General features: G+C 39.6%; 3 protein-coding genes across 5 annotated transcripts in view; 1 reads left to right on the forward strand and 2 right to left on the reverse strand.

The window, feature by feature from the left end:
* Positions 1-5,841: 5,841 nt before the first annotated feature.
* On the reverse strand, positions 5,842-6,765 carry LOC307163313 (paraneoplastic antigen Ma1 homolog; the record flags this gene model as incomplete). The annotated part of the gene is made up of 1 exon (XM_079879352.1): positions 5,842-6,765. The coding sequence occupies one exon, from the start codon at positions 6,763-6,765 to the stop codon at positions 5,842-5,844; it is 924 nt and encodes a 307-aa protein (XP_079735478.1).
* A 33,738-nt stretch (positions 6,766-40,503) lies between these two features.
* Positions 40,504-43,803, forward strand: LOC307163229 (cholecystokinin-like). Its single transcript, XM_079879237.1, has 3 exons — positions 40,504-40,575; positions 41,274-41,524; positions 43,383-43,803. The coding sequence occupies exons 2-3, from the start codon at positions 41,275-41,277 to the stop codon at positions 43,508-43,510; spliced, it is 378 nt and encodes a 125-aa protein (XP_079735363.1). The 5' UTR covers positions 40,504-40,575; position 41,274; the 3' UTR covers positions 43,511-43,803.
* A 23,229-nt stretch (positions 43,804-67,032) lies between these two features.
* Positions 67,033-72,089, reverse strand: part of trak1b (trafficking protein, kinesin binding 1b) — a 59,263-nt gene continuing 54,206 nt past the window's right edge. For 2 of the 3 annotated variants that reach the window (XM_079878844.1, XM_079878843.1), the window contains exons 14-15: positions 69,374-69,476; positions 67,039-69,299 (exon numbers count right to left, since the gene is read on the reverse strand). In XM_079878844.1, coding sequence (XP_079734970.1) covers positions 68,522-69,299; positions 69,374-69,476 — 881 coding nt within the window. In that variant the 3' untranslated portion in view covers positions 67,039-68,521. Of the gene's footprint in view, positions 69,300-69,373; positions 69,477-72,089 lie in introns of all 3 variants that reach the window. The other variant, XM_079878845.1, reaches the window with a different exon arrangement.

Consider the following 72,089-nt stretch of genomic DNA (forward strand, 5'->3'; position numbering starts at 1 on the left):
GTTCTTTTATCAGGCGACTTTCAAAATCTCGGCCCTGATCCGAGTGTATCCTTGCAGGTAGGCCATAGTGCACAAAATACTTGTCCCACAATACTCTTGCAACTGTGATAGCCTTTTGATCTTTTGTAGCGAATGCTTGTGTGTAACGTGTATAATGGTCTGTCACTGCCAACACATTAGCAACACCTTTAGAGTCAGGCTCTATTTGCAAAAAGTCAATACAAACTAAATCCAAGGGGCCATTACTTGTTATTTGGTTTAAGGGCGAGGCATGCTGAGGGAGCGTCTTTCTGGAGATACATCTACCACAGGTTCGAATGTACTGCTCGACCTCAGCTGTCATTCGCGGCCAATAAAATCTGTCCTTGATCAGTTCGGTGGTGCGTTCGACTCCCAAGTGTCCACATTCATCATGTAGAGACCTTAACACCATTGGGCGGTATCTTGTGGGCAAGACAAGTTGTTTGATCTGTTTCCCGCACATCTTTTCTTTTACTCTGTAGAGTAATCCATCTCTTAACTCCAATTTGCGGCTTTCACGAAGGAGCAGCACAGTTTCAGGTGAGTCGTTCTCTGAGCGTGTCAGGCCTTTATTCCTCTCCAGTGTTTTCTTTAATGGTCCAATTGTTGGGTCCATATCTTGTGATGCTTGAATGTCTTTTGAGCTCAATTGGTCAAGTGTATTCATGCTAAGGTTCACTGGAAACACATAAGCTTCAGGTACTGTGGTGGCAGGAGTTCCCAACTGATCAACTAATCTGTCTGGCACATCAGCCTCTTCACTGACACAGGCTCTTTTGCAGAGGGCTTTGATGCCAGCAGGTGGGACACTAGTCCACTCTTTTGTCTCCTCTGAAGAGTACTGTCGGGACAACAAGTCAGCATCAATATTGTGTCTCCCAGGTCGATACTGGATGGTGAAATCGTAGGTGGCGAGGGCGGCGAGCCAACGATGTCCGACTGCACTGAGTTTGGCGGAGGTCAATACATATGTTAATGGGTTATTGTCAGTTCTTACTATAAACTTTGCTCCATACACGTAATCGTGAAACTTGTCCACGACAGCCCATTTTAATGCCAGAAATTCCAATTGATGGACTGGATAGTTGTGTTCTGAGTCTTTAACCTGTTAAGCTGCAACCCCACTTTTGAAAAATCCCCAGAAATGACATACCCAAACTGAAACAGATACAGTTCATGAACCCTTTGTACTAAAAGCACAAGTATGGTCTCATTTGAAAGCTGACACCTGGCAGTTTATTGTAAATGTAGAATTAATTATTGTCATAATGACAAAAATTGTTATAAATAGCTTCAAAGTTTTGTAAAGTTATTAGAAATTAATTTTAATGAAACATCCTCATGAAAATAAAATTGAAGTTGGCACTGGAGCAATCTAGAAATGCACTACAGCTAAAGCCACATGTCTAAACATTTTATGTTTAAAATCTGAAGATAATAAGTCCAAAACTCTGTATTTAGTTACATGTTTTTCAAGACCATGTCAAATTACTTTATTTTGATTTGACACTAAAATGCTGCTGATGTTTAGTCATCTTCTAAGTCATCCATTCAGTCTTATTGTCTCTATTGTTTTGTGGTGCAAACGAGCCCCATTCAGTCTCAGTCTCCCCCTGCACACATTCACACCTCTCCAGCCTGGTTATGGCTCTAAATATGCATTTCTTTTGTCTGCATTATAGTTACTAACGACTGGCTATTCACATGCTATTCATAGGGTTTCAGTCCCTAATTTATTTTCTCAAAGTTCACCTCACATTTTAAATAAAGAATAAAGAATAAAGAACATTCTTGAATAAAGAAACTTTCAGTAAGCATTCAAAAAAACATAAAAGTATAACTTCTAGGTTGCAGGTGCACCTAGGGCTAGCTAGCATGTTAGCTTAGCACACCATCAATACACGACAATTTATGAGATTAAAACCATGTTTGTGCTCCAAACTTACTTTAAAACGCAAGATGAGTGTTTTAAATAATCTTCTGTGATCTAATTTGGCTTCAGATAAAAAAATCAGACAGAAAATATACTATTGTATACTGTTCTGCACAATGATAGTCTATATAGATTAGCATTACATTATAAATATAATCTATTATTATGAAAATACCTGGCATGTCTTGAAAAACACAGGTAACTCAAATATCATTGCAATCATGTTTATTATCTTCAAAACATCTGTATCTGCATTTTACAGCGCGAACTCTGTAGCTTTGTGTGTATCAGTGACGTCCTGGAATGTCACATGATCATGGCTCTTCTTCATGTTCTATATATGGACTATTATTGTGCATAATAGCGCCCTCAGGCTATTGGTATGAATTGAAAACACAGTATCAGAGTATGCAAGCGCTCATAATGATTACATCGACGCATTTGGTATAAATTCAATAAATATTATTCCTGTCTATAGAAATATGATGTGAATCTATGAGAATATATCAATATTTCTCCAAGTCTGCACATTTTTGAGCTAAAGCCCTGAGGGACGTTGTTTTGTGTATCGCTGTCATGACGACAGCACGGGAGTTTTTTATGAATGAAAGCGGCTGACGCGCATAATTCATATTAAAGGTATCGACTCATTTTTTCATTTCATAACTCCTGACACAAATTAAGAAATAACTGTCGCTATAAGTTTCTCAGAATACAATAGTGGTCAAATACTGAAACTTGAGTCTTATATCTTTTTAATGATGTATAGTTTGTCGAAGTATAACATTAAATCTGATAGTAACTTTGAGCTATATATAAAAAAAACCGCTTCAGTGCGCCGACGCACTGGTGAGGCTTAACAGGTTAAGCTTACGACTGGCAAAAGCTACTGGCCTGAGGCCCTCAGGATATTCCTGGTTCAGGACAGCGCCTAAACCATCCATACTGGCGTCCACATGTAAGATGTACGGTTTTGTGGGGTCAGCGAAAGCTAGCACTGGGGCATTGATCAAACAGTCACGAATACGCTCAAAAGCGTCCTGGCAGGTCTTAGTCCACCGTTCTCCGAACGGCTCTGATGGCTTGAAATAGACTTTGCTTGGGTCAACACTTTTTTTAGTCTTGGGGTCTTTCCAAGTGGGGGCGTAACCCTTGGTGAGCTCGGAGAGGGGACGGACAATGGCAGAGTAGTTTGCAATGAACCTCCGATAATAACTGCAAAATCCGAGGAAGGACTTCAGCGGTTTCAGGTGAGTGGGCTCTTTCCAATGCTTTACTACCTCCACTTTGTCTGGATCCGTAGCTATTCTGTTAGCAGAAACAATGTGACCCACATACTTGACCTCGGGCTGACAGAATTGGCATTTGTCAATAGAAACTTTCAATCCGACCTCCTCTAGTCTGCCCAACACTTTGAGAAGACGTTGCTCGTGCTCCTCAAGTGTCTTGCCGAAAATAATGATATCATCCAAGTACACGAGAGCTTCCAGAAGATGCATATCGCCTACAGCCTTTTCCATTAAGCGCTGAAATGTTGCTGGCGCTCCGGTGATTCCTTGTGGCATGCGCTCAAATTGATAGAAACCGAGAGGGCAAATGAACGCTGTCTTCTCTTTGTCCTCCGGAGCCATCTCTATCTGGTAGTAACCACTGCGCAAATCCAGAACTGAGAACCATTGGCTGCCTGATAGAGAATCCAAGGCGTTGTCAATGCGTGGCATTGTGTACTGGTCTGGTGTGGTGCGGTTGTTCAGTGTTCTGTAATCAATACAGATTCTTATCTTCCCATTCTTTTTTGCGGACTACAACGATTGGTGAGGCGTACGGGCTACGGGACTCAGTGATAATGCCAGTGACCAGTAGTTGTTGTATGTGTCGCCGCACGTCGTCTATGTCTGCAGGGGCTAGTCTCCTTGACCTCTCCCTGAAGGGTCTGGGGTCATGCAGGCGTATGTGGTGTTCAACACCCTTGGCAAAACCAACATCCCACTCATGCAGTGAGAAAACATTCCGCCTCTCAGCCAACTTCTGCTGAAACCGACTTTTCCACTCTTCGGGAATGGGAGAGTCCCCGAAATTGAAGAGACTTGGGTCTAGGGTTTCAGCTGGGAGGTCGGAGAGCCGAACTGGGGTAACTGTGTCCACAGCATACATCTCAGCAACGATGGTCCCAACTGGGATGAAAGTTGTCCTTTTGGACTCATTCTGAATGAGGACAGTGAAACTGTTATTGTCTATGTTGGCGTCTGAGAGTCAAGTCAAGTCATCTTCATTTATATAGCGCTTTTAACAACGTAGATTGTTTCAAAGCAGCTTCACAGAGATAAGCGTATAATTTAAGGTAACAGAGATTGTTTTGGCTTTATAGCAGAGTTAAGTTATTTTCCATCTAAAGTTAGTTTTGATTGATTTGCTTCCGTCGCAACGATCATTTGTTATTAAATTAGGGGCCGCTAAGACGACACCATTCCCTCTACACAGACTTTAAACGCGAACCTGTGAGAAACGCTGATGGCGTTCACATGCGCATTTAGAGTGGGTTCTATAGTTATGTCCGTTTGAAAATACGCAGGTTTGGAATTCCCTACAAGCCAAGCCTAAACAAAGTACTTGTCTTTCCTTATAAATTTTGATAAAGAATTTTATTTTATTTTGTTGCTTTGGGGTAGGAACGCGAAACGAATTTCCCGACAACGCCTTATCTGTAGAGTGGTAGAGGGATCCTCCATAGGGAGAGACTAGTTGGCACTTCAGCACTGCGTTGTCATCAGTACCAGCAGACCGGCGGGGAGCAACTGTTCAGTGGGTGCATCAATCAGTACAAGGTCTTTGGACGGGGCACTCTGTCTTTCCACTTTGCACGTTGCATAGTACTTTACACCTGGAGCAATGGAGAGTAAACCGGGTCCATTCCACTTTATCTGTCCCAAGACTTCATCTTTTGCAAACTGCTCTTGTGCTTTGACAGGGGCGTAAACAGACTGAATCCTCATTGAGTGCACAGTGTTCTCATCACCTTTTGTCTTCACCAGCTCCCATAAGCGGCGAAACAGAGATGTATTGGTGCCAACCAATACAGGGACTTGTTGCTGGTTTCTTGGCTCAGGGCAGATTAAAGCAAGCACTTCTACTCGTCCCGATACACCAGTGATCTCTTCAGTGAACTCCATCTCAACCACAACATATCCTTTGTAAGGAAACTCAGTGTCTGAAAGGCCCCAGAGTCCAAGACCAGAGAGGGGTTTTATTGGGACATCAGGTAAGTGTTTGTTATACCAGCTTTCAAAAATAATAGTCACGTTAGACCCACTGTCGATGAGAGCATCGCAGGCCACATCATTAACTTTGATGGTGTGAATAAATGATGGGCCTACGAAACCTTCAGGTAAGTCAGTGTTAGGTTCTGGGACTTCAACCTTATTGGTTCTAGCTACATGCTGCTCTTCAGCTGCAGGATTTGGGTTCTCTTTGTTTGGCAAAGGGGAAACTCGCACCAAGCGTATGAGCTTTCTAATAACTTTCTGGAGATTCTCAGGGGCAGTACATCTGGTGGCTATGTGGCCATTTTCCCCACACCGATAACAGAAAAACTCATCCTTGTCTTGTCGGGGAGGAAAAACTTTGGAATGAGCGGGCTTGTGAACTGGAGCTGCTTTGTATCGGTGAGGCTGGGGTGTGTGTTCTCGTGGGGGGCCTGATGTGTATTTCACTGCCATTACACTCATTTTATTTTCTAGGGCTTTCACTTGTTTCCTTAGCGATTGCAATTCACTCTGTGACTCATTTTTCTGTTTTTGTTTCTCTTTCAGACCTGTAAAGGATTCATCAGAGGTTGGCTGAGGTGGTAGGTTGCTGCTCTGCTCTAGCTGCGCTCTCAATTCTCGAATCTAAGCTTGCAGTTCACTCCTAGAGACTGATTCAGGTTCTTTCTCCTTTTCAGCTTGGACAGTGCGTACACGCTGAGGACGCATGTGTGACACATGGCTTTGTCTGGCTGACTGGCGAACCTCCTCTTCCATCACTTCTCTTAACAGGTTCAAGAATGTAGGGGGATTACTACTCCGCTCCCTAATTTTCAACTGAAGCAACATGAGTTCAGAGGTAGACCCTCTAAGAAGCTGCTCTAAACGAGCGCTATTGGCAGCGCTAACAGGTAAACCACCTCCCTGTACTACTTTGACAAGGGATTTTTCTACTCTTCGTAGGAACTCAGACAGACGCTCACCAGGCTGTTGGTGGAGGGCTCTAAACGACAAGTATAGTTCTTCTGGGGACTCTACTGTACCAAAAATGCTCTCTATAGCCTTTATGTACTCACGTGGGCTAGCATCAGGTTGAGTCAGGCGCACAGCTTGAATGATTTCAAAGGCGGGCCCTTTGAGACTTTCCAGTATCCGATGTCGTTTTTCTTTGTCGGAGCACTCACCTTCCTCTACTAAGAGTGTTGCTTGTTCCAGCCAGTTATCTAAGGTCTCTTCTCCAGTTGGGGTGGGACTGACCCCGGAGAATGTCCGCAGACGTCTGTATGGGTGACTGTCATGTTGTTTGTTTGTTCTGCTCATAACATCACCGACCGCACGGATGATGTCTTCAGGGTTGCTGTTACCCTCTTTGGTGGGGGAACATAGACCTTGTATGTCCTCTAAGGTTCTCCCTTCGCTCTGCAAAAAGGTAAGTAGCTTCTCTTCAAAGTTATCAAGCTGAGGCTCTGTGTAATAGACAGTTTTCCAACCACTTCCTTCACTTATAGGCATTATCTCAGGTGGGATTTTAGAGGGGTCAATCTCTTCACGACACTCACATAGCGCCATCACTGATTGTTGTTGAGGGTGAAACATTTTGCCTCTCACTTTAACTTTTCCCAATGCTTTGATGGTCCCTGCTGTTTCTTCAATATCTTCTCTTGAAACACCTTCTGGCACTCCGTGTAAAAGGAGGGCATGCTTTAAATCTAATGATTCTCCTTTGCACCAGTTAATTAGCTCACGTTGTGATGAACTACTTGTTTGGCTTTCCATTGCTGTACTTTACTTAAATTGCTTTTAGTTACTGTTAGCACGTTATTTTTATATGAATGCTCTATACTACTGCTCTAAAGTTGTGGGGTCTGGTGGCTTGTACTCTATTATAAATTCCCGTTTATATTAAATAATCCCAGCGGTGCCTCCATTTTATGTAACCCAGGTCCCATGTAGTTAGAAAATAAAGCTGGAGTGGTTAATACAATGAGACTGGGCCTGGGCTCGTTGTAGGGAAATACAACTTGTTTTGTATGTTACTTAATAAATGTATATTTGTAATACTCTTTGCTGTTCTTATAATGACCACCACAACTGTATTTTAGATGCAAAAATATTCAGAAGTATTTATTTACAACATGAAATAAAATAAAATAAAAAAATGTATCTTAGAATAAAATAAAACAAATCACAGGGGTATGGAAAAAGAAGTGAAAATAAAACTTACAAGCAAATAAAGCTTCACTTTCCCAAAAGGAAAACCTTTCTGTGGTTATATTGAAATTAAATAATTATTTATTCCCTCTGAAAATGTCCACACCCGTTGCAGGCCTGTTCGATGACACTTTGTGTGTGGTGGGGCCTAAAAACTGGAATGGCCGCTTCACTCAGAACTGAGCATAAACAAAAAGCACGTGCATGTGAATGTTAGTACTCACGAATCCAGGTTAAGTCAGTACAGCAAAGGCAATGGTAATGGCACAGGTAATGGCACAGGTAATGGCGATGGTAATGGCAAAGGAAGAAGCACAGCACCAAAAGTCACGGGCCGGCAACAGGGCACGCAGAACAGCAGGGCAGAAACAGCAGGGCCTTCAGTTGGAAACCCGTCTCTCTCTCTTTCTCTCTCTCACCAACGTCCGTCTCCTTAGAGCATGCTTCCCACACCACGATGCCTCCTTCATTAGCTCTCTCATCATTAGCGTCTGTCCTCTCTCTTCATGCGTGCTCACTACTCCTCACACAAACCTGTCCCACTAGTCCCGCCCCTTACACGGTGATGTTACTCTGATTGGCTCAAGTATTAACACAACCAAAAGCAAAACAGGAATTAAATGATTGACATGTGACAGGTAACAGGTTAGGTTACACAGATAAACACAGCTTCTTCTTCTCTACTTTTCTCGCAGATGAAACAGATGAAAGACTTTTATATGAATTTATCTTTAGCTGTAAATAGTCTTATTTATTAAACTCTACATATTATATTTATACTTTTAACCAGCACACCTTTTAACCAACTTTAACTAACATGAACTCTATTTATTAACTTTTATTTTATTTTATTTTATTTTTTTGTGTTACACTGTTAATGATCTTTTATATTCTTTAACTTATAGGAATTTTGTACAGGGCTACATTCAATTTCCAAAAGATGATTTTTTATTCCTCTTTTTAGTCAACTTTAGCATGGGTGTCTAAACTTATGCATAACACTGTAGATGGATAGATTTGGATAGATATATAAAATGGAGGCTCCCCACCCAGAAGAGATGACATCTGTGGTGTGGGAGCATTTCCGTTTAGAAACCCCAAATAAAGTGAGATGTGTGTATTGTGATCGGCAGCTAGCCTACTGCAACAATACATCATCCATGATGCGCCATTTGAGGAGCACTCATCCTGCCATTTTGCAGGGTCCAGAGGATGGCATTCCCCATGTACCTAGGCCTGCTACTGACACTGCTGGGCCATCTAAGCAAGGTATGCATTGTTTGAAATATAATTATAATTGAAATATAATTACAAACTTTTGGGACACTGTTTAGAAAGTCCATAGCCCTATGCCCTACAACCTAATGTCCCAATCACAACTGCCAATCATATTAAAAATAGCTTCAATGTAAATATAATATAATATAATATAATATTGTGTGAATGTACATTTTATAGGTCTACATATGAGACACGCAATGCTACAGCTGATGCCACAGTGGAAGTGAAAAAATACATCAACGATGCGTATTTGCCCAGAACTCATGATCCACTAACTTACTGGAAAGAGAGAGCAGTAATCTTTCCTCATTCGCATGTCCTAGCTAAAAAATATATTTGCATGCCAGCAACAAGTGTCCCTTGTGAGAGGATTTTTTCAAAGGCTGGAGAAATTATCTGTAAAAAAAGAAGTATGCTAAGTCCTTCCACAGCAGAGAAATTAATATTTTTGAATAAAAATCTCTAAAAAACATTGTGGCTTGATTTCTTTTAATAATATTCATTTTGCAGGACCAAAATAACATTATGCACAGTGAGGAGCCTATAGGTTACAAGCTTCACATATTAGAAAAATACAATAATAAAAAAACAACACATTTTTTTAATGGCTCATTGTCAAGGTTGTTTCAGATCAACACCTGCAAATGACCACTAGGTGTCACCGTTGAGACGGGTGTCAGATTGTTTCGAAGCCTCGAAACATAATGGCACATTTGGTTCAACTGTTTCATTGCTTCACGAAGCCTCAATCTGCCCACCACTATTCAAAACAAGGAAATACGAGGCTAAGACGGAGCTTACAGCACCGAAGCAAACACACTCACAGCAGGCAGCGAGGCAGACAGGAGCAATCGATCAGCGATCAGCAGACAGTAGCAACTAGAAATGATAATTATGATTATCTGTCATTATTATGAAACGTATATATAGTGTGATCTGTAAGTAGTGATGGCCAAATGAAGCGTTTCGAAGCATTATTGCCTTCTGATACAATTGTGTCAAAAATGGTTCATTACTCGAAGCTTCATTCAGATAGAAATTGCAGCACCATCTCCTGGTGAAGTAAATGTAATGCAACAAAGTTGACAACCATAAAATGCAAGTAGGCTTATATGTTAACGCCCCGTTTATTACGTGTTTACCGAGGGGATCAAAGCTGAAACAGTGTTAGTGCTGTGAAACTCATTTATGTAGGTGAATTTTACAGATACTGATGAATTTCATGTGTTCACCTTGATAATAAAACATTAAGCATGATGTGTGTGTGTAATTATTTCTTTAGACAAGGACAGAAGATCAGACCAGCTTTAAAAAAGTTGGAAACCATCACAGAAATGCTAATGGTTTCTATTAAAATACCAATAGGAACTGTTGGAAACTTTTTCCTTCATCAAAGCAAGAAACCAGGAGACATTGGGATCACGTTCAAGAAGTTATTCTTTATTGAGGACTTCGCGTTGACGTGGCTGCAGTACTTCCCAAGTCTAACTAATGTAACTTTACAAGTAATCTTATAGGCATTTCAGTGGGCTGTCCTTAAAGGTGCTGACCTTACACACAGCCTTAGAGGTAACCACTAAATCTAATCATCTAAAGACAATAGAGGTAATTACCCCCAACTGAGATAATGGTACCCCCCAAATTGTTTACACAACACATGGTCACGAGAACTAAGAACATTCACACATAGTTCAACTCTCAGTAGGAAGATCAAAGACTAACAAAACCCCTGACTATTACAATGTTTAGACAGCTGACTTACAGTTGACTTCTAATCAGTAAATTGATGCCATCATGTTCACCTTGAATGCCCAATGCAGTGTAGTTCACCTTAGTTTTTCATGTGATGTTATGTAAGGAAGCAGGATCAGCAGATCTAAAACATATTCTTAAATTTGAATCCTTCAGGAGTCACGTGATGGCAAGCTGGGAAATGGCAGCAGGCTAGAGCTGCGCTCCTGATGCCCACCATCAATTAGATCATTTAGTATACACTTCGTTCGCAAAATTAATAAAATTTCGATAGACAACTTACTTTTTACTTGAAGCATCCGACAAACGACAAAATGACATCTTCCAAGCAACCAATTCGAGGGGTGCAAACACGTCTGAAAACAACGACCCCAGAAGCTAACGATTCCCCGTCACCAGAGTCAAGTAATCAAAACCCGAACTGGAAAGATCTTTTTGCTGAAATTAGTCAAATGAACGTGACTTTGCAGGGGGTTGCAAATGATGTGATAACTATCAAAGCAACTACTACGGAACTTAAAGATGCGATTAGCTCCGTACAGGCCAGACTCGACGAAGCCGAGAATCGCATCTCGCACGTGGAGGACGCATCGAATCGCTTGACTGGTGATACTGAGAGGATGGCGAAACTTGTAGACGAACTCTGGAATAAAGCTGAGGATTTGGAAAATCGCAGCAGACGGAATAACATCAAAATAATCGGCCTCAAAGAGGGGAAAGAAGCAGGCTGCAAAATTAACGAGTACGTACAAAAGATCCTATCAGAGGGGCTCGGGCTGACGGGTTCGGAGTTCGAGATTGAGCGGAGTCATCGGAGCCTCGGGCCTAAGCCTAATGATGATCAACGTCCCCGGGCCGTGTTGGTGAAATTTCTACGTTATACCGCGAGAGAGAAAGTCCTGGCTGCAGCGAAAAAGAGCAGGGGTTTTGAATGGGAGGAATGCAAGCTGTCCATCTTCGAGGATATGTCGAGGGAGAGAGCCATAATGAGGATGAAATTCTCCGCAGCAAAGAAGTTACTCTGGGACCGTGAGGTTCGACACACCCTGGCGCACCCAGCGACACTGAGGTTTACGTGGAGGGGGAAAAAGCAGAGTTTTACTAACCACATGGATGCGGAAAGATATATAAAGGAGCACATCCAACTACTAGGAGGTGACAATTAAAGTGCTGTGACTGGATGATATGTAAGTCGAAGTATTACGAAACGTGGTTGTAATGGTGGGCGGGGGAAAGCTTTGGGGTCTGTCTTCCCGAGTCAGTGAGTGTTTGCTGACCGCGAGTGTTTGCTGACCGCGAGCATCACGGACCAAAGGTGTGACCCAGAAATGGGCTCGCTGCCCCTTATGGGCAGTGTTTTGAGTTTATTTTTTTCTCCCTTATTTGTTTTGTTTTTTGTATGTTCTTCAAGGATTCGTTGTTCACAAAAATGTTGGAAGTTAAATTGTTGGTTTTCTATCAGAAATGATTGTGGGTATAATACCAGTTTATATGTTAAAGGTTTATTTTTTCTTTCGTTTTGGAACTTAACAAGGAAGTTGCATCAGGGCACAACAGGTGGGAAGTGTTACATTGTATTAGTGCGTGATGGATAGTCAATGTGTAAATTTCATATCTTGGAATATAAATGGCTGTGCGTCACCTGTTAAAAGGAAAAAAATACTTGCGTATCTTAAGATTAGAAAAGCTGACATTGTCTTTTTACAAGAAACGCATTTCAAAGATGAAAAGGAAGCCTTGAAACTTAGATGTGGCTGGGTTGGACACGTTTTTCATAATTCTGTATCAAGCAAGAGGAGTGGAGTAGCCATTCTTGTGAGGAAGAAAATACATTTTGTAATGATGAATCAACATAAAGACAAGGAAGGTCGTTTACTCTGCATAGAAGCAAAGCTCAATGATGTTAAAGTAGTGCTGTGTAATGTATATGCACCAAATAAGGAGGAACCTGAATTCTTTCATGAGGTTAACAAAATATTAACCAACCTCGAGGGATATGTTATACTTGGAGGTGACTTTAATCAGACTATGGATGGCATCCTGGACAGAAGCCAAAACAACATCAGATCAATCCCTAGAGATAGGGCTGCTATTTACACTCTCAAAGATGACAATGGATTAACAGATATTTGGAGATTGGTTAATCCACGAGAAAGGGAATACACCTTCTTCTCAAGTTGTCACAAGACCTTTTCAAGAATTGATTATTTTTTGATCTCCAACTCTTTAATTGACTCTGTTGCTGAATGTATAATTGGAGTAATAGGATTGACAGATCATGCACATGTGGAGTTAAAATTAGAAATTAAGGTAGATTATAAGAAAAGGGGGAGATGGAGGCTAAATACTTTTATGCTGGAGGATAAGGTCTTTGTAGATTCACTGCAGGACGACATAAAAATGTTTTTTGAACTTAATATTGGGTCAACTCAGAGATTAGCAACAGTTTGGGATGCCTCTAAGGCATTTATCAGGGGAAAATGTATTGCTTATGCCAGTAGGAAGAAAAAAGAAAGTGTCAAAAAAGTGAAACTTTTAGAAAAACAAATCAGTGATTTGGAAAAAAGAATTGGTGATAGGTTTTACAGATTTGAAGTTTAAACAGCTTTGTCAATTAAAATTTGATCTTCACGAATTCTTTAATAAGAAAGCAGAATATGCATTATTTAGATTGAAGACAAAGTATTATGAGAACGGGGAAAAAGCCGGAAAACTCCTTGCTAGGCAGATTAAGCAACATGATGCATCTCACGTCATACCTGCAATTAAGGAGGGAAATAATGTGTTCACCTCCAACAAAGAAATTAATCGGGTTTTTAACCAGTTCTATTCAAAATTGTACACATCAGAATCCGATTACAGTCCAAAGGAGTTAAAAGACTTTTTAGCCAATGTTTCATTGCCCACTTTAACCCCTGATGAACGAGATTCAATAGATGCACCTATAACACAAGAAGAGGATAGAACTATTATAATGTCTTTGAAATCTGGAAAATCACCAGGCTCTGACGGATTTACAGTAGAATATTACAAGAAGTTTGTCGATGAGTTGACCCCAATATTAACTGAGGTATATTCAGAAGTACTTGTGAATGATATGTTACCTGACAGTTTTAATGAAGCCTTAATATCACTCATACCAAAACCCGAAAGAGATACGATGGATCCTGCTAATTACCGTCCAATAAGTTTATTAAATGTAGATTGTAAAGTGTTAACAAAATTATTAGCTTCACGATTAGAAGGTATTTTACCTAAAATTATACACAGAGATCAGGTAGGCTTTATTAAAAATAGATCCTCGTCTGACAATATGAGAAGATTATTACATCTTATGTGGATGAATCATTCTAGTCTAGATCCCATTGCTGCAATATCGCTTGATGCGGAAAAGGCCTTCGATAGGCCTTAGAAAAATATGGTTTTGGTTCAGGTTTTGTGAAGTGGGTTAAAATTCTTTACTCCAATCCTAAAGCAGCTGTAATAACTAATGGAACAACTTCATCCTTTTTTAATCTATCTAGGTCTACCCGCCAAGGCTGTCCTCTTAGTCCACTACTTTTTACTTTAGTTTTGGAACCGCTTGCTTCAATGATTAGAGAGGAACATAGAATTAAAGGTGTATTTGCAGGGGAAAGAGAACATAAATTACTGTTATATGCCGATGACATACTGTTAGTAGTTAAAGATCCTGCATGTTCCTTACCAGTACTTCTTAATATGATTGAATCTTATTCTAAATTTTCAGGATATAAAATCAACTGGCACAAGTCAGAGGCTATGCCAGTATCAGCAGTGTGTTTTGCTTCCTCAGTCAGTGCATTTAAGTTTAAATGGATGCATAAAGGTATTAGATATTTAGGTATCCACTTGAGCCCTAATTTAGAGAAGATATTGAATTTGAATATGGAACCTTTGCTACAGAAAATACAGGCAAAATTAGATGGTTGGAAAAAATTGTTGTTAACTTTATGGGGAAAGATTAATATAATAAAGATGGTGATAGCTCCACAGTTTAATTACATATCAGGGATGGTCCCTATTATTATGCCTCACCAGATCTATAAACGATACAATGCTATGATTAAGAATTTTTTGTGGGAAGGTAAAAGACCCAGGATTGGCTTTAATAAATTATGTTTGCCTAGAGATAGGGGAGGTTTAGCATTACCGAATGTAGAGCTCTATAAAATAGCATTTGAAATGTCTAAGATCGCTAGACACTGGGGGGAAGATGATTTAGATTTAGATTGGGTATTAATAGAACGACAACTTACTTCCCCCTTCCGGCCAATAGAGGCCTTTTCACAAAACCCAGAAGGGGACTTTCAACATCATATGGCCAACCCAATACTGCTTCATTCCAAAGAGGTTTGGAAAATCGTTCACAAAAAGTGTAAGATTTCTCACATGTGTCAACATTACTCATCAATATGGAATAACCCTTATGTTAAGGTAGGGAAAAAGCCCTTGTTTTGGGGACAATGGTTTAGAAGTGGAATACGTACCCTAAATTATTTATTTAGTAATGATAAGCTTTTATCTTATAACAGTTTAAAAGAAAAATATAATTTGGCAGGCCGGGATCATTTCTGGAAATATTTGCAGATTAGAAATTGTTTGGTGGCAAAGGTTTCCATGGGACAAGAAAAGAATGTTTTAGAAAAAATTTATGAATTACCAAGACCCCTTCAAAAATCATCTAAATTTTATCAACTCATTTTAAGGATTGGTGATAAGAACTGTGAAAACTTGAGATTGATTTGGCAAAGAGACATTAATAGTGATATAGACAAGGACATCTGGGACAGAGTTTTGTCCTACAGCGGAAGGTACATAAGGGAAGCAAGAGGTAAATTTATCCAGTATAAGGTATTACATAGGTATTATTATACGCCAGTTCGACTTTTTAGAATGGGTTGTTTGAATGATAATAAATGCTGGAAATGTAAACAAGAAACTGGCACATATATTCATGTTCTTTGGCAATGTTCTAAGATTCAACCTTTTTGGGAAATTGTGTTGAAATATCTTGGAGAATGTTTGGGATTTGACCTTCCATTTTCATCAAGGATTTGCCTTTTAGGAGATAAATCTGAGATTCCTCAGATTAAAAATAATGAGTTTTCCCTTGTTACTGTAGGTGTAATTACGGCAATACGATTGATACTTCGATTTTGGAAAGATATTCAATGTCCTTCATTAAAAATGTGGATTGAATTTATGATTGAGAATGTATCATATGAAAGAATGTTAGCTAAGGTGAACGGAAATCAAATAGATGTTGAGATGTGGGAGAACTTTATTCAGATGGTTGCCTCGAAGGATGACTGATACTGGACACACGATGGAGTTGAGACTTGCCTACACTGTTGTGCATTGAAATGTAAATTCTATAATTAGTATTATTATTTATTATTATTTTGTCTGTTTTTTTTTATTTTTATATATAAACTACATGATTACACAGAAAACCATGTAGCATAAGAGTGGAAGTCTTGAAAGTCCATGGCGCCTGAATAGCTGTGAAGTCTGTTTCCTGTAGAGTCCATTTCCCACATAGAGTCGCTCTGATGACTCGTCCCTCATGAGGCTTGTTCATGGAAATCTGAGGTGATGCTTTATACCAGGATGCCGCTTGTGAAGACATCATGGCATACACACATACCTGTAACACAATAAAACAAAGAAACGGCAGACCAGCAGTATTCATGCATGGACTTCATTCTTCCATAAGTCGCACATGTTCTGTGTTGATTTTCTGTAATTGCATGTTGACACAGAAACGAACATGCGATTAGGGTCCGTGAAGTCTCTGCGTTGTGTATTTTTTCTTTTATGGTTGGAACTCATTTTCTCGTGAACAAGTTTCTGAACCATGAAGAATTATCTTCAGTCATCTGGTGTGTCATTTTGTTGAAAGATCAAGATTGCTTGTTGGTTTAACCCGACATTAACCCGGTGCAGCACTCATGTAATGGTGCAGGCTTGTAGTCTTGATCATGTCGATGGATGACTGAAGGTTTCGTATGTAAGTCTCTGCGTTGTGTATTTTTCTTCTGTGTTGGTTGGCTCGGCAGTGGGTCTAGTTGTTTTCTTGAGGTTGTGGCTTCATATGCAGGTGAGGAGGTCTTTGCATATGGATATTGGGAGAGCCATCAAGTGGTATCTGCACAGAGGAAGAAAGAAAACAAAAGACGACAGAGCAGTATTTGTCCAAACACTAGGGTTGTAGCAGTATTTGTTTAAACACTAGGGTTGTAGCGTTTTCAGAGTCTGCTGTTGTTGTTTCATTCTTTCCCTATTTCTTAATTGATTTGACACCTATGGACCAGTGAGGTAAGGATGGACTAAATGGGGAAAGGCCTATGAGGTAGTGTCTTCACCCTGGGTTCACCCCCGAACGCCTGTTGCGTTCAGTTCTTCCCAGGGCACCTCACTTGTCCGTGTGTCCTATCCTGTCCCTGTAGATGGGGGAAACAACTGTACAGTGTGTGAGAAAATTGGCACATTTCCATTCTCCAGTGAAACATCAGTCCTAATAGACTTCATACAGTGAATGGGTGTCTGACTGGAATATTCTGTGGTATAACATTTAACGCTATGAGTCTTACTTAATGTCTCCCAAAGAAAGGCTGAGACAGTCACTTTCCTTTTGTTCTATTAAACAAAAATCAGTCTTTCATCTTTGTTGTTGTTACTGGGGAAATTAAGCACTCACAGCCTAAATGGTTAACATCTTATCAAGTTGCCCCACGAGTTTAATGACGAGGGGAGGGGCTGCTTCAGAGTATCAAGCAGGCTAAGCAGAAGCTGCGTAACCTTATTAACTTCTTTAAAGTTATTTTTGTTTTTCCTACACTCTCTCATCCAATGCCCAGATTTACCACAGTAATTACAGCTGCCCTCTCTCTTAGGACATTTGCGTTTCTGTTTCTCTGAACTGACCTTAAAGGATGCTGCTGCAATTTTTACTCTTGCCTTGACATCAGAGTCTCTTTCCCAAGTAGCTAACCTGTCCAAGTTGTTTTGCAGGGTTATACTGGACCATGTTAATTCTAAGTAAGGCAATGCATTTTTATGTTCTGAAGAAAGCCCATAAAACCATGCTCGAACTAGGGGACCATTATCATCTAACACCTTCTCTGAAGTGTCAGCAATCCCGCTGTAAGCTGCAGCGGTCTGGCAAAATCTTTCTGTGTATTCACAAACAGTTTCACCCTTCTTCTGTACACAACTCATGATCTTTGACCAGTCCACTTTTGGTCCAACAATGTTCGTTAACACTCTCAAAACTTCCTCTTTCAATTCATCTTTACTGGCCTGTTGCAGTTCAGAATTGTTTACAGCACTTTCAAAATAATTGAATTCTGACTCAGTCAAGATCTGTGATATTAGCTGGGTGACTTCAGCTAGAGACATTTCATAGAGACGCATCTTTTTGGACAACTCTCTCCTAAACTCAGAAAAATTTCTTTGCACTGATGGCAAACTTTCAGCAAGTCTCTCTATGTATTTAGGACCTAAAGATGTTTTGACTGCTTGTATGGGGGTTGCAGATGGAACTGGATCAACCCCTTTTCTCCTATTCTGAGCCTTTTGTCTTGCTCCACACACTTCAACTGTATTTACATTGACATTGTCCTCTATTCTATAGAAAGACTGTAAATCAGGATAGCTTTCATCTGACTGTTGGTCTTCTAAATCACATTTGGTTGAGGCTTTGTTATGGCCCACCTTTGTCTTGAGACAGGACACGTGAGTCTGCAATTGTTTGATCTGTTCTTTTAATTTAGCAATACACTGAGCTTGTTCTTGTACAATGGATAAGCTAAATTCTCTGTGACAACAGATAATGACTTTCACATTTTTCTTCCTGATACATGCACCCAACACTTTCTTGCAATCTTCAATTGACCATACTTTGTCTGCATCAATGCCAAATTTCTTTGTCATATTCAATCTGACTGGCTTCGTCACTATCGCGTCCATGTGCTCTCCCAACAATGTTTTAAATTCGCTATCTGACAACAATGGAGCCGCAAGACCACCTTTTTCAGTTGTGGGAATCAGTCTAGCATTTTTTTTAAACATTTTTGTGAGTTTTCTTTGTTACCACAAAATCAAGAACACTTGTTAACACTGCTTGGTAATTTACTTTCCAAATTACCAACACTTCACAGTTAACTTCCCTGCCAACAAGAACAGAGGATCAACAGAAATAACTAGCACGTAAAGCTAATTCTTCTCTGCCTAAAGCATATGATACACAATATTAGCTCTTGATGCTAAATCTTCCCTAACTTTACAAAGGATAAAACCTTCTCTAGCAAGAGGATGAAACACTTCCCTGGCAAAGCAGAGGATAAACAATATTAACCCTTTAGGCGCCAAGTTTTTTTTGAAAAAATGCTGGATTTTGACATCAAAATTTCAAAAGCTTGTGGCTTGAAAGGGCTTAAATATAGAGATCTACTGTAAATTAGAAAAATGTTGGGGATGACTGAAAGTTTATATGGGGTGTAAATATACTAATCTAATTTGCATTATATGACGTCATCAGGGGGCGGCCCTCTTGAATTTCATAATATTCAGGAAATAGTAGATATTGAACTGATGTTTGAACTTATTTGCATGTTTTATTTTTATTTATCCTCATTCCAAATGATGAGAAAAGAGGAAACCAACAATAACAGGAGAAAGTACTAAATTATTACTATACTATATAGTAAAACGCATGTGAACAGTAGCCTACTTTTTGATCAGTTCATCAGTAATATTCAGGAAATAGTAGATATTGAATTGATGTTGGAATTTATGTACATAAGAGGAAACCAACAATAAAATAGGAGAAAGTACTAAATTATTACTATATTACAATACTTTAGTAGTAAAACACATGTGAACAGTAGCCTACTTTTGGATCAGTTCATCAGTAATATTCAGGAAAAAATATATATAGAGTTTTTTTTTTTTTTTTTTTTTTTTGTCTTTTTATCCTCATTCCAAATGATCAGGAAAAGAGTACACTAAGCTTACGTCCACCCCTGCCACCCCCATCCCCGTTGGGCAAATGGTCAAAATGATCTGTTTGTGCTTCGTGAACACTCGCACCTTGCACGGCGGCACCATTGCGCGGCAAAGATGTACCGGGAGATGCGCGCGCGTGCGGCACGTTGCGCGGCAAAGATGTACCGGGAGATGCACGCGCGGCACCATTGCGCGGCAAAGATGTACTGGGAGAAGCGCGGGCGGCACCATTGCGCGGCAAAGATGTACCGGGAGAAGCGCGGGCGGCACCATTGCGCGGCAAAGATGTACCGGGAGAAGCGCGATCATTAGACGGCCGATCGTCATTTCCAAAAGGCAAATATTCCTCTTCAGAGTCAGAATCGGCGAATAACATTTGAACACATCCTCACGGACCACAGTACAAGTTTTTATTAGCCATTTTCTCTCACAAATCTCACAATTTACTCAGACACTCTGAACTGAACTGCTTCCGCATCAATGACACGATCGCTCACTTGCTCTGCTGTTTTCTCCAACACTTTGAATAGGAACATGACGTCATTTTGGTCTTGAATCGAAGTATTACATGTCTGCCATCTAGTGGTAGGGAATACAAATGAGATATTACACCATATTAGGATCTACAGCCTGTTTTATTAAGTATGACGTCTTGTCGCAATTTTGCGACTTTGGCGCTTAGAGGGTTAACATGTAATGTTAATCTTCCCTGCCTGAAAACAGAGGATAAATTTCATCTCTAAAAGACAATTTTTTTAGAGGATACTTTAGTTAACCAAACCCTGCAGCTGTCTGTTAACTCTTCTCCGACGGCGCAGAGGATAAACAAATTTGTACTGGTTTGCAACGGTTCTTTGAATGGAGTGAAACTCACCAAATCTTTGTTTGTAGTGAAAGATTCCGTCTGGAAAAGTTCAGTCTTTGAGATTCTTTGTGCTTGAAGTTTCAAGATTCAGTCTGGAACTCAGTCAGAAAAGTTCATTCTTGGTTTCTTGAAGTTTCAAGATTCCGTCTGGAAAGTTCATTCTTTGTTGAGTTTCAGTTTCTCCATCCGGGTCACGGCACCATCTGTTGGAAACTTTTTCCTTCATCGAAGCAAGAAACCAGGAGACATTGGGATCACGTTCAAGAAGTTATTCTTTATTGAGGACTTCGCGTTGATGTGGCTGCAGTTCTTCCCAAGTCTAACTAAAGTAACTTTACAAGTTATCTTATAGGCATTTCAGTGGGCTGTCCTAAAGGTGCTGACCTTACACACAGCCTTAGAGGTAACCACTAAATCTAATCATCTAAAGACAATAGAGGCAATTACCCCCAACTGAGATAATGGTACCCCCCAAATTGTTTAAACAACACATGGTCACGAGAACTAAGAACATTCACACATAGTTCAACTCTCAGTAGGAAGATCAAAAACTAACAAAACCCCTGACTATTACAATGTTTAGACAGCTGACTTACAGCTGACTTCTAATCAGTAAATTGATGCCATCGTGTTCATCTTGAATGCCCAATGCAGTGTAGTTCACCTTAGTTTTTCATGTGATGTTATGTAAGGAAGCAGGATCAGCAGATCTAAAACATATTCTTAAATTTGAATCCTTCAGAACCATTGGCTTTTACCATTTAAACCACTACAGAATTATTTTTTGTAGTGTGTTTGGGACATATTCCATTAGGATTTAATGCCCCCACCAATAGAACCCAACACATATCAGTAGAGACCCACAGAGACCACTATAATTCCCATTACAACCAATAAAATTCCCATGAAAACCATTAAATCCAATAGAATTTCTGTAATGGTTTCTATAGTTTTTTTAGCAGGGCAGTATCATGTGTGAAAGCTTTATCTTGTTTAGCTGTGGGAAGCAGAACTCTATAACTTTAACTGGTGGGACTGATATTTTGTATGTTGAAAAGGATGTGTAACTGGTTGTACTTGTATAATGTAGCAGAGGGTTTTTGAACACAACACTGAAATAAACTCAATCCACTCTCCTCAACAATAACGCCAATCCAAACACCGACTAATACAACCCACGGTGTTGCCATGGTTTGGCTTCACTTTTATAAGAAATACAGCTGCCAGGTTTCAAACCTGTCAACACTGGATTGGGCTGTCAAAGCAGTCAGGTGGTTCACTACAGGAGTGAACCAGTGTGTTTGCTTCAGAAGTCATTTTCACGTAACTAGTGACGTAATGATACAAGCTCCGAAGCAGTGGTTCATTGCAAGGACCGTTCGAGTTTGAAGCAAGCTTCGGAGCGTCGGTGCCAGACGTAACATCACTATCTGTAAGCAAGGTATCTGCAACAAAAGTTTAATAATGAAATACTAAAAATAACCTAAAATAATTTGTAAACAACCCAGAAAGAAAGATGCATGTATGCATGGGTTTTCAGTTACCGTCCTTTTGTGTGGCCACATCATCAGCCATCACAGATCATATAAAAAAAAATCTAGAATTCATAGACAATTGGAAAAGTTTTTGGGGCAGACCTGACCTGTTGAAAAGAGATGGTATTCATCCCTCCTGGGATGGTGCTGCTCTTCTCTCTAGTAATTTGGCTCATAGTCTTAGAGATAAAACATGACAATCTGGGGCTCAGGTCAGGAAGCAGACAGACTGGCTTAACCGACCGTCTGCTAGCTGTCTCACGTCACCAAGGTCAGATAAATCCCATCACACCTCTTTCACCTAGCTATCATCACATAGAGACTGTGTCTGTTCCCAGAATTTGGAAATCCAAAAAATGTTTCAACCCATCTAAGGTTAAAAATTTAATTGATTTTCAACAAATAAAAAACAGCTATAATACAGATGAGCAAATGATAAAGCTTGAGTTGCTGAATATTCAATCCCTTACTTCAAAAGCACTTATTGTTAACGATATGATTACTGACTATAATCTAGATGTGCTGTGTTTGACAGAAATCTGGCTAAAACCAAACAATTACATTACTTTAATTGAGTCCACCCCGTAAGATTACTGTTTTAAACATGAACCTCATCTGAAAGGCAAAGGGGGAGGTGTTGCTGTAATTTATAGTAATATTTTCAAAATCACTAAGAAATCTAGTTTTAAATATAGTTCTTTTGAAGTGTTAAATGCTTAATATAAAAATATATAGTGTAAATGACAAATCACGTTTGAGATTTGTGCTGGCTACTGTATACAGGCCACCAGGGCACCGTAAAGATTTTATCAAAGAATTTGCTGACTTTCTATCAGAGTTAGTATTGGCTGCAGATAAAGTACTAATTGTTAGTGATTTTAATATACATATAGATAATGAAAAATATGCATTGGGTTTGGCATTTAAAGACATTCTGAACTCTATTGGAGTTAGACAACACATGTCAGGACCTACTCATTGTCGTAATCATACTCTAGATCTAATATTATCAGACGGAATCAGTGTTGATGCTGTTGAAATTCTGCAGCAGAGCGATGACATCTCAGATCATTATCTAGTCTCGTGTAAATTACATTTAGCCAAGGCTGCAAAGCCGACTCCGTGTTACAAATATGTGAGATCAATCACTTCTGCCACTAAAGATTGCTTTATTAATAATCTTCCTAATCAGTTTTATCATCTCAGCATCCCGGATAGCTTAGAAGAACTCGATATTGCAACAGAAACTTTTAACTCTCTCTTTTTCAGCACTTTAGTCACAGTTGCTTCGTTGCGCTTAAAGAAGATTAAAGAAAATAGTCCAACGCCATGGTACAACGAGCACACTCAGGTACTTAAGAGAACAGCCAGAAAAATGGAGCGCAACTGGAAGAAAACAAAACTAGAGGTATTTCGCATTTCATGGAAAGAGAGTTCAATTGCATACAGAGAGGCCTTAAAAGCTGCTAGATCTGCTTATTTTTCTACGGTGCCCGGGAAGTCACCTGTGGGAGAAAAAAGAATAATCCGTGGCGACGGTTTTGCAATCCGTCCGCTCAGTTTATAAACCGTACTCACGAATTCTCAAACTGTTCCCTCGGTTTAACAAATCGTGCCCACGGATTAATAAACCGTACCCACGAGTTTCTAATCGGTGCTCTCAGATTTGTAAACTGTGCCTTCAGTTTTTGCAATCTGTACCCACAAATTCATAAACCGTGCCCACGCTTTCGCAATCCGTTCCCACGGGTTTGTAATCTGTACTCACGGATTTGTGGCTCACTCTCATTTTAGAAGAACACGTTGTTAACGAATCTTATTGTATATTGTTTTATTGAATATTAAGGAATACATCAAATTGTCTTAACTGCGTCTGCATGCTTAAAGTGATTCTCTATTTTAGCGGGTATGGGTGGAATGTACTATTTAATAGGCCTATGAATGACGTGCATCAAAATATTTTGTTTATTTGTGATAATCTCTTAGCATTTTATTATTATTTTCTAACCTGTATTATGACTGATATTTAACGAATTGCTTTGTTAATTTTTTTTAAGTTTTGGACAAAAGCGTCTTCTAAATATGTAGCCTAAAATGTAATAATAATTATAATAATAATAATTATTATTATTATTATTATTTGAATTAATAACTATAAATAAGTTCACTTAAGACAGTAATATATTTATCATAAAATTATTTATGAATGTTTTATTTTTAAGCAAAAATTATGCAAAAAAATTAGGCCTATTTTATCCAAAACTGTAAAAGGTTAGGTTATAGCCTATAATAATAAAGCATTGATAAATTATTTGATGACAAACATATTACTGTATTACTAAGTGAACTCGTTTATAGTTCATTTATAACTCAAATAATAATAATAATAATAATAATAATAATTATTATTATTATTATTATTACATTTTAGGCTACATATTTAGAAGACGCTTTTGTCCAAAACTTACAAAAAAGGAACAAAGCAATTCGTCAAATATCAGTCATAATAGCCTACAGGTTAGAAAATAATAATAAAGTGCTAAGATTATCACAAATAAACAAAAGATTTTGATGCACGTCATTCATATTAAATCGTATATTCCACCCCATACCCGCTACAATTGAGAATCACTTTAAACATGCAGACGCAGTTAAGACATGTATTCCACTTATTACACAATAAAACAATGCAATAAGATTCGCTAACAACGTGTTCTTCTAAAATGAGAGTGAGCCACAAATCCGTGAGTACAGTTTACAAAACTCATGGGAACGGATTGCGAAAGCGTGGGCACGGTTTATGAATTTGTGGGTACAGATTGCAAAAACTGAAGGCACGGTTTACAAATCTGAGAGCGCGGATTAGAAACTCGTGGGTACGGTTTATTAATCCGTGGGTACGATTTGTTAAACCGAGGGAACAGTTTGAGAATTCGTGAGTACGGTTTATAAACTGAGCGGACGGATTGCAAAACCGTCGCCACGGATTTTTTTTTTTACTCCCACAGGTGACTTCCCGGGCTCCGTATTTTTCAATCCTATTAGAAAACCCTAGATATTTATTTGAAACAGTGGCTAAACTAATGAAAAAGAAAGCTTCAAGCCCAGAAATTTCCAAGCAACACAGCAGTAATGACTTGATAATATCAGGGACAAAATTATAACTATGCAACCGTCTACTACAGTATCGCATCAGGGAGTGCATTGTAGTCTCCCTAATGAAAAATTCTATTCATTTATTGCTATAGGAGAGGAAGAATTTGCTAAACTCATTAAATCATCTAAACTGACAACATGTATGTTAGACCCTATACCAACTAAGCTACTGAAAGAAATGCTTCCAGAGGTCATAGATTCTCTTCTTACTATCATCAATTCATCTTTGTCTCTAGGATACATACCAAAAACCTTTAAGCGGACTATGATTAAACCGCTTGTTAAAAAAACACAACTTGATCCTACAGAATTAGTCAATTACAGGCTGATCTCGAATCTACCCTTTCTGTCAAAGATACTAGAAAAGGCAGTATCTTCACAACTATGTTCCTTTTTAGAAAAAAATGATATCTGTGAGGATTTTCAGTCAGGATTTAGCTGAGACTGCTCTCATTAGAGTTACAAATGATTTGCTCTTATCATCCAATCGTGGTTGTATCTCTCTATTGGTGTTACTCGATCTTAGTTCTGCATTTGACACTATTGACCAAAAAATTCTTTTATATAGACTTGAAAATTATGTTGGCATTAGTGGAATTGCATTAGCATGGTTTAAATCATACTTATCTGGGCCCGGTTTCCCGATAACGCTCACTCTTAGCGCGCTAAGAAAGCTCGAAAGATATATCTTACCAAAGTTGTTTATGTTCCTAAGTGTGTTCCCCGAACCATAGGAAGCTGCTTAAGATATACCTTCTTACGTGCGACGTTACCCGGCGCTGTCCGTGGCGATGGTGCTGAATTGTTTGATATCGATGGCTCGAGAATCAATTATTCTCTCGTGCAGGGGCTGTTTATGTGAGAAAGCGGTGATCTTTATAAATTAAGCACTTCAGAAATAGTTGAAATTGCAATTTATTATGATTATTGGATATTATAAAAAATAATCCAAACTATAATAGCCTATAATAGCCTAGCCTACATATTTTAAAATTGTAACATATATTGCTGCCACAATAACCTTTTCAAAAATTTACGTGCCTTCTTCTCTTTCCCATTTTTGTTCGCTGAGGTGGAGCTGCGATGAAATATTGTTCTTGTAAATACTTTACAGCATTTCAGTAATAAAAGTTTACTCGGCAGTGATCAAAAAGGATTTAAACCGTGAATTTTGAATCTCTTGTAAACTCAGAGATGTGGATTCAGACGGCAATTAAATTACCACACGACCTGTTTGTCAAAAAACAGAAGGTACTAATTTGGCCAGGGATTTTTACGCGGGTTGGGTGAGAAAAACACTGATATTATGGATTCGGACGGCACTAAAATCACCGACTTACCCCTGTAAATGTTTAAAATACCGGACGAGCCCATGAGAAACAATATTAGCATCCGAATAGGACTTAACTGACAGTAGCCTATGCTTTCACTGGCCTTTAAAAGAGCGTTTTAATTAAATTAATAATATTGTATAATAATATAATTAAAAATCTAACAACAATCAGTGTAATGACAATTTTAATCTTTGCATGAAAACACTTGAATTAGCCTAATTTAATACTGTCTGGGTGTATTAAAACTTCAGAATTATATTCATATAGACCTGCAACAGTGATAAGGTAAAGCTAAGAGTGGTCCAGACCAACCTTACGAAAGTGTGACTTACAGAAGATATACTTAGCGAACGAACGTTTCGGGAATCGTGCCATAAGGTTAAGAGAGAGGTTAAGGAATAGGTTAAGAACTACTTAGAGATAAGAACGCTTTGGGAAACCGGGCCCTGACCGTTATCAGTTTGTAGCAGTAAATGAAGAGATGTCTTATCGATCACAAGTTCAGTATGGCGTACCACAAGGCTCAGTACTAGGGCCACTCTGTACATGCTACCATTAGGAGATATCATTAGGAAGCATGAAATTAGCTTTCACTGTTATGCCGATGATACTCAGCTCTATATTTCTTCACAACCTAACGAAAACTACCAATTCACAAAACTAACGGAATGCATAGCTGATATAAAAAATTGGATGACTAGTAATTTCCTACTACTAAATTCTGAAAAAACAGAGATTCTAATTATTGGACAAAAAACTTCCTCACGTAATAATCTAGAATACTGTCTAACACTTGATGGCTGCTCTGTTAAGTCTTCGTCGTCGGTTAGGAACCTGGGTGTGCTCTTTGATGCCAATCTTTCATTTGAAAGTCACGTGTCTAGTATCTGTAAAACTGCATTTTTCCATCTTAAAAATATATCTAAATTACGCCATATGCTCTCATTGACAAATGCGGAACAATTAGTTCATGCGTTCATGACCTCAAGGCTAGATTATTGTAATGCTCTACTGGGTGGTTGCCCTGCACGCTTAATAAACAAACTACAGCTGGTCCAAAACGCAGCAGCTCAAGTTCTTACCAGAACCAGGAAGTATGACCATATTAGCCCTATTCTGTCAACACTGCTTTGGCTACCTATTAAACATCGTATACTGTTGTAGAAATTTTTGTATTTTACTCTTTCTTAGACTTTGTGTGAATCTTTTTCTTTTTATTTAACTTGTGTTTCTCTCTCAATGTGAATGTATGTCACCTGGAATGCAACCAAGAAATCAGACAGTAAAACAAGTCTTTAGTGTGAGTAATCTAATCAAGAAAAACAGAGGGGTTAGCAGTAAATAAAGACCTTTGACCTCACGGATGTGAAGACAGTAAAGTCCAAGGGGGTTAGAAGGGCCATATTCTAAAACCAGCTTGATTTGATCATACTGAAGTAGGGGTATAAGAAGACTGTCTGTTTTCTGTGTGATTAGGTCTTGCTCCTATCACTGGGTAGCTGCGGTGATTTATGTGACCAAGCCTCTTAAAGAGAATAAAACCTTTTCTCTTTAATACAAATTGACTTTGAATGTTTCTTATGCCTGATGCTGTTTTGTTAGTTATTGTTTTTGCCGCAACATATACATTTTAAAATATTGCTGATTGACAAAGTACTAAATGGTTTAGCTCCGCAGTACTTGAGCGAGCACTTAACGCATTATAGTCCTTCACGTCTATTGCGATCTCAAAATTCCGGCCAGTTGATAATACCTAGAATATCAAAATCAACTGCTGGCGGTAGATCCTTCTCCTATTTAGCACCAAAACTTTGGAACAGTCTTCCTACCATTGTCCGGGAAGCAGGCAAACTCTGTCAGTTCAAAGCTAGACTAAAAACACATCTCTTTGACCTAGCATACACATAACACATTATAGACTTCTATAATTCAATGTTAGGCTGCATAGATCAGGTCAGCCGGAACCGGGAACACTTCCCATAAATCCTGATGTACTTGTTACATCATAAGAAGGATGACGTCTACGCTAATATTAGTCTCTCTGTTTATTCAAGGTTTACCGCAGTCTGCCGGATCCATGCCGTATCCAGATCTGATGAAGGACCTGCACCTGGACTCGATGACAACCCTTACAAAAAAGAAGTTTATTCAAGTGTTCTATAAACATACTTCTTTTAAACTAAAAATAAGAAAGTATACTTTCAGTCTACATTTTATATACTTCTCAAAAATATACTTTATGTTCTTCTCAGAAATATACTTAAAATTATACTTAAGTGTACTTGACTTGAAAAGTCCAAGTATATTTGGCCTGTACTTGTACTCAATATTTTGATTGAGATATACTTAAAAGTATAATTAAGTATTCAAAGTATACATGGCTTGTATTTGTAGTTTAGTCCCAAGCAGTATTGAAATAGTACACTTACAAGTTTACTACAAGTACACATTGATATTAGTATACATACTACATAAAGTATACTTAAAAATATACTTGAACATTACTTAAGTATACTTCATAAAATGAACTTGAAGTATACTTTTTTGCAGGCACGTGCACACATAGACATCAAAGGGGGCTTGAGCACCTGCCCTTTTTATTCCTGGAGAGAAAGTGCCCTTTTTTCTGGGGTGCTTTTTTTTATTTATTTTTTTAATAATATATATTCCTGTTTGCGTACAGCTTCCCTGTCAAACAAATATATTTATTGAAGAATAGTATATCTAAATATCAGGTCAGGAGTTCTGAAGCGCTCCCTCTCTCTCTCTCTCCCGATTAAAACCCGATTGTATTGCTTCCGCTAAAGAAAATAGTACGCTCCGTCTCTACGGTTAGAATCCTGTGAGTCCATAGCAACGCTCTGTTTTTCATGGCAACGGTCTGTTATACTCCGCACAGCGGTCTGTTATCAAGAAATAACAGACCGCATTCTACATTGGAATTCAACCAAGCCATGTAATAAAATAAGTTAGTAATAAAATAAGCATATATCACCACCAGGTGATATGCTTTAGTTATTTTGTTTATCCTATTTACCTGCATTGCCCTGTCAATTAGATGCAAATGTGCGCATTTTAACTAGTTGACACCTAATTGCATACAGAACGTCCCCAGTTAATGACTTAATTACATCAAGAGTCTTTCCCCCTGAAATTGAGAAATCTAAATTGGTGAATTTAGAAGAAATCTACAGATGCAAACAGATGGAGGATACACTCTAAAAAATGTAGTAAATCTGAGTAACTGCATCTGGTACATTAATAAATAAAACTGAGTAGAAATAAGTTAACATTAAAGATTAAAAATAACAATATTTATAAATTAACTTTTTATTTATGAGTAATTTAACTTTTTTTTATTTCCTCTAAACCTTTATAAAATAGTATTCCATACAACCACAAATACATACATGACATTGGCTTTTATTGAATTTTTACTCAATTATTTTGGTAAGTTTAATTCAAACAAGCAAGTAAGATTTTCAGAGATTTTATTAAGTTAATAAAGTTAAATATTTCTGTAATATTTACTAAGCCACAGAATATTTTTAAGAGTGTAGCAGGTTTAAAACAAACTCCATCTAAATGTGGATTTTGAAGGTTTTATTTGATGATACAGTCCTCTCCCTGCTCCTCAAATGTGAAACTAAGTCCATGTCAGTCACCATCAGTTATTGTGTATGTGTCTGTGTGTGTACATGCATAGCAATAATAATATTAATGTATTTGATTAAAACATTAAGGCAATTCAGTATTCTGATGCTTGGTTGTGTGAAGCTAAAAAGTTATTTTGCTTGTGAAACAAAAAGTATTTAAACAATTAATAAATATATACTTGAAACTAGTAGCATAGAAAATGTTTTCAAAACATGCACATTGTGGAATGGTTTCCTTTGCTGCTCTATAAACCTAGTGAATACTAGGAGACCATGGTTCTGTGTGAACTGATTATTTTGTAGACATCTTTTGAAAATGAAACAATTGTGTGAGTTTGAGGAAGATAAAATTAATTAACTTTTTAAATAATTTTTTTAAAAAGGAAGTTAGAGTTGTGTTAATATATATACTTTTTTATAAAAAAAATAAATAAAAAAAAATGTAATTATGAGAAGTGCCCTTTATTTCACTTGAGCCCCTGCCCCTCAAAATGTCTGTGCACGTCCCTGCTTTTTTGTACGCAGTCCTGAAGTGTCAACCAGTCCCTCCACTGTGAAGGCCTCCTTCCCTTCCCTTCCCTTCCCCTCAGTACAGATAAAATGTTGTCGGGATAATTCCGGTTCATGTGGCTACGCAGACGCGACAAAAAAAATCTGTATTATACATTTTTAAGACAGACAAGTAATTTATTGAGGGTTGATTTGTAAAGAAGGACTACACGCCTGCGCACATATTCAAACGCGCATACCTTTGGACTGAACATGTAATGCGCATGTGCGCGGGTTTACTTTTTTGAGGTTTGCGCAGAGATGACGGATAATTGTTTGCACCTTCAAACAGGGAGTGGGTTCTTCTCGAGACCTCAGGCACTGTTTTGTGCGGATGGACAGCCGGAGCGCGTTAAGGGTTTTTCTGTTAGAACGGTGTTGTGTTAGCAGCCCCTAAGTTAATAACTAATGATCTTCGCAACGGAAGTGAATCAATCAATCAAAACTAACTTTAGCTGGACAATAACTTTATCCTAGAGCTGTTGTAAAGCCTAAACAGTTTGTTACGGTAATTTCCTATTATCACTAAAGCTTTTTTGAAACAATCCATATTGTTAAAAGCGCTATATAAATGAAGGTGACTTGGCTTGACTTATCCTCTCTACGGTCTGCAATGTCAGAAATGCCCTCCTGGCATAGCTGGGACATGAACTGGCAACGTGATCTCATGAGAATACGTGTGTATTTTTACGTAAAGTGTAATTCTACCATACGTACATTTACTTACGTTTTATACACACAGAAACGTATAATACTGACGTATTTACAGCACTAAAACGTAAAATATTTACGTATTAACAGCACAAAAACGTAAATTATTTACGTATGAACAACTCTACCGACGTACATATTTGTACGTATTCTTATTTATGCATATTAAAATCGTGGCATTAATGTTTTGACTCTATTGCATTCAAATGTCTTATCAGTTACGTTTTCAGTCGCATTTATTATTATTAAATGCAGTTTACTCAAGAAATAGGCTAATAACCATTCGCTCTGTTCGTGCCTTCTGCTGCAAACTCGTTTCGGAGGATTAGCCTACATGCAGTTACACAAGAATACACTTTAAAACCTTAAAAATACCTTATTTAATCGTTTAACCATTTTGTAATATTAAGTTTATTTACAGTGAGACACAAAATGCGTTTTCTCCAATAGAACAATAATACACCAAAACCCAACATAAATTCACAAAAGACATACATTTTATTAGCTTGATATTATAATCCAAATCTTTAGAATCCATACGTTTGCAAGAAAGAGATCCAAATTCAGCCCTTTATCCAGTGAGTGATCTTCATTTCCATTTCACAGGCTATCAAAGCAGCGCAGTCCGTAGCTGTCAAATTCCACGCTCGTAATGAATTTAAATTCAAAAATTGCGCCCTCAAGAAGCGTTACGACATGTTTTACGGCAGTAATATCAAACGCTCATTGGCTCTCGCCTAGAGGTGGGCGATACTGCAAATTTCGGTATCGATCCGATACCAAGTAAATACAGGGCCAGTATCGCCGATATCGATACCGATACCAATACTTTTTCATTTTAAAAGCATGCACTTGAACTTGTATGCACTTTCCTGTGCTAGAGCAGTGTGTCATGATTTATGAGGTGAATGCATCATTAATATGCTAAATCTGAATATGTTTTCATGACTACTAAATATTTTGTGATTTGTGCTCTCAACTCGCCTGTAATTAGTCAGTGACTTTTACAAAACTACCCTAATTATAGTAAAAGTACTATTGTACACTAGCCTACTGTTCAAAAGTTTGGGGTCTGTAAGATTTTTAATTCTCTTCTGCATTTATTTTATCAAAAATACAGTAAAAACTGTAATATTACAATTTAACATAGGCAATCTGTTTTCTATGCCATAGTAAACTGTAATTTATTCATGTGATCAAAGCTGAATTTTCGGCATCATTACTCCAGTCATGATGATATTTCATTTTAATATGCTGATTTGCTGGTCAGGAAACATTTCTTATTATTATTAATGTTGAAAACAGTTTCATATTTTTGTGGAAACCATGATACATTTTATGAAACATTATTTGATGAACAAAGTTGAAAGAACAGCATTTATATGAAGTAGATTTTTTTAACAGTGAAAAACCCTTGACTGTCACTTTTGATCAATTTAATGCATCGATCCTTGTTGAATAAAAATATTAATTTCATTAAAAAATCTTACTGACGTCAACATTTTGAAACTTTATGTACACTTTTGGTTTGTTTATTGTGAAATAACTCCCGATTGTTTATCTGTCATCTAAGCAAGGCTTCGTTTCCCAAACACACTGGTCCTGTGAGCTCAGCGAAGCACCAGCATCGAACGCTCTCTGTGATTGATTGGTTTCGTCTTGTATCCAAATGACTAGGAGAAAAAGTTCTCCTACACAATTATCTGCTAACATTCGCTTATTTTTTTCACTTAGAAGCTTATTTTACGCACTGAATTGCGTGATAAATTAATAAAAATGACTGGTAAAAAAACACACATTTGGATCGATATTTTTATGTGAGGATCGATCCTTTTCGATACCACGTCAGTATCGATAGTATTGATACTTCAGATCGATCTGCCCACCTCTACTCTCGCCACAGATTGCGACATGCCGTATTTCAGTCGGTAAACTACATTTGAAATGGAGAAGCGCGCGCGCCTTCACACCCATTTTTTACAGTCTATGCTTCACACAGAGCGAAGCCGGATTAACATTTTCATGGATTAATAACTTAAATTCTGCTCTGTACCTCATTCAAAACTATTATACTGAAAGAGAGGACTGTGACTGCAACACATCGTCATGTGAACGACTTTTGGTACCGGTTTTGACATTTTCGCAATAAACAAATTATTGTGATTACACGTATGTTGTAATTTTTCTTCATAATTGTAGCCTATGTAGTTTTAAGAAATTGTTATGGGTAGGTTTAGGGGTAGGAGTAGGATTAGCTGCTAAAAAAATCTTTTAATGCTATATTGTTAATAAAATTGCCATTTCCCTACACATCTCTCTAGGCTACGTTTTGTCCTTTTTATATTCTGTATAAAATGGGTAACGTTATGTTTAGGTTTGGGAGTGGGGTTAAGGGATCTTCCATTTATCTATAAAACGGTAAAAGGTAAATTATACAGATATCTTAATGATATGAAATATTCGTAAATATTTTACGTTTTGTAGCAGTAAAAAACGTAGTAATGTTACGTTTAATTGTTGCAGATACGTCCATATCATACGTTTCAGCATCTATCCAAACGTACAAAACGTACGTTTTCTATCTTTGAAAATTACGTATTAATACTACGTATTAACAATGAGACCAGGCTGTATAAATGCATTTATGGATATACGTTGAATCTATACGTATTTTAAGTTGTAATACGTAAATATAGATACGTATCGAACCTGAAATAACGTCCATATGATACGTAAAAGTCACTATAATACGTAAATATATATACAAATTGGATCGTTTTTATTTACGTCTAAATATGTACGTTTCACACCGTTCAAAACATGGATTCATAAAGAGCAAAGCATTTAAATTTTTTCTAAACCAAAAACACAACCCCACCAAGTTAAACAATGCGGAAAAAGAACACAAACATACAACTAGACAGCACACAAGTCAAATCTAACAAGACATACTGTATGGAAAACAACACACTAGAAAAAAAAAAAAAAAATCAATACACACAATATTGTGTTCTGTATATATGACCTGTTTCATATGGAGTATGGGATATGGAATAGAAAGACAATGTTTTTTTTCAGTGAAATGAGAACATTACAAGAACATTCTTCAAGGACAAATTACATTGTAAGGACGTTCCATGAACATTGTACTCAGAACATTTTATGATAACTTTATGATAACATTCAGCAAATAACAACATTTTAACATTTTCTCTCAACATTACAAGAACATTCATCAAGTGCACATCACATCTTAAGGACCTTCCATGAACATTATCTTTTAAAGAACATTAATAAAAACTATGGAAATGTTCCCAGTTTGGTGAGATGAAGTATTATTATGATCAAGGAATCTGCAGGGTCCTTGAATAAAATTGTAATTTTCTTTCATTCAAATCACAGTGGTATTGTAAAGGTGACAGAGACTTGCATAAAAACATGCATTCATTTAGTTGTGAATTATTTAGTGTTTACCAAAGGACATATGGTTTATCACTGTGACATCTGGCAGTGTGTGTTTTTTATTGTCACACTGTTCTATTTTTCACCTTGATTCTTCAGCTACTTGACAGTTGCTGTAAATGAATGTGGCACAAGCAACGCCTAAGTAAAGGGATCAATTCCCAGCGATCACACAAATTTATCTATACCACAAATGCAATGTACAGTACAGTTTTGGATAAAAGCATCTGCAAAATGAATATCTTTCTTTTTGTTTATTGATATCTCCAGAGTCCTTTGCATTCACTTAAAATCATAAAGTGCCAATCAATAGCTTGAGGAGCATTTCTTTCCTGGGATATCAAAGGGCTTGTCATAAACTAAAGCCAAAAACCTTTTCATTTGACATTATGGTCCTTTTCATTTTCATTATGACATTATTTGCTAATTGCTAATGCTAGTCAGAAGTAGATGGTATTGATGGAGGGACTTTCCCTACAGAGTATTTGAGTGGACAGATTTATTGAGAGTGCAGTAATCACCAATATTTTGGTCAATTTCTGTAAGGAATGACTGTACATGTTAAATCTGATCAGCTAGAAGTTCATTTAACATTTAGGAGTGCACTCCACTACACTATCCATGTTCTTAAAGGTAACAGATATGAGCTACAATTTTTTTTTTTTTTTTTTTTTTTTTCATAAAGTCTTGCACAAGACACAAGTCTGCCAGTTTTGCTTGGTCTCCTCTAATTTCAGCTAACATCTGGAAGTAACATGGACATTTTACTGGACTGTCTTTTCTGGACTGAAATGTTGTAATTAAGTCTCATTAATTGACATGCCCCCAGCATGTAATTATAGACAGAGAGATGGGCAGCAGCAAAAAGAGAAACAGCTTTAAATTACTCATTCATGTGTGCAGAGAAAAGTTTAACCGTCTTGTAAGAAGCATAGATTTACATAGGTCATCCTCAATTACTCTGGAATGATTTTTGGTAATGGCACTGGGTTCATTTCTTTCCAGAAGAATGTGACAATTATATCTGCCATTTAACCTCCTAGCCCTCGATTTAGATTTGACCCTGTCATGACAGACACCAATCAGAATAAAACATGATGAGCATCAGAGACAGGATTTCTGCAAGGACTGTGAGTAATTGTTTCAACCAAGACCATTTGGAGTGAGATTGAAGTAATGAGTTGCAGAGCAGTTGATTCGACATGACTGATCATGGCAAAACTTTTTGCCAAGTTTTTTTTTATTTTTTTGACATTTATTTATTTGTTCAAATATACAGTAAAAACTGTAATATTAGGAAATATTATTACAATTTGAAATAACTGTTTTCTATTCTAATATTTTTGTAATGTTATATGTAATTCAGTGATTTTTTTTATCAACTATTACTCGCTTTCAGTGTCTTGGGTCTTTCAGAAATCATTCTAAAATGCTGATATGGTGCTCAAAAAACTTTCCTTATTGTTATGTTGAAAAAAGTTTTGCTGCTTAACATTTTTGTGATACTGTAATACTTTTTTGGGAATCTTTGATGAATAGAAAGTTCAGAATTTATTTTAAACAGAAATAATTTGTTAATTATAAATGTGTCATTTAGATTAGTTTCAAAACATTTGATCTTGATCTTTGGTAAATAAAATTAACTTTGCCCAAACTTTTTAATGGTATGCTTGCAATCAAAATTACATCAGCATATGAGAGTCAAATTGGATGACTTTAGGGACTCATCTCAAGATCACTCATGTAAAGTCTTTAAAAGTAGTTCACTTTAAAATGAAAATTATCCCATGATTTACTCACTCTCAAGCTATCCTAAATGTATTTGACTTGCAATAGTTAATAAAAATATCCTAGCTCTTCCAAGCTTGATAATGGCAGTGAATTGCAACCAACAGTTTGAAGCTAAAAAAAGTGAATCCATCCATCATAAACGAACTCCACAAGGCTCCGGGGGGTTAATAAAGGCCTTCTGAAGCAAAGCAATGAGTTTGTGTAATAAAAATATTCAGTTAGTTCATTATACTTATTTTAAAGAATAAAGTTTATTTTGTGGCTTAAATTTCATGTTACTCAGACTGACATGTTTGGATCGTCAGCTTTTGCAAATTCGTAGACTTTTGAAAATCAAGTTATTTTTTACCAGGAAAGTAATGGTTTTGATTGCACAAAGTTTTTTTATTGTCTCAAATAACAAAAAATATTTTATTTAAACCCATGAAAATGCAGATCCTGTTGAAATTAATAGTGAAAAGTCACTTTTTAAAACTGTCGTTCCATTGTTAACCCTTAGCAGATTTCGACTCATATATGTAAGGTGATGAAAGTTTAAAGTGCACTGTGGACTAAAGGTCAGTAGTCTTGATGCACATAGATTGCTATAATAATCGTCTCATGAAACACAGGTGTTGCTCATGTGTGCACAGGTTGCTTCACACCTGGAGTAAAGAAGTCAAGCAAATTGAAGTTCAGGTTGCCTTCACACTACAACGGGCTAAAATCACACAAACACCTCCCACACGCAAGCCAATCAATTCTCATGCTTCACAGCACCTCCCACACAAGTGTTCCCACACCAACCACGCAAATGTTGCACCCTGATAACCATGAGAGGGAGAGATTAATGGAGAGAAAGAGAAAGAATGAAGGAGAGACAGGTGGACAGACACAGTTATATTTATTCACAGCTGTTTTCTGTGTACCCCATGTGAACTTAAATTGTCACTTAAAGGTGCTATATGTAGTTTTTCTACTAAAATGAATCCATTTTTATTGCCTGTGTGTGAAGGGGTTGTAATCTCATATTAAAATGATCCACTTTGCGGGTTTTGCTATTACCTCGGAGAGCAAGTATTCTTATTTTTATGTGAAGGTGCCGGGTCGGATTTACCGCGAAATCCAGTGACGTGACCTGCATGCGCGCTCCCGAGCCTCTCGCCTCGTCAACTGACTTTGCACTCAACAGCGACGACACTGCAACTTATGACATGGACTTATGACTTATGCAACTTATGACATGTCTGATAACACTAAGAAATGACCTGCTCCCAGCAACAACACAGTCTCCAACACAAACTCCACATATTGATAAAAAACAAAAAAAAAGTTTTTTTCTGCTGAAGCTCGTAAGCAAGGCCAGACGTGAATCGGATCAACTTCGGACGAAAACACGGATCAACATCGGCAGGTCATTTGAATCATGGAGAAACCTTATCTACAAACCTAGAATGTACATTTCCTGAAGAAAATGTAAAGTGGTGCTTGCAGTGGCAAAATTCGGCACGGTTGCTAGGGTTCCATACTCATCATGGTACGAGCATGATAAAAGCTGATAAAAGTAGCCTATTATTGTAACGTTGCAGTGGGAGTTTACCTGAGTTTCCAGCATGTTGTGTGATGCTTTCTCCGGTATGTTGCATCTCAGTCTGGCCGGTACCCAGAGTGCTCGCGAGTCACTCATGAGTTCGAGCACGCGCACGAGCACTCGCTTGTAAACTTATTGGTTGCAATCTGAAACATCACCGCTAGAGGCCGCTGAAAACTACATATATCCCCTTTAAAAAAAGATGTCAAATATAAAAAAGATACACAAAGTTCAGGGCTCAACCATAAGGACCCAGGGCAAGCTTAAACGTCGCTCATGCAGGACAGTTCAGTCAATGTCACTTGCCTGATCGGGCCAATGCTGCATCACGAAAGCTTATCATTTGCATTGATTTACTGACAATGCACAAATTAATAAACACAGACATAGCCAGATCACTTCCATAATGACCAACGCAATCTTCCAAGAATAGTGCAAATTAGCGTCTGATTTAAGAAAAGGTTTTTTTTTGGGGGGGGGGGGGGGGGGGGGGGTAAATAATGGTGCAAATACTAGTAAATTGACTAGCGCAAACCTAAGTAAATGTAAGTTGCATGATTCATTTAAATACTCTCCTCCCATAAATTTTGTATCTGAAAGGGAAACTCCTACAAATGCATAAGATCAGCTGCAAAAATAACCCTGTCCATGCCTTTTCACTGTGTCTTAAATCCAGTAAATCCAGACAATAGATTTTTAGAGCCAAAAGAGGGTTTGCACTGGCGGAAGCTGTTAGAAAATCTGGCTCATAGTCTGTTATATCTTGAGTGAACATATGTTAATCAATGTTAATCAAAAAACAAAGGACAAAGAAAAAAGCACTGCTCTTGACTGAATAACTTTTATAACTTTAATAATGATTAATCTATATTTAATTTATATAGTGAAGACTACGCAGTGCTATTTTACATTTGATTAATAATCTTCTTGACCTGAAAATTACTGTTAGACTTACCTGAAAAACATGGTGTCACAACCATATTTATTAAGGTTATGGGTCAAAATAAAAAACAATGTTAATAACTAGGCCAATTTTATTCATTACTTTTTTGTGGTGGGGTCAGTGAAAATTTTGGCAGGGCAAGTAAAAATTTTAACCACTGGCCAGAAGAAAAAAATCCTCAGCGTTGAGCTCTGCACAACAAAAGGTTAGGCAAGAATAAGATGAATGACAGGTGAGATGTATTGCGCAAGTTTTTTTTTTTTTTTTTTTTTTCTCAGGCTATTTGGCCATACTTTTCTTTTTAATGTAAGTATATTACTGGGGCTATCAAGGTCCAAAATTACAAAAATACAGTAAAAGTATCATTAAAGTGTAATTTCATGGTGTTGGTTTTGTCATTTTGGAACTCGACAGCTTGATTTGCATAAATCCTGAAACCAGGATATTCTTTAGAAAGGAACAACATGAGGATGAGTAAATAATTATACCATTTTTATTTTTAGGTGAACTATACCTTTAAGTTCACATAGGAAATACTGCTAGAGCTCATACAGACCATGATAACTTCTCTACCTTGTGTCTTATCTTCCCATTACTATGCAAATGAAGGAATCAACTGTGATCGATTATGGTCGATTGACCAGGTTATCTCAAAATGAATCTGCTTGATTTTTTTGTCAAACACCACAGTCTCCATTCTATGCAGAAAGGTTTATAAAAAGCAGTGTGACGGCAGAAGATAAAGAAATAAGTCATAGAAGAATGACTTTGATGAAAGGAGAAAGGGAAACAGATACAGCAAACTAAAAAGAAAATGTCCTTGAGACAGGTATTGGCACATAGTGTTTACTACATAATCCTTGTAAAAAGTATTGATGCTGAAACACTTCCAGAAAGTTATATATACATAAAGCTGTAAGTTATATAAAGAGTTATATAAAGTCTGTCTAAAGACACCAGCAGCAGTTTTTATCAATGACTCACAAAATGTTCTATCAACAATTACATTCAGACTCACACTTGTGTGTCTACTTTGGCTCACACCTGGACATCCAGAGAGTACAAGGTGCATGGACTGGTGGCATAATGGTTTCCACTCACTTACACATGAAAGGACTGAAATGGGCAGCATATCTAACACTTAAATAAATATGGCTTACAAATTGCATATTTGTTTTTTCTGCCCAGATCACCAAATAGCCAGACATCTCTCAATTAAAGTATGACCAAATTCAGAATGAATGACAATTTAAAAAGTTTAAATAGAATAATTTAATAATGACCCCCCCCCCCTCCCCCCTCCCCTTCTTAGAATTAAATTTCTTTAATTCTAAGAAAAATCAGACTCAGAATAGCATGTAGTAAATATGTATATGCTTAAACACTTTCTATGTGCGTGCACGTCTGTGTAAGTGTGTGTGAATGCATTTGTGTGCGTGTGTGTGCACGTCACAGCTGGGTATATAAGTGCCTCTCTCCCTCCTTCCCGAGAATACACTTTCATTCTCCTCCAAGCTCACAAAACAGAATAAGGTAAGAGATCCTATCTATCTATCTATCTATCTATCTATCTATCTATCCATCCATCCATCCATCCATCCATCCATCCATCCATCCATCCATCCATCCATCCATCCATCCATCCATCCATCCATCTATTTCTTTAACCTCACACAAGGATTTAATTATTTCTTGATGAAAATATTAAAAATAATATAAATATTTATAGAAAAATTAAATATTAGAATAATAGATGGCAACTATCGTAAAACAGTGCTTGATAACTTTTGTGTCCTTAAAACTGTATTTTTTCCCCTTTGCATTAATAATAGCTATAATAGCAATTTGTTACATCAAATAACTGTATTTTCCCTACTATTTTCTCTTGCAGCCTAATTAATTTGATAATTAATTACTGAATCAAATTTAAGGTTAAATTAGATTTTCTTTTAGAAAAACAAAAAACACATAAAATAAACAACTGAAATTAAATACGAATGTAATTTAATAATTGTAATTAGAAAAAATACAACAATATTAGAAAATAAATATATCAAATTAAAGCAGTAACAACAAAAAATAAGCACATACAGTTAATATTAACAATAATAAATGAATAAAACATTTTACATTTTTTTTTTATAGTAATATGAACAGAATTACAAAGTCTTACTAAAGGGATTTCTTTTAACATGTTTGCCTCTCTCTCCTCCTCTCATTCACATTTGCAGGATGAACAGCGGGGTGTGCGTGTGTGTGATCCTGGCTGCGCTTTCCGCCTCCTGTTTGGGTCGGCCCCGCTCCTCTTCCCCTGACACTGATGATAGCCCTCTCCCCTCGCAGGTGGAAACCAGTTTAAGCGGGCACCACCGGGTCGTCCGCTCCACCAGCCTCACCCTCAAACAGCAGCCAGCAGTCGACACAGACCCAGACACCCGTGCCAACCTCAGCGAACTGCTGGCCAAACTCATCACTAAAAAAGGTGAGAGACACTTCAACGGCCAAACACATGACGTTTTAGAAGAATACACAATGATCCTCAATGACAGGAAGAACACAACTGTCTTAAAGACCAAAAAATAGCTTCAACAAATGCTTAATGTTCTGCACAGTGACAGACTAGGACATTTTCTGCTCAATGTATGTCCTTGTGTATGAACACAGTTTTTTGTTTGTTTTTTTACGGGTTTTTTTTATTCGCCTTCATTCAGTTTTCATTGAAAACTGGCCATGAGTTTCTATTTTGTTTAGTCCTTTTACAATATACAAGTGTTTAAAAACGTAAAAAATACAAATTGGATTCTTCTTCAACACGTAACATACACACTATACAACTTGATAAAAAAAAAAAAAAGGTTTAAACACATTTAGAGCAAGTCATGTTCAATTTAAAAAATGTGTCATGTTCAACAACAAGCAAAAGGAAAAATAACAAACAAGCAGATAAAATCATTACATGAAATTACAGGTTTCCACATTATGAAAGAAAAACCTTTGTCACGCACTATAAAGTAGCTCCAGGTTAGCGTTGCTTGGCATTGATAAACAAACACAGCCGAGTGAAGCATGTTTATGCCCGAGGTGTACAAGGGGTGGATGTTTTTGGGTCAGGTGTGCACCATTAAATTGCATAACCACTCTTTAGGGTGTAACCTCTTCAAAGGGTATAACTATTATCATTCCTAAATGCAGGAACAGGGAATTGTAACATGTGCAGTCTGGCATTTTTTATTTTTAATTAAACATTTATTGTTAACAGTGCCTGTTATATGTGTTTGTATGTAAATCAGATTTTTCATACAGTAAAGTGACCAAAAGTTTAACGATCTCCAGGAGGAATACAGCTTAATAAACTGTATTTTTTAAAAATGCAGAAGGGTTTTCTGTAAGGGTTAGATTTAATATCATTCATTAGATTCAATATCAGATTATTACCATTAGCTGAGTATATAAAAAATGGAAAGTCTAAATCACAAGTGTGTGTGTGTGTGTGTTTTGTTTTTTTAAAAGAATGGCATTCAGTGCTTAGTGGAAACTAATTGATCCCATTATAACAGCCCTAGTTTCTCAGTGCGCTTAGTTTCTCAATAAGGTCAGCTGTCTCTCTCTTTCTCTCTTTTTTAAATAATTGTGAGTAGGAGGTGCAAGTTTCACACATGTCAGCATGTCAAAACAAGTCTACAACTTGTACAAATTTCAACAAAATGATAGTATGTTGTGTGTTAAAAGTATCCCATCTGTTGCAAACCCTATCACACCCCTAAACAACAGATTGATTGACATGTATGTAGCTGAAACATTGCCACACACAGTAGCATGCCACTCTGGAAAACAATGTTCTTTTCCAATTACTATTCAAATTAATTGTTGCTCTGCAAGTACTACAGTTCATAGCAGGCCAAGAGAATATAGACTCTTTAAATTCCACTTTGACACATTCACAAAAAGGTTCCCATCTTTTTGAAACAGCACTGAACTGTTTGTTCACCATTAACATTATTAATCACTCACTTAAATAAGAATTATGTTCAAATGGGTGTCAGAAATCTGGGCACAGTATAACTTTTTTGATAGTTTGCCATTTAGAAAATGGTTCTTCTTAGTGTTATGTTAGAAAGCAGTGTCTATATTAGATAGATGGGCAGAAAGATTATTGTTTAGTATAGGTATTTGAGTGGAACTAGGTGGAATATGTATAATATATATATATATATATATATATATATATCACCTTTTCTATTCTTTAACTTTAACTCTTTAACTCGCTTGATATATCATGTCACTTTACTAGTTATATATTTAAGATGTTAAGAGGCATCATTTCTTTCTTTCTCTCCTAGGCTCTGTTCGTCACAACTCCTCCACGAACAACAGAGCAAACAGTAACCACCGGATAAAAGATCGGGATTATGTGGGCTGGATGGATTTTGGCCGCCGGAGTGCTGAGGAATATGAATACTCATCATAAAATCCATAAATATCATCTGGTTCCTCATCTACAAATAAAGAGTATATTTATTACTATTATTGTTATTATTATTCTAATGTACATTTGTTAAGAAACCAGTATAATGCAGAATAGACATATGCCTCAAAAAAAAAAAGTCTCAAAGTATTGTTTTTAAATCTTGTCATTTTATTTGATTTTATTTGTCACAGTGGTTTTGCATAAATGAGAACCATTAAGCTAATGTGTGTCAGATTCATGGAACCACAGTTTTCAATAAATCAGGTCAGCATTCAACTTTGGCCTTAAATCCCACAGACTCTGGCATTTTGTTCATCAAAACAACTCACAACCAAAAGAACTTGCTTTTAATGGAAGGAAGTGCACGACAAATGGCTTAACAAGTATTTGCGGCTCAAACTGCAGTCTCACAATGCCTCTTTGCTTGAAAAGAAAGTGAAAAATCAATAAATGACTAAGTGAATTAATGGAGGAAATGCTTTAAAGGGACATTAAGAGGAGAGAGTGGTAAAAATTCTGGTTAGAAAAGACTTTTGAATTATTCAGATGGTCTAAGTCAAAGACAAAGAAAATGGAAAGAGAGAGTATAAAGTTCCTTATATACTTCAAGGCAGACTCAAGGGACTTATTGAGCTTGATACGCTGTCCAAGGGTAAAGATTTCCATTTGACAGGCACATGGAGACAGAAATAGACTGGATGCAGTGGATATGGCATATGTCTTCAGACTGGTCAGCCGCCACACACACACACACACATATACCCACACACACACAAACGTGTCACTGTCACTGCCATATTTAAATGCTTGAGAGCAGGACAAAACTGTCATATTCAAAACATCACAATTTCCCTCCACTGACTCTTAGTAAAAGCAAAATCCTATACTGGGCTGTAATCAAGTACAGGCCAATAAGAACAAAAATTAATCGCATCAAACCCTCAATCCGTCACTGAGTGAATTGTTTTTAGCAGTGACAGAAAAATCTGAAGGCCGTCCATCATTTTGTCAGATTACAATTAGGGTAATCTATTTTAAATTGTAGCACCCCTGCCCAATTGGTGGCGAGCGTGCATATTAATTAGCTATAGATCATTTGGGAGCAAACGTCAGTTACATCACTTGCAGCTGAGAGTGCATTATGGTGGCAAGAAAACTGGAAAACAGACAAAATCCATGGATTAAGAGAAAAATAAATTCTTGTTGTGCCTTTGGCCGTCAGAATCGGAATGCAAAAAAAGATGGTCTTCATTTTATAGGACACCGTCGTTGAAGACTCCCTTCAAAGCTAGACGCAGATGTTTATGGTTGCAAGCCATTAAACGGATAGACTGGACTGTGAAACCTTCAATGGTTACAATTATGAGGGAAAAAAGTCAGAATTGCGGGATATAAACTCGTACTTCAGAGGAAAAAGACAGAATAATGAGTTTATATATTACGATTCAGATATTTTTTCTCTCAGAATTGTCAGATATAAACTCAGAATTGCCAGCTAGGCTCCACACACAAAACACATCTTCACTGTTTGCCATCACCCAAATGGTCTATTATAGTTTTGTCTCGTCTTTGATCTCAGTGCATGACCTGTAGCTTTAGTCACCGCTACAAACAATTGCAAAAATGTCATGGCAGCTGATTGTGAAAAGTTTCTTCAAACGGCCAAAATAATTTTGATGTTGATGATAAAAGAGGTGTAAAAAGAGGGACTGATACGGGTGCGGTGGAGGATGAAGGCCAAACAGCAGAAAACGTTTATCAGTCCCCGGCACAGGCGAGCACCCAGGAGGAAGATTTGAGTTCAGGCAGATACAGAAAGTTGATTGCGCAGAGGTGTAATGAGTACCTGAAAACCATACTTGAGTAAAAGTACAGCAAAAATTCCCTCCATTACAAGTTAAGTCACCAATTCCAATATGATCTAAATAAGATTCTTAAGTGTATCTGATTTTGACAGGACTTAAGTATTTTACTCATACTGAATGTAAGCTCAAAGATGCACTGGTCCTCAACACCTAAAGCCTGGGACATACCAAGCCGACTTAAAAAAAGTGTTGTCGCCTCGCGTCGGCCGCGTCTGGACCAAAAAGCTGCGCTTGAACACACAGCACAGACTACAGCCAATTGCAAATTAGCACGTGCATTCTGCGCCTGCATGTAAGGAACTTATCTATAAGTAACTCTCTATATCAGCAGGTATAAGGAGAAACCGAAACAAGGACAAACGAGATAACCCTAAACGTAAAAACGTAAATGTAAATGGAAGACTTGCTTATCATTTTGAATATCAGTTATGTTGATAACTTTCTTCATTTTAAGTGGCTCATGTTGTTATGAAAATATTTGCGTTTTGGAATGCTCAGGTAGGATAACATAACATTAGATCAGCCTTCTGTCTGTGCTGTCTTGACTTACTTGCTCTCTTTCATCACTTTCACTTTAATTCTCGTGCACTGACTCGTTTGCTAAACTGAACATCCAATCAAAGTTCCCAATCTCTCACCGACGGCATATGTCGACATGAGAAACACACTGCAAAAACTAGCCCGACATAGATGCTCGCCAACGGCCAACCATCAGCTAGGTCTGTCCCGGCCTTAAGAGACATGCCAGTGAAAAACAATAAACAGTTGATTTGTGAGGAGAGCAATGTTTATAATAACATTATTTATTTATCCATTAAAGATACCTTTTTATCCTAGAGATTTATTGCCATTTTGAGGTGTTCAGTTTTTTTGTTTGTTTTTTTTTTAAGTAAAATTAATTAAAACCTACTTGCACTAAACAGGCTGGTTCCTGTTGCAGCTGTAGCCGGCGCGGTCTGCACTTCGCCGACTACTGCGTTGTGTTCTGGTGCACTGATGACAGGACACTGACTTTCCTCAAGGCACTTTATTCGGCTCAACTGTTCAATTTCAAAGAGAGCAAAAGTTCAGGATTCTATCCTCGATTCAGAATCAGCCTCTCTCAATGAAGCAGAAGGCAAACTGAACATTTAAATCACATTCAAAAATCAGAAAATAAAATACAAAAAAAATAATTAAACATATCACATTAGGCTTATATATATATATATATATATATATATATATATATATATATATATATATATATATATATATATATATATATAATGTGTATGTGTCATATTACATGTTATCTCTGTTCACCACTCTGGGATTTTACATTAACATTATTCAACATGAAATAAACTATCTTTTCAATAGTTAATACATACATACAGTAATATGCACGAAGCAACACGTACATGCTTTAAATCTGGGCTTTTCAGTGCCATTGAACATTAATCAATACAAGAAAACTTTTTAAATGAACACATTATATTCATAACCTGGTATTGGGAGTACATACCTGTTCAATTTCAAAGAGAGCAAAAGTTCAGGATTCTATCCTCGAATCAGAATCAGCCTAACATAAGAAAAAGGACAACTGAAACGTGGGCTGTGACACAAGAGGATAGAATGACGATCGCTAACATACAGCTAAACAAAACACGAGGTTAGCTATGCTAGCAATTTCTCAAACTCTCAAAACAGCAAAATTCTCGACACATCTCGATTAAATGTAAGTGCTCTCATCATAAATTACACATACAAGTTATCATGTGCACTGAAACTAAAGTTTTAACAGGTATATCTCAATTTTACATTGTGCTGATGCGAACACGTACCTCTCTCAATCAAACAGAATGCAAACTGAGAAAAGAATGCGAAAATTCAGTATACAACCTCACATCCAATAGAGGGCGCACATACACAACAAATAACTCTCCCAATATCTAAAAGCTACCATGCCATGACTGAACAATACAATATTTTGGTGAAATAAACTCACAAACAATAGAAAATAGAAAATAAAAGGTTGCAAAAATGTTTGTCATTCTTTGACCCGTTACATTCACCCCTCTTTAATTTCACCAAAATCCTTAGCACGTAGAGGGTAGAAAAGCAACAAAACATACAAAACAAAACTCTTGTTCACTTGGTCCAAGATAACCCTGGGACTCCATTCCCCATACACAGCATATAAAGCTACTTACAAAGTAAGTTGAAAGAAAACAGCAGTTGATCAGGCTACTGCCCCTCCTAGCGAATATGATGCCTTTTACACCATATTAGATCTTGGAACACTTTCCCTCCAATATGAACATCTCATGACTCAAGTCATATTACAGGTGATAAAGAAAAATATCTGAGTTTCTATTTTGTTTTCTCTCTATCTAAAATAAGGAGAGTAAAGACAGTGACCTTCTATTGACCCCTTTAACAAAACCCTTGGTGAGTGGTTTTTGCACCATGTTCTCTATCAAGCGATTGACTGCCTTAACAACCCTGCCAGTACGTGTCCTGACAACCTGTCTCTCAGGCCCTTGTGCCTGGGTGGGTGTGTGACTATCAGTCATTGTAACAGGTGAGGCGACGTCCGAGGACTCTGTCTCATCTAAGTCAGGGACATTAATTGGGGCAACAGAGTCAGTGTCAGTCATGTGCAAGTCAGGGAACACACTGGAACCCGACAAGTCTCTCACAGGTGAGTATTCGTTTCCTCCTTGGCTCTGACCTCATCAGACTGGGCTCTCGTGGGTGTTAATTGAACAGACTCTCTGGACAGAGAGTGGGGTATCTCATTCTCCATCTCAGACTCATCAGCTTCTCCCATAGACTCAGACTCAGCATCAGATGACGCGTTTAACCATGAGCAGGTACGGTCCTCGGAAGCATCTACTGCCAGGCCACTCAAGGCATCAACAGAAGGAGGCTGGAACTCACTGGCCACATCTGAGGCAGCTTCATCGATCTCCTCCCTGCTTTGTTCGGGCACAGGTAAGAAGCTCACATCCAACATCAGATTCCGATGGACGACTTTGGTTTTCCCACTCTCATCCCTGACTTTGTAAACCTGAGTCTGAGGGTTCCGGTCTATGATGGTATACATAGTGGACTCCCACTTGTCCATTAACTTCCTCTTCCCTCTCTCTGCTTTATTAGCAAGCAAAACTCGGTCGCCAATGTTCAAGTGGGTTCCACGCACTCTCTTGTTGTAGCCGTCAGCTTGATGTTGCTGTCCTTTCCTCGCATGCTGCTGAGCTATGCCGGCAGCCACATGGAGGTTCGACATCAGCTTCTCTGCATAGGTCTTATAATTCACCACGACTGGATCCTTCAAGACTTGTTTGAAGACCATATCTACCGGGAGTCTGGGGACTCGACCATACATCAAATAGAATGGAGGATATCCAGTTGTTTCATGAGTGGTGGCATTATACGCAAAAGTCAAAGTCTGTATTTGTTGGACCCAGTGTTGTTTAGCTGACAGGGGTAGGGAACGCAACATACTGCCAAGCGTCCTATTGAACCTTTCGGTTTGCCCATTTCCCATGGGATGGTATGCTGTTGTGTGTGTTTTCGTAATCCCTGTGAGGCTGAGGAGTTCGGCTATGAGTTTGCTTTCAAAATTGGCTCCCTGATCGGAATGTATCCGCCCCGGAAAACCGTAGATGCAGAATACATTATCCCATAACCTCTTTGCTATTTGCTTTGCAGTTTGGTTGACGCAGGGGAATGCATGGGCCAATTTTGTGAAGTGGTCTGTTATGACTAACACATCCACAGATCTTTGCTTACAGTCCTCAGCACTCCAAAAATCAATGCACACTAGTTCCATGGGTGCCGAAGTATGAATGCTCTCCAAGGGAGCAAGAGCAGCTGGTTCAGGGGTCTTTGCAAGGATACAGCGTCGGCAGCATTTCACATATTCCTTGATGTCTCTTCCCATTTGCGGCCAAAAGAAACGCTGTCGGGCAAGATGTGCTGTTCTAGCCTGCCCTTGATGCCCAGCTAGGTCATGCACACCAGCGAGAGCCTTGGCCTTCAAGCTAACAGGTAGCACAAACTGATACCTCTTCTCTCTACTTGATGGGTCTTTGGTTACCCTATATAGGACTCCATCCTGGACTTTTAGATGATGCCACTGCTTGCACAGTGTCTGGGCCATAAGAGCCAACCCACTTCTCCTTCGCCTAGGTGGTGGCTCACCCCTCTGAACGAGTGGCAGGACCTCCCTGATAACAGGATCTGTCTCCTGGCTGTGCCTTAGTTCACCGATGGAGAGGGCTGGAAGTGTGTCTTGTCCTGAGAGCACCGCCTGGGGAAGAGCATTGAGAAACTGTGTTGCTCTTATCTCTGCTCCCGTTTCCCACTCTACGTGAGCTTCACAAGCAGATCTCACATGCAAGGGTTCTTGACTGCCGGCCAGCCTGTCTCGGGTGGTGCCCATGGTTACGCAGCAGCCTGCATCGTGTGCCTGGAGACACTGGGTCTTACACCGGAAAAGATCCTGGACTTTCTCCTCCTTGGTTCCCTCCGCTTCAGCCAAAAGACTTTCATACGGCTCACTGATCAACCTTTGGCTCACTGATTTAGCAAAAGGATCTCTACTTAGGGCATCCGCCACAACATTATTTACCCCAGGGATGTGTTTGATGCTGAAGGTGTATGGGGAAAGCTTTGCCACCCACCTTTGTTCGCAAGCGTCAAGTTTTGGTTTGGTCATTATATAGGTCAAAGGATTATTGTCGGTCCACACTGTAAAAGTGTGGCCCTTCAACCAGTGGCTGAATTTTTCACAAACACTCCATTTGAGCGCCAGGAACTCCAGGCGGTGGGCAGGATACCTCTTTTGTGAGCCAGTGAGGGTTTTGCTGGCAAAAGCGATCGGGCGTGCCTTCATTTCCCCTTCTGGTATCTGGGACAGAACTGCCCCAAGGCCGTCAAGAGACGCGTCAATGGACAGGACCAAGGGCTTAGAGAAGTCTGGATGGGTAAGGACCACACAATTCAAGAGCTTCTCCTTAAGACTGGTGAAAGCGGAGTCGCAGTCAAGGGTCCAATCCGCAGGTTTGAGTTTTCTGTACACCCCTGGATTCTGACTGTACTTCCCGGTTTTTCCTCTCCGTTTCTGGCCAGCTGTGAGGGCGAACAGGGGTTTTGCGATGGAAGAGCAATTTAGGATAAAGTGTTGATAGTAAAATACCATCCCCAGGAACGACTTCACTCTGTGGACTGAAGGAGTGCAGCCATCGTCTTCCATCAAGTCCCTCTTCGACATTTTGGCGATGACCTCGACCTTCTCCGGGTCAACAGCAACACCGTCACCGTCAACTATATGTCCGAGGAACTTCACAGACCTCCGCAACAGATGGCACTTTTTCGGACTCAACTTCAGGTTGTGCGCTCGCAGCCTCTGAAAAACAACCTCCAATCTGCTGAGGGCCTGCTGTTCGTTGGGGGCAAAGATCAAAAGATCATCCAAGTAGCACAATAGACTGCTGAAGTTAAGATCACCAAAGATACTCAGCATCATCCTCATGAACGACGCCGGACTGTTGCAAAGCCCCTGCGGCATTCTGTTATACTCGTGCAGGCCTAGTGGTGTTGTGAAGGCAGTATACTTTTTGTCCTCCTCATGCATAGACAGGTTATAAAAACCAGACGTAAGGTCCATGGTGCTGAAGACAGCATTACCGCCAAGGGTAGCCAAGCAGTCCGATTGATGGGGCAAAGAATGAGCATCCTTGATGGTTCTAGCATTCAACCATCGAAAGTCTGTGCATATACGGAGATCGCCATTAATCTTCCTGACCATCACGAGTGGGGAAGCATATTCACTCATTGATTTCCGTATGATTCCCTGCTCTTCCATCTCGGTAAGAACTTGACGCAGCTTTTGATAGTGGGCTGGTGGCACTCTGCGATACGGAAGACGAAAGGGACGGTCATCAGTGAGGCGGATTCTATGCGCAAAGCCCTTGGCTTCTCCACAATCAAGATGATGCTTTGAAAATACATCCTGATATTTCTCCAGCAATGTCACAAGTTGGAGCTTGGTGGAGGGGCTCGCTTCACAATGGTCAATGTCGACATTTCCCAGACCAGACTTCTGCAGCCTGTCTTTCAGGGCAGTGTTGTCATCCTGTTCAACATGAGTCACTCTAACAGAGCCAGCGTCACTCTGACAGGATCCCTGGAACAGTGTGAGGTCTTCAGCTGCAACACAAGTAGAGACGTCTGCGAGCTTGCTGTTCTTTCTCAGAGTGAGTGGTTTGTCGGAGACGTTGGTGATTTTCATGGGGGTCCAACCATCTCCCCAAAGAGGCGTTACCACTCTCCCCACCATGATGCCCCGAGGCACACACCTAGAGGTTGTAGGCTCCACCATAACTGTGCTCCCAGGTGACTTAGGCACATTACTTGGCAGTCTTCCCCACAGCAAGTACTCTTGTTTGGGGAGGAGAGTCACCGCCTGAGTTAGCTTCACTGTCCCTACTTTTTCCGGCACATCTTCACCCCTCCATCTCGTGAGACTTGTCATCATTTCCAAGAACTGTTCGCCGTCTGAAGACCCTCTTGTGTTGCTCGAGATAAGTGTCCAATAACTGTTCTCGTTTTTCAGCTGATGTAGCACACATTTCAACATGTTGGTTCCTACTATGACGTCATCTTTCTGACCAGTGACCACCAGAACTGGGACCATGCACTTCACCCCATACAGACTTAGTTCCATATCATACATACACTTGGGGCTCACCTGTACTCCTCCACAGCCAACAAGGATGACGCGCTGCGGGAGTTCTTGCTGTTGGGTCAAGACGCCGTCTGATAGTAGTCTCTGCTCTGCCTCTTCACTTATCGTGCAGGCCATTGAGCCTGTATCGATGAGCCCTTGCAACTGAGCACAGCCATTAACTGTCACTGATGCGTGAAATAACTCACTGAATGTCTCGACTGTGTGAATATTCTGAACAATTACTGTGCAATTATCAGACATTGCTTTACAAACATTGACATACATCTCCTTCAATTCTTCACTCTCATCAAGGGTTGACGCTTTAGTGCTCACACATCCCCTTTCCGTATGTGAGCTAACTAGTTTAAACTGGCTCCAACTTGCTCTGGGTTAGGCGGTGCTTGCGCTGACTGTTGCCGGGTGTTAATTCTTGGCCTGCGCTGTTGGCACTCCCTCTTCCAGTGGCCGGGCTTGTAACAGCCCATACAGAGGTTTGCCTGTCTACAGTGCACAGTAGTTGAGTGTTCAGCAGACTGACAGACTCTACATCTACTCTGAACAATGGCTGCGGGCCCCCTGCTCGGTGGCACGACTGCTGCTGTCTGTGCCGTCTGCTCCAGCACACGGTTCAGCAAGCCAATGAGAGACTGGATGCAGACGCTCTCGGTCGGAGGAGAAGATTGGGGCCCCATTGCCTTCGGGTGGCTTGTAAGGTCTGTGGAGTTATTAACAGTGACTGTCTCTGTTGCTAATGTCTGAGCATGTACACCAATGTTCTTTGGCCGACAAGATTTGGCTTGAGGCATTGTTCTGGCCTCTCTTTGATGTTCAACGAGGTGTTCCTGAATCTCATTTGCCGTCCACTTTTCAGCTGTTTTACACTTTAGGACACTTGCAAGAGCGGGGTCGGGACAGTGTTTCACCAGCATCATTGTGACTTCGTGAGAGGGGTCCTCAATGTTTCTCCCCTGCCTTCTCAGACACTCATCCGCGACATCCACGGCTTTATTCAAGCGTATCCAATAGTCCATGGGACTTTCTCCGGCCAAAGGAAGTGTGTTATAAAAATCTGCTAAAGGCATCGAGGAGTAGGTTACCTCACTGAAATGTTGTTTCAGAATATCAAAGACGAGCTTGGGGTTTTCTGCTGGCTGCAGCGATGGCGTGCTGCGCAGGGTAACTTTTACAATGTCTCTAGCCTTTCCCATTAGTCTTGACATTATCTCCTGGGAGTACTCTTGCGGGTGTATGCCCCTCTTATTCAGGTAAACACTCATAATTTCTTCCCACTCATGGACTGTGTGTTTGTCTGTTCCATCACCCCTGAAGTACGGCGGCTCTTTGACATCTGTCTTCATAACTAACTTAACTCCAGTCATGTTCAAGTCAGACTGTCCATATCCTAAGTTCAGGCTAGGTGTAGGAGTGGTTTGGCTATCTGCACTACCAACAGATCTCTGTAGTTGGCTAGCAATGTTCTCTCCTATTTTGTGAGCTAATTGTGTGATGAGATTTCCTAGGTCTGCGGAACTCACCTCTGGACTAGACACTGGCTGACGTGGAGAATATTCATCTGAATGCGTGTGAGTATATGAGAATACAGGACGGCCCACTGAATTAACGCCACTCCCAATGTCTGGAGCATCTCCTAACCTACGCATGTGTGGTGCGGGAGAATGTTCATCAGTGCGTAAGCGTGTGGACGAGAGTACAGGTCGGCCTAGTTCACCAGCACCTTTAACTGGCGTGCTTTCCACCCTACTCATAAACCTACCCCTCCCTAGGCTTACTCCCGCTGCATCCCCAACACTAAGTGGTGTCTGCACATGCTTGCCATCAGTCATTTTTTTTTAAAAAAGTTGTAATGTGATAGACTATGATAATAATATGTGAATTCCTAATACATGCGAAAATGGGATGCAAAAAAAACAATGTAAAATGATACTAGCTGCGATAGAGGCAATTAAAAGTTACAATTTACACATTAATATCAGCCCTTATACTTGTCAATGTCCCAAAGAGATTCCTACTCGTCACAGCAACCACCGGCGATCACCCTGGCGATGATCTGAAGCGGAGATATCCGGGTCACGGCACCAATGTAGCCAGCGCGGTCTGCACTTCGCCGACTACTCCGTTGTGTTCTGGTGCACTGATGACAGGACACTGACTTTCCTCAAGGCACTTTATTCGGCTCAACTGTTCAATTTCAAAGAGAGCAAAAGTTCAGGATTCTATCCTCGAATCAGAATCAGCCTCTCTCAATCAAGCAGAATGCAAACTGAACATTTAAATCACATTCAAAAATCAGAAAATACAATACAAAAAAAATAATTAAACATATCACATTAGGCTCATATATATATATATATATATATATATATATATATATATATATATATATATATATAGGGCCCTATTTTAACGATCTGAAACGCAAGTGTCAAAGCGCAAAGCGCAAGTAACTTTGTGGGCGGGTCTTGGCGCTGTTGCTATTTTCCCGGCGGGATAAATGACTCTTGCGCCAGGCGCAAATCTAAAATGGGTTGGTCTGAAGTAGCTTCATTATTCATAGGTGTGGTTTGGGCGTAACGTGAAATAAACCAATCAGAGCGTCATCTCACATTCCCTTTAAGAGCAGGCGCGCTTGTTCTAAAGCGGATTCCTATTATAACGGCGGATTTGCCAGGCGCGCGCCAGGAACGGTTCACAGCCGAGGAGAGCAACGCTCTCGTCAGGGACGTTGGGGATGGAGAAACCCACCCAAATTAACTTCGGTTAAAAAGGCGTATGATAATTTGGGTAAATGTGTAAGCTAGATGTATGCTTTTATAATAAATTGTATATCTATCTATCTATCTATCTATCTATCTATCTATCTATCTATCCATCTGTCTATCTATCTATCTATCGTAATAATGTATAATTTGCAAAAATGAAAACTGCTGCTTCTGTGTAGATGAGAGAATCAAAGTGTATGCGCGTTGTGCACATGCTACATTGATTATGGCCAAGCATGCGCCCTTAAAATAGCATATGAATAACATGCGCAACGCGCCACTGACTTTAAACCATTTTTTCCTGGTTAGTGGCGCAACTGTTTTCTAAACCTGCAAAATAGCATGAAGGAACGTTTGCGCTGGAACACGCCTCCTTTTTTGCGCCGAACCGCCCAGGGAGCGCAAGTTCATTCCCTAGTTTAGCGACGTGCTTCTGTGGAGGAAAAAACGCGCTTTGCGCGGGTGCAAAATAGGAATGATACATGCGTCGGTGTACAAAGTCAATTGCGCTGGGTGCAAGATAGGGCCCATAATGTGTATGTGTCATATTACATGTTATCTTTGTTCACCACTCTGGGATTTTAGCTCTTACATTAACATTATTCAACATGAAATAAATCTTAATCTTAAATCTTTCTATTCAACATGAAATAAATCTTTTCAATAGTTAATACATACATACAGTAATATGCACGAAGCAACACGTACATGCTTTAAATCTGGGCTTTTCAGTGCCATTGAACATTAATCAATACAAGAAAACTTTTTAAATGAACACATTATATTCATAACCTGGTATTGGGAGTACATACCTGTTCAATTTCAAAGAGAGCAAAAGTTCAGGATTCTATCCTCGAATCAGAATCAGCCTAACATAAGAAAAAGGACAACTGAAACGTGGGCTGTGACACAAGAGGATAGAATGACGATCGCTAACATACAGCTAAACAAAACACGAGGTTAGCTATGCTAGCAATTTCTCAAACTCTCAAAACAGCAAAATTCTCGACACATCTCGATTAAATGTAAGTGCTCTCATCATAAATTACACATACAAGTTATCATGTGCACTGAAACTAAAGTTTTAACAGGTATATCTCAATTTTACATTGCGCTGATGCGAACACGTACCTCTCTCAATCAAGCAGAATGCAAACTGAGAAAAGAACGCGAAAATTCAGTATACAACCTCACATCCAATAGAGGGCGCACATACACAACAAATAACTCTCCCAATATCTAAAAGCTACCATGCCATGACTGAACAATACAATATTTTGGTGAAATAAACTCACAAACAATAGAAAATAGAAAATAAAAGGTTGCAAAAATGTTTGTCATTCTTTGACCTGTTACACAGCCATGTCCTCATCTCATATAAACACCTGCGATTCAGTAACTACCTGCTAATCCACTTGCATTTGCATAAAGTAGCCTCGTTGTTAAGTTTGGGTAAAGGCAAAAAGCCCAAGATATAGTACCTTCAATGCTCTGATGGCAATATCACTTCTTTTGTAGCTGAAATAAACTGTGGCAGAAAAAGTTAAGTGCCATGTGAAATGTAATGCTGACAGAGATGGTCTTATTATTAGGAGATACGAGGGTCTGTGGCTCTACCATTGGAAAAAAACGTAATGGCTAACTTGGATCACATTGGTGCCCTGATAGCTAATCACATTACAGGCTTGACGTCATTGAATTTCGTTCAGAGTTGTGCGACAGTCAAGCACTGTTTGCAGATACCATAGAAATGAATGAGAAGTGTTGTAAATTGAATCATACCTGTCACACAGCTGATTTCCGGGATATTGTATATAATTTGCGGGTGACATGGAGCTACTATCAATATGCGGGAGACTCCCAGACCTTCTGGAAGAGGTGGGATGTCTGGTAATGTGTAATTGCTCGTCACAAATGTAAATAAGTAAAGAGTACATACTTATTCAAAAATGTAGTCAAGAAAGTAAAAGTTGCTAATATTTTTGATACCTACAAAGTAGCCAAAAACATACTTAAGTACAGTAACAAATTACATTTAACCTCTGCGATTGCGTTTAGTTCAGTTCATTTTTTACGCGTTTTGTTCATAACTGTATTTTGCAGGCACAAAGTTCACGTTTGAGTGGCCTCAAACATTCATCTGCTTTGTGGTGCTGAACATGAAAAGTGACACACAGTCTCTGTTCATCTGTTCTCTTCATAATAAATATATTTATTATGCATAAATGCATAATCTTTAATCTAGCCTATGCTCCTCCTCCTGCAAGTTCATGATTACAAAAAATAAATGTGAATGAAAACAAAAGCTATTAAATGTCATATCATTAAAATGTGAACATTTAAATGATTCGTAATAATAGATAATGACGTAATTGTTACTACCTTAAGAACACAACCACTGCTGGGGACATTAAGGTTAAACTGGACCCATCGGTCACAGTCTTATTGTGTTAGCTCAACTTTAAAAGATGTGTTACCTCATTTTAAAAGATGAGCAATTGCTTGCCTGACTGGATGACGCAAATGGATGAACCAAAACATGGCTACTTATTTGTGACCAGAGATTAACATTCTCTGATGGATAACTTATAGTTGAGGGTTTTTAGATTTCTAAAACATCAGTGATATGTCAGACATTAATGGATTTGCCTCCAAGACAACAGAAAAGCCATTGTAATGAATGAAATCGTCATATGTCTGTGAGTCTGCCCTACGAAACATCTTCAGATGATGTCCCACCTTCATCAGGGTCACATTAAATGCTGTTTGTGCTCATTGCTGGACATTTTTTGACTCATAAGAAATACTTGAGTGCAAATAGTTCCCGTCCTGTTCCCATGGCAATTACTATACCACGGCCTTTACATTTTTCAATCTGAATAAGGTAGTTTGAGCATGGAGGCTTAATTTGGTGAGCATGTCTGAAGTAGGCAAGAACTGAAATTAGGTTAGTCACCATCCTGTCTGGGATAACAAATTGCTTCCTATCACTTCTGTCTTGTACTCCTTCAAACACACTACAGGCTACATAAAAAAGCTGTGTTATAGGAGAAATGCAAACCCATTCACAGTTGAAATGACGAGTAACCAAAACGGTCCGTGTACCTTCAGATAATTTTTCTCGGGTAAACGGAGAAACCGTTCATTTACCACAAATTGGACCCTTCTTCATATTTTTATTTTCGTTTTCATCACACTTTGTTCTAATTCACTAAATGAAAACAAAAACCAATATGGATAAACAGCTTGAATATTCGATCTCTACATGGGCGGGAATTAAACGCCCCTTTCCACTGATTGGTCAACCAAACATCAAACTGTGCTGTCATCAGCTGTTACAATTGTACTGATTCTTAAATCATTTGTTGCAACTACATTTTATCTCTTTATCATTAAGCAACCAGACTAACTAATGGCTTGACACAAACTATAACAGGGCAGAGCCTAGACAGGGCTCTCTACTATGTAGACATAACTTCACCTATACGGGTGTCGTGAAATATTAGTTTATCTCATAATTATTCATTTACTTCGCATCTGCCCACAACTACCCCTAGCCTACATATTTGGTACACTGACTGTTTTATTTAACTGACCAACTATAAAAATCTGTGTGATGCACTACGAAAATTAACCATATGGTTTTACTGCAAATAATGAAAAAAACATGGTTAATATTTAACTTTGATTCGTCGGGAGGTCTGGGCCAGGACCTTCTCAGCCTTCTTTCAGGTGCAACGACAGCGCTGAACGAAAGCTAAGGAAGACAGGACCGCAGCATTGGGTTCCTGTGAGGGAAACAGAGGAGGTTGGTAACCAAGAGAACATTGAAATGGTGTCAAACCTATAGATGCTACTGGAATTTTGGGCATATTCCACCGACGTCAACTGTTGACACCAAGAACTAGGATTCTGTGAGGCCAAGCAGCGGAGGGCTCTTTCGAGATCCTGGTTGTCTCACGAACACTGCCCGTTGGTCTGGAGATGGAACTCCGAGGACAGACTCATAAAGGCTCCGATCTGTCAACAGAACTCCTTCCAAAACTGTGAAACAAACCGGGGTCCCTTGTCGGAGACCACATCAACCGGAAGGTCATGAACCCGGAAGACGTAGTAGACCACCACCTGAGCTGTTTCTTTGGCTGAGGGAAGCTTTGGCAAAAGAATGTAATGGGCTGCCTTAGATAAGCGGTGTTACTTCTCAAGGGTGGAAGGTCAGTGACAAGCCAACACAAACTGCCTGATGTCCGGGCCCATGGAGGGCCAGCAAAAGGTCTCCGAATTCCTGGGTGATAGGTCAGCTTGGATGTGCCAGTTTTCCTCTGGCCAATGAGCAAACAGTGTATGATTATGATTCAGGCAGCATTACAGGTCAGAGGTCAGATTGGATCAGAACATTCAGAATATTTATCCAGTTCTATCAGGTTGGAAGTCGGAGTCATCACGCCGGTATGGAGAAGGGTTTGTTGAGGATCAGTGCTAATGACTGTCGTGTCGATGAGGCCTTCACAGGGCTGATGAGGCTGGCACTTCAGGGATGCGTCATGGATGGGTCCAGGCGCAGGTCCACCATCTGATCTGGATACGGCCCGGATCTGGCTGACTTCAGTAAACCTCAGAATAAACAGAAAGACTAACATTAGCGTAGATGCCATTCTTCTTATGATGTAACAAGTACATCAGGTGTTATAGGAAGTGTCCCCGGTTCCGGATGATCTGGGGAGGATAGTCTCAGTCTGTGTTTCCCCTCCGGGGGCCCCGAACAGCAGAGAGGGCGTCGGGTTTGACATTCTTAGATCCTGGCCAGTACGAAAGTGTGAAGCTAAACCAGCCAAAAAAGAGTGCCCAATGGGCCTGACGAGAATTTAACTTCTTGGCCGAGCGAATATATTCAACGTTTTCATGGTCAGTCCAAACCAAAAAGGGTTGTGCCGACCCCTCCAACCAGTGGTGCCTCTCCTCCAAAGCCAACCTGAATGCCAACAGCTCCATGTTACCAATGTCGTAGTTACGCTTTGCTGGGCTCAGTCGATGGGAGTAGTAATAATTTGTTACACTTATATACAGTACTGTGCAAAAGTCTTAGGCATGTTAATATCCCCACCCCAAAAATGTCCCCAAAAATGGTTTTAAGTCAGTTATTTATATCTTTTGCTGTAGTGTGTCAGTAGGAAATATCAGTTTACATTTCCAAACATTCTTTTTGCCATTAATTGTAATAATCCAGCGAGATTTGTGTATGCACAAGGAGTCTGACAACAGCCGGTATGATCTGATCTCACCATCATCGAGTCCGTCTGTGATTACATGAAGAAACAGAAGAAACTGAGACAGACTAAATCCAGAAGAACTGCGGGAACATCTCCGAGATGCTTGAAGAAACCTTCCTGCAAAGCTACCTGAAAAACTATGCGCAAGTGTACCTGGACAAAAGCCGTTTTAAACGCAAAGGGTCGTTACACCATATATTGATTTGAATTAGTTAATAGAAGTTAAATCATAAATAAATTCAATTTGTGATTTTATTTTTGAAAGCATTCTCACTTTACAGCATTTTAACACAAGTGCCAGTACTTTTCACAGTACTGTAGCTTTGCAGGAAGGTTTCTTCAAGCATCTCGGAGACGTTCCCGCAGTTCTTCTGGATTTAGTCTGTCTCAGTTTCTTCTGTTTCTTCATGTAATCACAGACGGACTCGATGATGGTGAGATCAGATCATACCGGCTGTTGTCAGACTCCTTGTGCATACAGAAATCTCACTGGATTATTACAATTAATGGCAAAAATAATGTTTGGAAATGTAAACTTATATTTCCTACTGACACACTACAGCAAAATATATAAATAACTGACTTACAACCATTTTTGGGGACATTTTTGGGGTGGGGATATTAACATGCCTAAGACTTTTGCACAGTACTGTAGATCCTTATATATACACATTTTCTCTGCACTCAAAGCGCTTTACATAGAAAGGAGAATCTCCTCAACTACCACCAGTAGTAGGCACAGGGATGTACCCTCCCATCCTTAGGAGACCGCTGAGACAGGACCGCACATACCCCGACAGCAGAAGCATCCACCTTGACAATAAACTGCTGTTCGGGGTCTGAAATAGAGAGAACAGGAACAGAGATGAAACAGGACTTTAATTCATCAAAGGCCCTCTGAGCCTGACGATTCCAGCTGAACGGTACCTTGGTGGATGTGAGAGCTGATAAAGTAGCAGAAATCTGATTAAAGTTCCTGATAAATCTCAACAGCTGAGATGACATCCCCAGGAACGTGACCGACTTGGAGTGGAACTCCACTTCTCCGCCATTCTCCAGCTGTTATAGGACCTGGCGGACATGCTGAGTGTGTACCTGTAATGATGGAGAAAACATAATAATATCATCCAGATACACAAAGACAAACCTATTATTCATGTCTCTCAACACATCGTTAGCTAGAGCCTGGAAGACAGCTGGTGCATTGGTCAGAACGAAAGGTAGGACCAAGTACTCATAGTGTCCTGTAGGTGTGTTGAACGTTGTCTTCCACTCATCCCCCTCACAAATCCGTACCAAGTGATATGCGTTGTGGAGGTCTAGCTTAGTGAAGCCATCCTTATTCTTGACAAAGAAGAACCTCGCACCAGCAGGCGATGAAGAGGGACGGATGAGACCAGGCATTGAGAAACTCAAACTCCCTGGAGGTGGTAGCCAGTTGAGTGGCACGCTGACCCAAGAGGGCCCCCTGCTGGGCAATTGCTGTTCTTACTTGTTCTGTGCCTGCTGAATTCATCCTCGTCAGATCGTTCTATAAGGAATCAAGACGGGATTCAGTTGCAGGTTCAAACAACAGCTTATTGACTGAATAACAGCCCCAAAATGTGCAGTGAAGATAAAGCAAACAGACGAACAGATCCAGCAGAAAGCAACAGGCAAACTGATCTAAAAAACGCTGGAAGCCCGTTTCCTTATATGGCTAAGTGGAACACAAAGCTCAGGCAGAGGGAGAACAGCAGGGTGCCAGGCAGAGGGGGAGGGGCAGTGGTGAGATTGCACGCTAATGAGAGGCGAGAGACTGGTGCGGAAAGACGGGACCATTGAGTCAAATACCAGCCGTCAGAAGAGAGAAAGCCTGGCTAGATCGACAGAAGAAGATGCACAAAAGAAAACAAACAGGGAAAACAAATGGCACTGGAGCCTCAAAACAGGACTGAACAAGACACAACTAGAGTTAAATATTAACTGGCTGGGTTGAAGCATAGTGTGTAGCAACCACAACGATCTGGCAAAAGACAGAAGACACACGGAGAATAAATAGGGAAATGGAAGGTAAGGTAATTGATAACAGGTGCAGGGAATGAGCAGTAATGATGAACGCGAGGGTGGGGAAAATCATGCCACAATGACAGCGGCTCACATGGCTAACTGTCAAAACACAGCCATGTGCTCCAAGACAACAAACCATGCAGACAACAAACACAAGGACAAGAAAACAGGCAAATCAGACTGGAGACATGACACTGTGAGAGTTGTACGCCAAATGAATTTCTGCGTCTCAGCAGAAGATGGTGGACGCAGCTGAATCCATCCACTTTCCAAACCGCTGGTCCAATGGCTACAGTGTAATATCATACAGGTATATAATATAATAATGGTTTAAATTCTTTTTAAATTGATTATTAAATTGTTTAATTAAGGGTTATACATGATAGCTTCTATGACAGAGTTCACGTTAAATATTTTCATTTCTACTAGAGCTGGTAGTTTGCTAAGTTCCAAATGATTATTAAACAGCAAGCACAAACTACAGTATGCAACAGCAGCAGCCCTTCTGGCACACTCAGTATCCGAATTCACTCACTCGTTTTTCATTCACTCACTCAAGTGGACTATATTAGTGGAGAAATGTAGGGAATAATGAATGAGGGTACGAACGTGCTAATCCACAAGAAACTGTGTGTAACATAAACTGTAACCGACTGTCATAAAACTATGAATGCTGGCCACTGATGTCACTGCCATTATATGATAGGATGATGTGCCTCAATTGATCCAAGTTAGCTGTTATGCTTTTTCCAATGGTAAGAGCCACAGACTATCTCATCTCCCAATTATGTTGACCAATCACGAATGGGGTGGAGGAGGAGCTAGATGTAAGCTCCACCCATTTGCTCTGCAGTGAGCAGCCTCTCATGAATGAGAGGCTGCTGAAATGAGGAGTATTTCAAGTTCTTTAAGTACTTTCCACTGTTTTCAGGTGTAGCAAATTAACTTATGATTAATTATGAATATTTGGATCAGTCAATCTGATTAACTTGATGTAGCTAGATTGATATTAAAATCAATGAATCAGTTCGTCCAGCAAACACTTTTGATTATTCATTAATTCTAAGAAAATTTAATTTTTCAGGGCCACCGAAAAAATAATTATTTCTTAGCATTTACTGTGATTAGAGCGTGTAACAAGACCAGATATCGCTAAATTGACTTTGCTGCAAGCAGAGAATCAGAACCAAATGTGTATTGTGCACAAGTTTTATTTACTAAATCACGAAAACAACTAATCTAAACAAACACATACACACAATCACACATACATGGGTAAAATAGTAAGTGACAGAATGAAACCGGTAACGGAAACAGGGAATGAAGCTATGGAAAAGATTAATTTAACTATGAAAAGAACCATCGGGTTATTATTTTCAAAGCCTTGTAGAAGGGTTCACAGCTTATTACTAAACCTCCTGTATGGTCAGTTAATTGTAAGATACTTGCATTGCCGTTGCAGTTGAAGCAGTTTCGTAAAGTTCCTGATTTGATGGTTCCGTGAGTCGATGGCGTTGAATTTGCAATTGATTTCTTCTGCATTGAATGAATATATGATGAATTTTTGCAGTTAGTTTGACTCCGTCTTGGTCGAGGAAGTTGCACATGGCTTGATGTGCTGGGACTGCCGGCCCGTGACCGCGTAGTCGGACCGGGTTTCCAGTCCCACACACCCACAGCAACCAGCAGAAACAGGAAGAGAGGGAGGAACTTGTGTGGATGCACTATAAAGCCTGGGAAAATCACACCTCTCAGGGTTGACTTGACCAATGAGATAGGTGAAATTTCCAAGTGGGAAAATTCCTCTGTTGGGAGGTTTTATGGCCATTATGGAGCATGGTTAGAATGGGTCTAGCAGTTTGTGACCATTTATACTTAATATAACAAACACACACTGCATTCTATGGGGTTATGTCCACTAAAGTGTGAGTCGCTAAATAAGCATTAATTGAATAGCAGACACAATATGATTGGGGTTACATTAACTGTTGGTTCTATTATAAAACATGCATAAAACAAGATACCATACAAGAGACACTACACAAGACAGTAATAATCATACACACAATGTCCTGGGATGCATGTTAATTTATAGATCAGTTTGTCTATAAATCAATGCAGGAAAGTCTGTTTTAGGGGCTATGGGTCTTCCCTATGGCCTGATTTAAATGACTTTGCTCTGCATTCTTTTATGCCATAAAACCATGGCAACCAGAGGCCTGTTCTATTACATTGGGGGTTGTCATGGACACACTGTTTTGTGGTTGGTGAGGGGTTTTAAAGATTATTTGTTAAACAAATACTTGTATCTGATTTGTCTCAGTCGTTACACAGAAAACAATGTAAGGGATCGCGCAAGGGATGCAGGGGATGTTCTTCCGCCGACCCGTCGTTGTCCTCTAAACAAAATGTATATTGACTGCAGAGCAAATGGGTGGAGCTTACATCTAGATCTCCCTCACTAGACGTCCAGCGAGGAGGAGCGAATGTAATTTGGGCCTGATGGCTGAAGCTAGAATATCCAATCACACCCTAACCCTACCCACAACTCTATCCCTCCACCCCATTAGAAGTCCAGAGAGGTGGAGCTGGACATCATTTGACTCTGCAGTAAACACCACGTGTATATTGACAGGAAATATATGCAACAGCCAAACAGTATGAAGAAACATTATTGTAACTAATTTGCAGAGCATCAGATGAACTTTTATTCTGTGTGATGGGACAGACAGTATACAGAAGACAGGATGAGTTAAAAAGGGGCATTGCAGGGCTGCCCACGCATGTGAAACAAATATTAAGGCATAATCTCCTTTTTTACCCCTGAACAACAAATAAGAAAAATTCTAGCTTAATTCAAATTTTTTCGTTTCTTAAACAAAACGAAAAACACAAAGATCAAACCGTTTCTCATTTCTCTTTAAGTAGAGAATCAAATTACCAGAAGGTACATGGACCCACAACCATGAAACCAAGTCCAAATCATCCAAAATATGAAATGACACAAATAGGATAATAAACAAAAGCTTGGGGAGGCGTGTTAGTTTTTTTTATCTAATATCGAAAGTAGAAAAATAAAAAAAGTAAGTTTGAATATTCGATCTCTGCATGTGGGCGGGAATGAAATGCCCCTGTCCTCTGATTGGTCAGCCGAAGATCAAATCTTGTCATCATCAGTTGTTCCTCAGTTCCGCACAGCAGAATAGCTTCTTAACACGGTTATTGCAACTACAATTCATCTTTTTCTCAGGGGAATAACGCAGTTACCAAAATGTTAAACAAATCTAAACTATTTTAAAGTGCCCCTATTATGGATTTTTGAAAATTACCTTTCATGTAGAGTGTAAGATAGCTCTAAGTGAATGAAAACATGCACCGTATATAAAGGTATATAAAATTGTCTTTCAAAAGTAAGAGTCGACTCTGAGTCAATAAAATGAATCGTTTTTCAAACAAGTCATATGCCGTTTCGTTGTAACGTCAAGACGAAACATTAGCATATTGCCCGCCCTCTTATTGTGTGCGCAGACACCAGGGAAAACTTGAACCTCAAACACTGCAGCAGGTTCCTGTGGATACTGGATAGCATCATGTCGAGAAGCATGTGAAGAATCAGTGGCTAATATTCATCTTTACCACGATACCACAGCAGTATAATCCTAAACTTTTGCTGTGTTCCAATCACAAACCGCTTGCTTTTGAAAGATGGTGTTCAAAATACTTAGTTTTGATTTTATATTGTGTAGGTCTCCAGCTTCTAGCTAACTCACATTATTACTGAAATACTTCTGCTAATCAGTTGTGGGCCACTATTAGATACAACTGTGTCTATTAATGCAGATTGTCTGTCGTTCTCACTTCTTTGAGGAAAGATTAAGCATGGAGCAAGATTTGTTTTACCAACATTTGTTACATCAGTCATTCACGCTAGAGCTCGGTTAATGCACTGTTATTGATACAGTTTCCACATGTTCACCGCAATAAATTAGAAAAATGCTCAGTAAATAAATAAGTAAAATAATTGGTTTGTTGATGGACATGCACTTGTTAATGCTGATGGTGAGGAATTACAGTTGCAACATCTCATAATGTACCTCAAACTGAGTAGTGTATCACTGAGAAACGTCCTGCTTGAGTCGTCCTTGCGATGGAGGTTCGGGTTGACTAGTTCTTCCAATGTTTCATTATTGGCTCGCGCTAGGATTGATATGGTAAAATCGACGTCATCGTTCGTTACTGTTTTTAGTTTACTGTGTAGAAAGCCTCAGGACAGCTGACGTTGTTATGGCAATGGCCATTTTTGTTTTCGACTCGCGCACTGTACGCAGTAGACCAATCACAACAGACTGAGCTGTCTGGCCAATCAGAGCAGAGCAGCTCGCGGAAAGGAGGGATTTAGAGAGATTAATTCATCTGATGAGTTGTTTGAGAATCACTGAAAAATGTGGTTATGTGCAAATGTATGTTATGAGAAAATGAAACCGTTTTTGATGCATTTGATGCATGCAAACCTGTTGTAGGAGACTCCAAAACAACATTAGGAAACTATGAATAGCATAATAGGGGCACTTTAATGTAAGCTTTTTCAAAGTCAAATTGTTAAGAAATTTATATAGTCATAATTTATATTTGTACTGAATAATACAAACTCATTTCAAACAATTATGTATGAGCTTTTAGGTGTTTTTATCATGAGAAAAACATACAACTGGTAGGCTACTTCACTTGTAATGGCTATCAGTGGGAGGATAAGGAAAGGAATCTAAATGTGTGAGGACACAGTGCCCTCTAGGTGACAGTTATGGACATCGACGACCAGAAGCGTAATTTTTTTTTTCCTCTGCATTTATTTTAATTAGAAAATAAAATAATAATAAAAAAAACATTAAAGCTTATTCACTAATCTAAAAGCTTTTGCCCTTGTAAGACCATAAGCTAAGAGCAACTAAATCTCAAAAACTTAATGAAACAGGTGGTGTTAAACAGCACATTAGAACGTCAAAGTGCACATTTTAATAACATGAAAAAACAAGGTAAATGAATAAAGACAATAAAATTGCAATTAAACACAAGTGCTCAGTGCTCATTCTAGTTTACAGTGCTCTCCAGCTTTTCAAATGTTTCCTAATCGTTCAGTAAAGACATGACAGATGACTAAAATACAGGCACTCGCTTTTTTATCATAGAAAACGTGTCGGTTACTAATGTAACCCTCGTTCCCCGAAGGAGGGAGCGGGAGACGTAACGTCGCCGTAATTGGGATCACTAATTACGCCGTCACGTCGAATGTGAGCGACTGAAAGGGAACCATATGTAGAATTTCATATGTATACAGCAGCACTTCCTGAAATCAGTCTATCCATGTAGCCATCCCTCAATTTATTCTTCCACTTATCGAATCAAAAGCTACAATGTTCACTACTTTATTAAATATTTATCTTTTAAAAAAGATATAAACTGAGAAATGGAAGAAAAGAGAGTTGGTCAGGTGAGTAGTTAAACCTGTCCTACACATTCTCTCTGCCAGCATGAATACATCAGCCTCAAATGCCACCCTTCAAAACCAGCAGGCATCCAGGGAGAACAGATCTCTATAGTTGCCCAAAGCAGGGGCAAAACACCATTGATCCCGAATCAATACATTTTATTATATCCTGGAAATACCCTCAGCTCCAAAAACTACACGTCAAATGTGATAACTTAGTTCTAATTCATAGTGATCGAATCATACATGTGACTAGATTTTCTGGTTCAATTGTTTTTTTTGATGGTTTATTCCTTCCTGCATATGCACTGGGAAGTGAAAGTGAGGTCAAAGGTTATGTACAATCAGCACCATAGGTACAGGAACATATTGCATTCGATTTTACAGAGCAATTCAGGGAGTTAAGTGTGGAGAAACTTCAAACTTATGTGTGTATGCCTGTTTTTAAAGGGATAGGTCACCTAAAAATGAAAATTATGTCTTTATTTTTTCACCCTCATGTCCTTCCAAATGTTGGAAATGATGTGACTGTGACAGAGCAAATGACTGTGCAATGACGTTTATGAAAAATGTCTTGGCTTTTGTCCATCAATAAAAGTCAATGAAGTCCAATAGTTTTGGATCCCACTGACTTTCAGTGTATGAACAGCTAAAATATTCTTCAAAATAATATATCTTGTAAAGTTATACATGTTTGGAATGAGGGTGAGCAAATGAAGACATGTTAAAAAATAAATTGGATGAATTATTTAAGTTAGTGTGTCTTTGTACAAGTTATGACTTCTGTGTTAGTAATTTAGTGTCCTATCTATTGATTGTGTGATTCATTATTATGCATAACTTATTTGAGACTTGTTTGCTTAGGTAGTTTAGAAGTCAGTAACATTTCATCCCCTTGAGGGCCGTGCCCCTTCATCGCCATACTGGCCCCAACCATAGCAGGATAGCTCCGATTCCTCCTCATCCCTTCGTTTAGTGGACTAAAGGGGGACCCTGCCCTTCGTAGCGAACCAAGATGACTTATAAGTGGACCTGGCCTTGGAATCCCACCCCCTGTTGCCCCAGAAGCCCCGGGGCTTGCCAAACCCAACCTTTTCAGCTTATCAACCAAATTGAGATTATACATACTGACATCAGTTTGGCTCTCACAGTCTTTAGCCTGAGCTCCGGACACCCCTGCTACCTCTTTCAAAATGGACCGTGCCGGTTTGGAAGCCAAAAAGTTTTCATAGGATGTGCTTTTGAAAGAGAAAGGCATAGAGGTGTCTGAATCAGAAACCACCGATCCCGGGCTAGGAGTGAGGCGGGTGGGGGAATTGGGTGGGTTATTGGGGCGGTGGGGGTCATGAGGTGGCGGAGGAAGAACTGAGGTGGAAAAGAGGACTCCGCCACTTCCTCTGTCCCAGCTCTGAGGCTGGTACACGGCGGCAGAGATGCCCCTCTCCTGCAGGAGGCGCACCAGCCCCAAAGACGTGCTGAAGGTTTTTGTGGGGTCCCGCAAGTTGGTGAAGGATTGTGACTGGGACAGGCTCATTCGGCGAGGAGTACAGGGCGTGACAACAGGCGTCGACCGCAGACTGCTTGAAATCACGCAGGACGAGGTTGGGAGGGGGTTTAAACTGGACAGAGAAGCAGAACATTATGTGCTGATTGGCTTGACAATTATTGTCTCAGTTACAGGACAGTACATTACCTGGGGGTCACCCTTGTGAGCTCATCAGAAGGATGGAGGATTTTGCAGGTGGTGAAGGTGTAGGTTGAACTTGTATGAGCCATGCATTTGCCTGGGAAATACACTGAAAAAGGTACAAAAGATAAGAACAAAGCAAAGTTTTAATTTATTTTTATCTATATAAATAAGTTTTTTAAAACATTTTTTTTAATTTACATGGCTACTTACCAAATACACAGATTTGAAATATTGATTTGAGAAATTTGTAATTTTGTTACCTGAAATGTGTTAGCTTAATTTATAGGAAATTGGTTGGCTGGGACAATGGGCAAATCGTCTCGGTTACTAACGTAACCTCGGTTCCCTGAGATCAAGTATTGCTTAAGGCTAGCTTACGCTATGGGAAAACTCCTTTTCTCGAGAATATTGAAGCCAAATTTTTTAAAACGCAGTGCAGCTGCACAGCAGACACAGATGAGCGACTAGCGCGGTCATTGGCTGTGCTGCGGCAACTGCACGAACCTATGGCGAGGCGGCTCAGACGCACGAACCAATCAGGCTGCTTCACGCCCTGGCACGTCAGAGCCCGCCAGAATGGGCGTGGCTTATGTCTTTATAAGCATCCATTCTTAGCCAAGGAATTCAGGTTTAATCGACTTAAGCGATCCCCTGATCAAAGCACAGTAGCACGGTGGGTTACGCAATATTTGTTAGGTATTCCACTTGACCAAGCCCATGACGAGGCCATACCTCTCATGGAATGAGCTCTGACGCCTAAGGGCAATGAAGGCACTTAGACTCATAAGCCAGCGCGATAGCGTCTACTATCCAGCGCGATAATCTCTGCTTTGTGACGGCGAGCCCCTTGGTGCGGCCGCTAAAGCATACAAAGAGCTGTTCCAACTGTCTGAATGAGGCAGAATGCTCCAGATAAACTCTGAGAGCCCTGACGAGACAGAGAAAATTTGCGTCTCTTTCGTCCTCTGGCGAGGGAAGAGCTGCTAGCGAAATAACCTGTGCTCTGAACGGAGTCGAGAGCACTTTAGGAACATAACCATGCCTTGGCTTAAGGAACTCAAAAAAACTCAAAAAAACCTCTACTGATAGCGCTTGCAAATCGCCCACTCTCTTGACTGAAGCGAGCGCCAGTAAGAGAGCGGTTTTGAGCGAAAGATGCTTCAGGTCCGCAGACCGAAGCAACTCGAATGGGGCACCCTTCATTGCTTCCAGGACCGTGGAGAGGTCCCAGATAGGCACAGAGGGGGGTCGCAGAGGGTTTAGCCTCCTTGCCACTTTAAGGAAACGCACGACAAGGTAACTTCTTCCTAGTGATTGTCCGGCCACAAGAGCGTGAGATGCTGTTATGGCCGTCACATACACTTTGAGCGTGGAGGGGGTGCGACCCGCGTCCAAGAGCTCTTGCAAGAAGGCGAGTACACTTGATACTTCGCACGAGTAGGGGTCCAGGCTCCGTGCTGCGCACCAGCCAGAGAATACCACCCCTTTCTGAGCGTAGAGGCGCCTTGTCGAAGGTGCTCTTGCTTCAGTGATGGTTTTTAGCACCCTTTCCGGGGAACACCCGGGTACCCATTAAGGGGCCATACCATAGACTGTAAAAAAATATGGACGACGCCCCTTCGCTCTCTTCCATTGGTGAGAAGTGAAGCCGCCGGTGTCCCGATATGGCGCTGACATCTTGGGGCTTGAGTCTGCGCAGTAGCGATTTCGAGACCAGACCTGCGCAGTAGTGAGCAGTAAGTAAAGCCGCAAAATCAAGGCCCCGCCCTCACTCTCGGTGTGAAATAATTAATTATAGAAATTTAGATATTAAAATTAAAGCTCCAAACTCATCAGTCCTCCGAAGACCCCGAAAAAAAAGTCTGTTGGTGCTTCAGTGACTACTTCGCTCAGAGAACCTGTCAATCACAGCTGTCAATCATAACGTCACACCACCGTTTTTATAGCATCAAATAACTAACTAAAAACAAACTTATTTTAAAAACAAACACTTGAATTTACATCAGCATGATAAAAACTACAGTAAATGACAGAAACCACCATCGGAAAAAATATATTTGAAGTGTAATTAAATTGTTTAGTTGGTCTCAAGTCCTGTTGAATAACACGGGGAGGCGGGGTTTATGACCTATACTAGGACCAGTCACCGGGGGGCGATCGAGACGTTTTGGCTTCACTTTTCAGGGCTTGTGCGGCACGCTTGGGCCATACATGAAGGGCCCACAAGTCGGGACGGGGATGCCAGATTTTCCCGTTCGTCAGCGTGAGGAGATCTCTCAGAAACATCTCCATGGGGCTCCCTCAGAGAGTGCAGGCTGTGCTGAGCCCATAGAATGAGATTCTTGGCCATGACGTACAGGTTGTTTGACCTGAGACCGCCCTGGCGATTTATGTAGAACACCACTGCCACGTTGTCCGGCCTGGACCAGGACATGGTGGCCTTTCAGATACGAGAGAAAAGCTTTCAGTGATAGAGCAACCACTTTCATCTCTAGACAGTTTATATGTAGGCGCCTCTCTGTGCTTGACCATAGGCCAGAGATGGGCCTGCCCTCGTAAAGGGCCCCCCAACCTAGGTTGGAGGCGTCTGTCGAGATCACTTTTGTCTTTGAAACCACACCCATATTCACTCCCAACTGATACCAGTCGGCTGCTTTCCAGGGAGCCAGTGCTTTGATAAAGTCTTGGCTCACTCTGACTTGTAAGTGGCCAGATCGCC

This window comes from Squalius cephalus (genome assembly GCF_949319135.1).
Source record: "Squalius cephalus genome assembly, chromosome: 8".
NCBI classification, from domain to species: Eukaryota; Metazoa; Chordata; class Actinopteri; order Cypriniformes; family Leuciscidae; genus Squalius; species Squalius cephalus.

Bases quoted from the DNA above. Each gene is read 5' to 3' on its own strand.
- LOC307163229 (XM_079879237.1), top strand. From the start codon at position 41,275: ATGAACAGCGGGGTGTGCGTGTGTGTGATCCTGGCTGCGCTTTCCGCC. The intron at 41,525-43,382 runs GTGAGAGACACT...TTTCTCTCCTAG, and splicing joins CAAACTCATCACTAAAAAAG to GCTCTGTTCGTCACAACTCC.